Below are 71,217 nucleotides of genomic sequence, written 5' to 3'. Positions count from 1 at the left end.
TAGCCGCCGTTTATAGCAATACACTGGGTCTGTGCTATGCCTATGTGCGGGCTGTGTTGAGTTAGTTTCCTATTAGCTCGGAATGGCCGCTTGTCTTCATCCACTGACATGGAGAATATGGCTCCTTCTCTTTGTGTCAATGCACAGCCATTACACGGTTTACACTAGATACCACAGCCACAAAGTCAAAATTGTCAATCGTAAAAATGAATGAAAACAAAAAATGTGCTTTTTGGTCTTAATGGAAGGTCATTGTTAGGCATAAGGTTATCAGTGTGGTTATGGTTAGGTTTAAGATCATATTTTAAGAAGATAAATTGTAGAAATAGGCGGGGTTTAGGACTTTTTGGCTATGGTAACTAGTGACGACCCCATTACACAGATAGAACAATGAACCAGATGTTTCCCCGGATGTACAAATCCAGCAGGCAATTCCACTCGGCACCAAATATGGTGATGAGAGGAAGCCTATTGGTCGGCAGTGGGAGAAGATGGAGTGATAGATTTTGTCCAACATTCTGCACATTTTCTAATCAATGAAACATTTGATCTCAATAAAGTATTCTGTTCCCATTACTAGAATATGTAAAGAACAGATTGGACTATGTTTTATAGACTTTACCCTTTGCTAATGTTTCATAAAATTGCGTGGTTTAGAACGACTTCATGGGCAAATTGAGTTATTGCACACGCCAACTTCAGAGTGGGCGTTCTCTAACGGAAATATGCAAATAAATGTTACAACGTGCCAATAGGATATGCTAACTTGTGCTTTGCTCTGCCCACGTCCTTGCTTGTTCTGCCCACTATAATTCATTTGCTCCCATTGGAAACTATAGGCTGTGGTCTATCTTGGGTTAGTTAAATCTTTGGCCATTACATTGCATACAGTAGAGGGCAGCGCAACCGTGGGTACCCACCTTATTTCAATCTGTGATTTCAACCCTTTAACCTCGACGGTAAATTAAAAAAATACTGTCGTTGGAACAAGGACAGGTGGGACTTTCATTTCCAATCGTTAGATTGTACAGTTTTATGCGTGTTTGGTGAGAAATCACGGTTTGAAAAAGTTGAAGTGAACTGCGCTTGTATGGCTGTCTGCATTTTTTCCTATGCGAGTAGTCAGCCATTACAGTAAAGCGCAGATTCCTGAGGTAATTTTTTTCACTCTTTTATGAGGCGATTGGTGAAAAATAACTATTAACAGCTTTTTTCCCCATAATGTTTTCTATATTTTTATTTTCGATTTTCCCACGGTTTCATCTTCGCATGAGAGGCATCACAGCCTCGCAACACTGCAATGGCTAGCTATGGGCTGGAGCTCATACCATGAACCGTGTCTTCCACCATGAACCATGTTTGTGCGCTAATGTTACATAGCCAGCTGTCCGCTGGACATTACTGATTTTTAATTCGATAAATAAACCACATTTTATCATAACAATGCAACACTTACCTGACATGAATTAATAAAATAATTTGCATTCAAGGAAATCGACGTTTGTATTGAAATTCCACTGATTAATTTTGCTTTCTCCTTTTTTCAACGAGCGGCTAATGTGTGCTTACTGTAGAGTAAGTAACGTTAGCTGGCTAATTTCTTGTTTTTTTACGTTTGCTTCGAATGAAAAATCACAAAATTGTTTCCAACCTAACATTCAAACATGGTCAATACATTTCTGACGTATTTCTGCATTTTCTTATCACTTTCATCCTTATCGATACTTAACATTTTTTCCGTGCCTGATACTTACCAAAGCGGCTGCCGCTGTATCTCAATGCACTGCAATGGCTGTATGTTGAATACCAGCGATACGCAGTGTCTTCAGTCTTAGCTTCTGTAACATTACTGTCGATGGTGCTCGCCCCCCATTGGCCACCGCCAAGTGTATCGCACGTCTGATTGGATATAACTTTTTCATTGCCCTAATATCAGACGATGCGCCATTGGCTATTTTTTGTGAAACGTCACCGGAGTTTTAAGTGGCGCGGTGATACGAAACATGTTGCTAGTGCTGAGCTTGGGGCGCGCAGCTTGCTAGATCGTGTAGTAGTGTGTTTGCTATAGTATTGAGTTATGTGTTTTGAACACAGTGTAGCAAATGAATGGGGCAACGTGGAGCGTTCTAGTGAGCTACAGAGAGGTAAAGTGAACGCGATACGGGTGTTGGTGAGCGTTTCCCCCGATCATCAATCACAACCATTGACTATTCACACCACCCAATGTTAACTTTATTAGCAAATTATGACTTTGTTCATTAAAGATTAGGATGGTGGGTTTTAAATAGGAATAATAGAAAAGTGTTTGAGCGACCTCTTGGTAGGATGATATGTAATGTAGAAGGAATTTTAGATAATTTGGCATTTGTTTTTGACACAATCAATAGGCTCTTGGCTAGACACAAGTATCTAGACACACCTATCAATGCAGGTGTATCAATAACTGTCTAATTATTTAGCCACCATCGCTCCGCTTTTCGATACGAGACGGCGTTTACTGTGTTGATAGTGATTGTTTAAGATAAATACAAGATTATTTATTCACATAGGTTAATCTAATGCACATGGGGTATATTGCTATCAGTGGGAGCACCACAAACATAACAACCTGTTTCATGCGCGCTCTTCTGGCTATATGGAGCGGTGAGACGCGCAATAGACTCGAACCGTTACTTTGTACCGTTATTTTTCTTCTATTGTAACTGTACGTTTTGTTACAATGTAGCTAAAGGCTAAACCTTTTGAATACATTTATTAGGATACAAGCAAGAGCATCGCGGGAGACCTACTAAAAGATCTTTGATGTCAACGCGCTTACAGTAGCCTATGGGTGTATGTTGCAACCCAATGTTCCAATTATCACATGCGCTCGCACTCCTATGAATAGAACTGTATTGAATGCCATAGCCCATGGGGTATTCACATCTTAACCTACGAGGTCCGGAGCCTGCTGCTTTGTTGTACATTATCATTATTTGTACACAACTGGTGTCCCAGGTCTAAATCAGTCTCTGATAAGAGGGAACAATGAAGAAATTGTGTGGAACTGGCTTCGAGGTCCAGAGTTCAGTAGCCCCTTATAGGTACATTCAATTCACACATATAAAGTCAATCCATGGATTGATTGAAGCCTAACTTACAATTTTAATAAAAACAATAATGTGTCATTAGAAATATAATCATATTTTGATCTTGACAATTTTTTGTAACAATTTTTAATAGGCAGATTTGAATGTACCCTTGTTGATAGCACCATGCCCTTTATATTATAGTAAATGGGCATGGTGCTGGTTTTGCTCATTCATTCATCATACCACTGACAAAAAAAACGATGGGATTTTTATAGGGCTCTGAGACATTGTCTTTGCGGGTGTGGAAAGTACAACAATCAAGATAATGATAATGTCTTACGTAGAATACAATGATGATGGTGATGCTGGTGATGGTGATGATTGCAATTGCGATGATGATGATGCTGCTGGTGATGATGATGATAAAGCTGATGATGATGATGATGGTGATGCTGATGATAATAATGGTGATGATGATGATGATGATAAAGCTGATGATGATGATGATAAAGCTGATGATGATGATGGTGGTGATGATGATGATGATTCTGATGGTGATGATGACAATAAAGATGATGATGATGATGGTGGTGATGATGATGCTGATGATGCTGATGATAATAAAGCTGATGATGATGATGGTGGTGATGATGGTGATGATGATGATGGTAGTGATGATGATGCTGGTGATGCTGATGATGATGATGGTGATGATTGTGATGACGGTGGTGATGGTGATGATGGTGATGATGGTGAGTCTCATGTGATTTTGTGATGATAGTGCTGATGATAATGATTGTAATGATGATGATAAAGCTGATGATGGTGGTGATGGTGATGTTGATGATGATGATGCTGGTGATGATGATGATGATGATGGTGATGATGTTGCTGGTGATGCTGATGATGATAATGATGGTGATGATGATGGTGGTGTTGATGACAATGATGATGATGATGATGATGGTAGTGATGATGATGATGCTGATGTGATGTTGCTGGTGATGCTGATGATGATAATGATGGTGATGATGATGGTGGTGTTGATGACGATGATGCTGGTAATGCTGGCAATGATGATGGTAATGCTGGTGATGGTGATGATGGTAATGCTGGCAATGATGATGATTGCAATGACGATGATGAAGTGATGATGATGATGCTGCTGGTGATGATGATGATGATGATAAAGCTGCTGATGATGGTGGTGATGATGATGGTGGTGATGGTGATGATGATGATAAAGCTGCTGATGATGGTGGTGATGATAATGATGGTAGTGATGATGGTGATGATGATGATGGTAGTGATGATGATGCTGGTGATGCTGATGATGATGATGGTAATGATGATGATGATGCTGATGATGATGATGGTAATGATGATGGCTGTGATGATGATGGTGGTGATGATGGTGATGATGCTGGTGATGATGATGATGATGGTAATGATGGTGATGATGGTGGTGATGATGATGATGATGGTGATGATGGTGATGATGATGGTGAGTGTCATGTGATTTTGTGATGATAGTGCTGATGATAAAGATTGTAATGATGATGATAAAGCTGATGATGGTGGTGATGATGGTGATGATGGGGATGTTGATGATGATGATGCTGGTGATGATGATGATGGTGATGATGTTGCTGATGATGATAATGATGGTGATGAGGATGGTGGTGTTGATGATGATGATGACGGTAGTGATGATAATGATGACGATGCTGATGTGATGTTGCTGGTGATGCTGATGATGATAATGATGGTGATGATGATGGTGGTGTTGATGACGATGATGCTGGCAATGATGATGGTAATGCTGGTGATGGTGATGATGATGATGTGATGATGATGATGATGGTGGTGTTGATGATGGTGATGATGATGATGTGATGATGATGGTAGTGATGATGATGGTTATGATGATGATGGTGTTTATGATGATGGTAGTGATGATGATGGTGGTGGTGATGATGATGATGATGTGATGATAATGATGGTGATGATGATGATGGTAGTGATGATGATGATGATGATGATGATGCTGATTATGATGGTTGTGATGATGATGGTGATGATGATTCTGGTGATGATGAAGGTGTCGATGATGCTGTTTGATAGTGCTAATCATGGTGGTGGTGGAGATGATGATGATGGTAGTGATGATGATGCTGGTGATGATGTGATGAGGATGGTGATGATAATGATGGTGGTGGTGATGATGATGTATGATGGTGATGATGATGATGGTGGTGATGATGATGGTGGTGGTGGTGATAATGATGTTGATGATGTATGATGGTGATGATGATGATGGTGTTGATGGTGATGATAACGATGGTGTTGATGATGATGCTGGCGATGGTGATGTGATTTTGTGATGATGGTGGTGATGATAATGATGGTGATGATGATGGTGGGGGTGATGGGGATGTGATTATAGTTGTGAGGATGATGAAGCTTTCCTTTCACATTCTGATATTAATTTGCTGTTTGTTAGCCACATTTTTTGGCATCATTATCATCATCTTAAATTCAACCACCCTTGATTTATATTTCTACAATCCAATTTCTATGTACCAGGGCCTGTATGCATACTCTGTTGCCTGCTGTTATGTCAAACGTTTCCATTTTCTTTCGAGGTTACATTGATACCCTTAGACCTACAGAACAATCGAAGGGTAACACTGATAGCGGCACCAATCAGAATTTGCCATAGGAATACATTCTAGCATAGTGTAATTAAAAATAAAGGGAGGGGATATGTCCACCCACTAGGAACAATTGAGGGGAGGGACCTAATAGACTTACTTGACAGATAAGAATAAATACAGTCAAGTTTTTTTAACAAAGGGAAAAAAATTAGGGGGAGGGGAAATTCCAACGCTCATATCTACGAGTAGGATTCAGGGAGCAGAAACTGATCCCAGATCTGTACCTAAGGGCAACTTTTATCCAGAGCCCCATTTGTCTCTGTCTGGCTATTATTACTGTCATCTGTCCCATGTAGCAGCAGTAGCAGCAGCACCGGTAGTATAATGACAGAAAGCCAGCCAGCCTGTGCATGAAGCACAGGGAGGAAAGGAGAGAAGAGGAGAGGAAAGGAGAGGAGAGGAGAGGAAAGGAGAGGAGAGGAACGGAGATGAGAAGATGGGAGAAGGGAGGCAAGGAAAGGAGAGGTGAAGATGGGAGAAGAGAGGCAAGGAAAGGAGAGGAGGGGGATTAGACAGCCCACCACCAGTGTATTTATGCATTCTATTGAGGCCTCTCTGGGGGAAAAAATATGCAAATTCATTTGTCATCAGGAGAGAAAAATAAAGGACAGCAGCGGTGCATACAGGAGGGGCTGAAAGAAGGGGTGTCAGAGTGTGTATGTGCCTGAGTGCATGCAGCCATGTGAAGGGGGGAGACAGGAATAGGGGGATGTGGAAGGGGACAGGAGAAGGGGAACAGTGGAAGGGGTGATAGAGGAAAAGGGGACAGGAGAATGGGGGACAGGGGGAGAGGGTCAGGGTGATGGTGTGACAGGGGAAGGGGGGACAGGAGAAGGGGAACAGGGGAAGGGAGTCAGAGGGATGGAGAAAAAGGGGAAGCGCAGATTTTTTTTGATGGGCGGGGCAGGAGCACTCAGATATGCATGAAAGGGGGATTGTTTTTCAGAAATTTGTAGTACCTACCCCACCGCCCGCCCTCTCGCCTCTGTACACTGAGAACCCCCATAACCCAAAGAACCCCCCTCTCCATTTCATGTTTCTCCTTCTATAAATTCAAATCAAAAAGAGATGCTGAACTAAATGTGCATAACAAAATATGACATACTGTAGTTGCATTAGTACAGCAATGATTAGTATCAGTATTCATATTAGTACAACAATGATTAGTATCAGTATTCATATTAGTACAGCAATGATTAGTATCAGTATTCATATTAGTACAGCAATGATTAGTATCAGTATTCATATTAGTACAACAATGATTAGTATCAGTATTCATATTAGTACAGCAATTATTAGTATCAGTATTCATATTAGTACAACAATGATTAGTATCAGTATTCATATTAGTACAGCAATTATTAGTATCAGTATTCATATTAGTACAGCAATGATTAGTATCAGTATTCATATTAGTACAACAATGATTAGTATCAGTATTCATATTAGTACAGCAATTATTAGTATCAGTATTCATATTAGTACAGCAATGATTAGTATCAGTATTCATATTAGTACAACAATGATTAGTATCAGTATTCATATTAGTACAGCAATGATTAGTATCAGTATTCATATTAGTACAGCAATGATTAGTAGTAGTATTCATATTAGTACAACAATGATTAGTATCAGTATTCATATTAGTACAGCAATTATTAGTATCAGTATTCATATTAGTACAGCAATGATTAGTATCAGTATTCATATTAGTACAGCAATTATTAGTATCAGTATTCATATTAGTACAGCAATGATTAGTATCAGTATTCATATTAGTACAACAATGATTAGTATCAGTATTCATATTAGTACAGCAATTATTAGTATCAGTATTCATATTAGTACAGCAATGATTAGTATCAGTATTCATATTAGTACAACAATGATTAGTATCAGTATTCATATTAGTACAGCAATGATTAGTATCAGTATTCATATTAGTACAGCAATGATTAGTAGTAGTATTCATATTAGTACAACAATGATTAGTATCAGTATTCATATTAGTACAACAATGATTAGTATCAGTATTCATATTAGTACAGCAATGATTAGTATCAGTATTCATATTAGTACAACAATGATTAGTATCAGTATTCATATTAGTACAACAATGATTAGTATCAGTATTCATATTAGTACAGCAATGATTAGTATCAGTATTCATATTAGTACAGCAATGATTAGTAGTAGTATTCATATTAGTACAACAATGATTAGTATCAGTATTCATATTAGTACAACAAAGATTAGTATCAGTATTCATATTAGTACAGCAATGATTAGTATCAGTATTCATATGAGTACAACAATGATTAGTATCAGTATTCATATTAGTACAACAATGATTAGTATCAGTATTCATATTAGTACAGCAATGATTAGTATCAGTATTCATATTAGTACAGCAATGATTAGTATCAGTATTCATATTAGTACAACAATGATTAGTATCAGTATTCATATTAGTACAACAATGATTAGTATCAGTATTCATATTAGTACAGCAATGATTAGTATCAGTATTCATATTAGTACAACAATGATTAGTATCAGTATTCATATTAGTACAACAATTATTAGTATCAGTATTCATATTAGTACAGCAATGATTAGTATCAGTATTCATATTAGTACAGCAATGATTAGTATCAGTATTCATATTAGTACAGCAATGATTAGTATCAGTATTCATATGAGTACAACAATGATTAGTATTAGTATTCATATTAGTACAACAATTATTAGTATCAGTATTCATATTAGTACAGCAATGATTAGTATCAGTATTCATATTAGTACAGCAATGATTAGTATCAGTATTCATATTAGTACAACAATGATTAGTATCAGTATTCATATTAGTACAACAATGATTAGTATCAGTATTCATATTAGTACAGCAATGATTAGTATCAGTATTCATATTAGTACAACAATGATTAGTATCAGTATTCATATTAGTACAGCAATGATTAGTATCAGTATTCATATTAGTACAACAATGATTAGTATCAGTATTCATATTAGTACAGCAATGATTAGTATCAGTATTCATATTAGTACAGCAATGATTAGTATCAGTATTCATATTAGTACAGCAATGATTAGTATCAGTATTCATATTAGTACAGCAATGATTAGTATCAGTATTCATATTAGTACAGCAATGATTAGTATCAGTATTCATATTAGTACAACAATTATTAGTATCAGTATTCATATTAGTACAACAATGATTAGTATCAGTATTCATATTAGTACAGCAATGATTAGTATCAGTATTCATATTAGTACAGCAATGATTAGTATCAGTATTCATATTAGTACAGCAATGATTAGTATCAGTATTCATATTAGTACAGCAATGATTAGTATCAGTATTCATATTAGTACAGCAATGATTAGTATCAGTATTCATATTAGTACAACAATTATTAGTATCAGTATTCATATTAGTACAACAATGATTAGTATCAGTATTCATATTAGTACAACAATGATTAGTATCAGTAATATGAGTACACCAATGATTAGTAGTAGTATTCATATTAGTACAACAATTATTAGTATCAGTATTCATATTAGTACAACAATGATTAGTATCAGTATTCATATTAGTACAACAATGATTAGTATCAGTAATATGAGTACACCAATGATTAGTAGTAGTATTCATATTAGTACAACAATTATTAGTATCAGTATTCATATTAGTACAACAATGATTAGTATCAGTATTCATATTAGTACAACAATTATTAGTATCAGTATTCATATTAGTACAACAATGATTAGTATCAGTATTCATATTAGTACAACAATGATTAGTATCAGTATTCATATTAGTACAACAATGATTAGTATCAGTAATATGAGTACACCAATGATTAGTAGTAGTATTCATATTAGTACAACAATTATTAGTATCAGTATTCATATTAGTACAACAATGATTAGTATCAGTAATATGAGTACACCAATGATTAGTAGTAGTATTCATATTAGTACAACAATTATTAGTATCAGTATTCATATTAGTACAACAATGATTAGTATCAGTATTCATATTAGTACAACAATTATTAGTATCAGTATTCATATTAGTACAACAATGATTAGTATCAGTATTCATATTAGTACAACAATTATTAGTAGTAGTATTCATATTAGTACAACAATTATTAGTATCAGTATTCATATTAGTACAACAATGATTAGTATCAGTATTCATATTAGTACAACAATGATTAGTATCAGTATTCATATTAGTACAACAATGATTAGTATCAGTAATATGAGTACACCAATGATTAGTAGTAGTATTCATATTAGTACAACAATTATTAGTATCAGTATTCATATTAGTACAACAATGATTAGTATCAGTATTCATATTAGTACAACAATTATTAGTATCAGTATTCATATTAGTACACCAATGATTAGTAGTAGTATTCATATTAGTACAACAATTATTAGTATCAGTATTCATATTAGTACAACAATGATTAGTATCAGTATTCATATTAGTACAACAATGATTAGTATCAGTAATATGAGTACACCAATGATTAGTAGTAGTATTCATATTAGTACAACAATTATTAGTATCAGTATTCATATTAGTACAACAATGATTAGTATCAGTATTCATATTAGTACAACAATTATTAGTATCAGTATTCATATTAGTACAACAATGATTAGTATCAGTATTCATATTAGTACAACAATTATTAGTAGTAGTATTCATATTAGTACAACAATTATTAGTATCAGTATTCATATTAGTACAACAATGATTAGTATCAGTAATATGAGTACACCAATGATTAGTAGTAGTATTCATATTAGTACAACAATTATTAGTATCAGTATTCATATTAGTACAACAATGATTAGTATCAGTATTCATATTAGTACAACAATTATTAGTATCAGTATTCATATTAGTACAACAATGATTAGTATCAGTAATATGAGTACAACAATGATTAGTATCAGTATTCATATTAGTACAACAATTATTAGTATCAGTATTCATATTAGTACAACAATGATTAGTATCAGTAATATGAGTACACCAATGATTAGTAGTAGTATTCATATTAGTACAACAATTATTAGTATCAGTATTCATATTAGTACAACAATGATTAGTATCAGTATTCATATTAGTAAACCAATGATTAGTATCAGTATTCATATTAGTACACCAATGATTAGTATCAGTATTCATATTAGTACAACAATTATTAGTATCAGTATTCATATTAGTAAACCAATGATTAGTATCAGTATTCATATTAGTAAACCAATGATTAGTATCAGTATTCATATTAGTACACCAATGATTAGTATCAGTATTCATATTAGTACAACAATTATTAGTATCAGTATTCATATTAGTAAACCAATGATTAGTATCAGTATTCATATTAGTAAACCAATGATTAGTATCAGTATTCATATTAGTAAACCAATGATTAGTATCAGTATTCATATTAGTACAGCAATTATTCACATTATGTTGACCATGTAATCTTATATTATTATCAAATCTATTAAATAGATTGGACCTCTACTCCACAATGTCTGCTGTGTGTTGCAGGCAACTGTGGTGAATCTGCTGTTCTTCTTGATTTCAATCAAAATGTACCAGTCTCATAGAGGTAGATAGAGGACTCATCATTGTGTCTGTGACCGATTTATTATTATTATTATTTGTTTTATTTATTTAACCTTTATTTAACCAGGTAGGCTAGTTGAGAACAAGTTCTCATTTACAACTGCAACCTGGCCAAGATAAAGCACAGCAGTTCGACACATACAACAACACAGAGTTACACATGGAATAAACAAACATACAGTCAATAATCCAGTAGAAAAAATAAAAGTCTATATACAGTGAGTGCAAATGAGGTAAGATAAGGGAGGTAAGGCAATAAATAAAGTCGCTCTGGATAAGAGCGTCTGCTAAATGACTTAAATGTAATGTAAAATGTAAATAGGCCATGGTGGCGAAGTAATTACAATATAGCAATTAAACACTGGAATGGTAGATGTGCAGAAGATGAATGTGCAAGTAGAGATACTGTGGTGCAAAGGAACAAGATAAATAAATAAATACAGTATGGGGATGAGGTAGTTGGATGGGCTGTTTACAGATGGGCTATGTACAGGTGCAGTGATCTGTGAGCTGCTCTGACAGCTGGTGCTTAAAGCTAGAGAGGAAGATACGAGTCTCCAGCGTCAGTGATTTTTGCAGTTCGTTCCAGTCATTGGCAGCAGAGAACTGGAAGGAGAGGCGGCCAAGGGAGGAATTGGCTTAAGGGGTGACCAGTGAGATATACCTGCTGGAGCGCGTGCTACAGGTGGGTGCTGCTATGGTGATCAGTGAGCTGAGATAAGGCGGGGCTTTACCTAGCAGAGACTTGTAGATGACCTGGAGCCAGTGGGTTTGGCGACGAGTATGAAGCGAGAGCCAGCCAACGAGAGCATACAGGTCGCAGCACTGTGATAGACTGCATCCAATTTGTTGAGTAGAGTGTTGGAGGCTATTTTATAGATGACATCGCCGAAGTCGAGGATCGGTAGGATGGTCAGTTTTACGAGGGTATGTTTGGCAGCATGAGTGAAGGATGCTTTGTTGCGAAATAGAAAGTCGATTCTAGATTTAATTTTGGATTGGAGATGCTTAATGTCAGTCTGGAAGGAGAGTTTACAGTCTAGCCAATGGGCAGTACCATTGAGACAAACCGTTCTGAAGTAGTCAATTTTCTTTTTCACGATTGTCTGATCCTTCCTGATGTCCCAGTTGGACATGGATCAGCCAATGAAGTTAGAAGTCCCACCCTGTTGACTATATTAAATGGTGGAAGTCCTCAGTGGCGCCGCCCATGATAAATAGCTTTTTTGCCATTAGAGGCCTCTATCATTATCTATGACCAGTCTAGCCAATAAGGTGTTATACATTGCGTGACCATTGGGGGGTGGTACACCGACGTCTTTTTCCCCGTTCGAAAGGAAGGTAAAGCTTGCTACACAACCAACGCCAAGCGATTGTCATTAGCTACCACAGCCACAAAGTCATAAACCCCGCCCATTTTCTACAATTTCTCTTCTTAAAATCTGATTTCTAACATAACCTCCACCTCACTTTTAACCGTATGGCTAAAAATAAAAAAAATGAAGACCAAATTTGTAGTTTTTCATGAATTTTTACAATACAGACAATTTTGACTTTGTGGCTGCACTATCTAGTCGAAAGTTATGACAAGCACCCAACCGGAAACACAACGTTTCGACCCCGAAAGAGCGGTGCACATGGAAACACACCGGGGACCTGAGTTGATGAATGAATTAAATTCAGATGGATTATTGTAATCATATTCATCTCTAAATTGGATAGAATAAGCTCTTTACTGAGGTAGGTTAAAATATTAGCAAGATTTGAGGTCTAGCGTTTTTTCAAACTGCTAGCTAGCATGGCATTGCTAACAACTAGCAAAAACCGCACCACGTTATAGCTAACGTTACAATTTTTTTCACAGCAACATTAAATCCCATTCTCTGCATTGTCATATCAACTGTGTTACGGACATTAGTATGTATTATTATGGGTGTATAACGTTTAGCAATTAATTTAGCTAACTTCGCTAGATATCCAAACGTAATGCCAACGTTTTGCTGCGTGTACTTTGCCAATGTACTGTCTGTCAGCGTGACAATTGTTATCTTTGACTAACTAATTGACCAGCATCTGCGTTAAACCCCTCTGACTCCCAGAAAGCTCCGATTCAAACTCCCATTCACTAGCTCTGCAAGCGTTATAATTGCAAAATGCGTTCATTGAATTTCGCCGAGAAACTACCTTCATTTACTCCCGTTATGGCCGGTATATACTTCCACAAAAGGCGTAAGTAAATCGGCCCAATAAAAATATTAGCTCAAATACCTTTTCAGTATATCCTGTTACTATCATCCGTAAAATATATTTTCAAATCAATTGGTCCTGATTTAAGCATGATCAACAGTACAACTATGAAACTCGAAGAACCAAAATAACTTAGCTCATTGGATTATTATTATAATAACGCCTATGAATCGGAGCATTCTGGACTTTAGAGGTCCCTAACGCAAAGATACTGGTTGAACTAGGCAACTACTTAATCATGTAACCATATATTCTACCCCTGAAAGACAGTGCTTAGCTACACTAATCTTCAGTTCTGCTGGCTAGAATAGGGCTGTGTAGTCAATAGTGTGCACATCTGAATAAATATGGTAGTCAATTGCAGGTGTCTTGTCAGTATGCCGGTGTTCCATTGGCTGACATGGGTTCATTCTCTGACTCTTCTTTAGATACATACATCTCTTGGTAACATGATACTACTCACTGTACCTAACATATAATGCTTTGTTGTTGTCCCTCCCCCATAGCCTACCATGCTGAGGTGGTGAGACTGGGTGGTCACAGTGATATGGTAATGTAAAGTGAATGACGCAGGACACTGACAGTACTGGCCACGACAACAAGAAACAGCAGTGGTTTGCCTGTGATGAGTGGCGACGGCACTGGTTTGGGGGCCCCTGGCCTGCTAGCAGGGTATTGGGAAAAAGTCAGTTGAACTCGTATTGTCTTCCTCTCACTTACTGTCACTTGTGCAAAGCTATTTTGGGTCTGAGAGATGCTGTCTGATTGGGAAGGCAGAATCCTCTTGTATCCCAAATCAAAATTCAAAATAGAGAAACTCAACAAAACAAAGAAATGGAAACTTTGGTTTCAAAAGGCGAAAGGTTTTGATCTGTTGTTTGGGTATTTTTGAGGTTTAGATTGATTGACATGCTGCCTGGTACAATGAAAAACTTAAAAATGATTCTCATATCAACTGGATTGATACTCCACTGTAATAAATGATATCTTGAGATAGAAAAAACAACAAATCTATGATACTGAGTCCTCTAATCTGGTACTTCACTGTACTATATGACATTGAGATACTCTCTGATTCTAAATTATACTGTGTACGATACTCTGATGTCACTCAATTATATTTTGACGATACCATTATTGGGATTTTTCCCCCGATGCATTAAATGAAAACACAAAGCAGGCTATACTCTTTGGTCCTTTAAAAACCTGCTGTATGTAAGATAGTGTGCTATAGCTTGGAAAATAAATGTGTCTCTGGATGACAACATATCTGTTTACAACATTATGGCTGTCTTCCTAAAGAAGTAAAATCTGCTTTGTTTTTTGTCTTCTGGCTAACATACTAACGAGTATCACGATACTGGTCATACTCTGTTGTACTCCATGATACTGTACAATAGTCTGTGTAATTACTGTATGTGGTCTCTCCGTTGACCAGGTTACCCTCCCCTACTGATATCTATCAGGGGTTTTAACATGTTTTGTGATTGGTCCCTGCAGATCCAGGAACGCTCAGCTTTGTTGGAGACCTGTCCATGGTGTGCTGCTAAAGGACAGTCTCTGGCCCTGCGCTCCTACAGGATCAACTTCCAGGAGTTCATCACTCTCTGCACTGACCCACAGGTAGGGTAACGTTAACACACACACATGCGCTCACTTACACAGACACACAGACGTGCACGTATACACGCGCACACAATCAGCACAACGTCAACAAAAAACAGGGGTGTTTCACAAAGCAGGATCAATGGGTGAATCCTAAACTGTCTGAACAAGACACCAGTTTTGTTGTCCGACATAGTAGCAGTATTATGAGAGAGTCAAGTTTTGGCTGAATTCTGTGTTATTGTCAGTAGCAAATGCAGTCAGAAACTGTGCTAAAGTATCCTTTCACTCTGCTACTTTATAGTGTGAGTGTTGTCCTCTAGTGTGTTCCTGGGCCCCATCCTTCAATGCAAGAGTGAAAACAAGTAGTAGAAACAAGAAACAATATGAAGCCAATGTGAAGTTTGAACTTCCCCAGACAGTTACCCATCATTTCTTCATTCAGCCTCGCCTCTTGCCAGGCCATTGTAAATAAGAATTTACTTGCCTGTTTTAAATAAACAAATAAATCAAAGTAACTTCTCCCCTACAGTGCCTGTTTCCCTTGGTCTCTCGTCCTTTGGAGGATGTCCTGGCCAGCCTCGTACCCCCTCTACCCCAAACTCAGACAGGGAGCAAGAGGAAGAGTCACTGCGGGTTGGAGAACGGAAACCCTGTACCTTCCCCCAAACTTGCACGATCAGTGGAGTCAGAAGTGGCCGAGGACGCCGTATCACAGAGTGGAGCTCTATCAGTCAGCGGCATCACCAACACACTCAATGGGGAAGAAGAGTGCTTTAATGGGAAGAAGGAGAGAATCAGCCAATCAGAACACACCAACATGGATCTGGTGGATACAACTCTCAAACACACACTTCCTGAGACTGAGAGGGGAGGGGCCAACGGATACCACAAGGATTCTGGTTGGTCGATGCCAGAAGAAATGGACCAGGAGCTCCTAGAAGAGGAACAAGATGGTCTCTTTCTCCCAGAGGAGGATACACCTACTTTAGACAAGGGTTTTCCTCTCCAAAAGAAGACGGTACCGGTCTTACAGGTGGCCGTTTCTGTTGTAGAGCCTACTGTAGAGTCTGAAGGTGCACCAAAGGAGGGTCTCTTTACTTTACAGGAGGCCGTATTTGCCCTAGACAATACTTTATCTGCCCCGCAAGTAGCCATTTCTGTCCCAGAGAAAATTTCACGTCCTTTACATATGGCCGTTTCTGCCTCAACGTCTGCCCCAGAGAAACCCTTGGCGAAGGCTGCCTTAGTGGAGGTTGTCCCTACCTTAGAGGACACAGTCTCTCTCTTAGAGTCTCTGACTGCCCCAGGGGAAGTTACACCATCACATCAGAAGGTTCATCCTCCCTTACAAAGGACTGTGAAGGTTGTGTCTGCGCCAGAGAAGGTTATGTCTGCGCCAGAGAAGGTTGTGGGGACACCTGACATGGAAGCTGTCCTGGTGTTGCAGGAGGCTCTGACCGTCTTAGAGGAGGCTTCACCTGGCATGAAGGAGGGTCTCTCTGTCTTAAAGAAAGATGAGGAGTGTTTAATCTCCTTGGAAAAGGAGGATGAAGTGGCTATACTTGTGGCTTTGGAGGATGTCCCTGCCTTAGAAGAGGTTGAGAAGGCTCTACCTGCCTTGGTGGAGGCTGTTCCTGCTTTAGAGAAAGATGAGGAGGAGGTGGCTACACCTGCCTTGATAGATAATGAGTACGGAGAGGAGGATTTGCCTGTCTTTGACGAGGAAGAGGAGGAAGAGTGTCCCCCAGAGGTGATGTGTAGGCCCTGTAGTGTGGACCTCAGTCAGAGCAGAGTGCCTGTTGAAGTTCATGATGATGATGATGATGATGATGGTCCTATCAAAGCTAGAAGAAGAGCTCAGAACGCCTGGCAACTAATCAGTAGCGAGGACGAGATGACCGGCGCAACCATGGAAACAGAACGGGAAGGAAGCGTCACGGAGGAAGTGGAAGTTGTGGCATCACAGCCAAAAAAGAAAATGGGCCGGCCGAGAAAGACTCCTATTATTAAATACACGCAGGAAGTGGTGCCCAACTTTGACCCGGAAGTGATCTCGACTGAGGAGTTGGTTCCGGTTCCTGGGCCTCACCTATTCTGGAGGAATGAGAATAGTCTGTGTTGGCTGGACACCTTGCTGGTAGCGCTGGTGCACCTTCACACCCTGAGGGACAGACGACCCACCAAGAGGCCCGCTGGAGGTCAACCTGTCTGGGACCTGTGTGAGAGGTACAATCAGGCCTGTGGGCTCATTACAGCCTACCAACACACTGGCGCAGGTGGGTGGACATATCTATTTAGTAAGGTTTATTTAAGGTTTATGTACAACATTGGCAGCTAAGAGCTGAATATCTATTTTGAATGGGGAAGAATGTATCCGCACACACTATCCCTTTAATACAATACATGTATTGATTGAATTAACCCTCTATAGACTTAGCCCTGTCTAAGCCCGGTGGCGGTGGGGTTGTACTAAGCTATATGGAATTGTTTTAAGAAGGTCATACCAAGGATAATTTGGCTATTTGATTTAGAATTGTAAGACTCCTTGAAGCGTCATTCTTTTAAATGTTTTTTTTTGTTGGCCTTTCTGCTATTAGCCCATACAAATTAATTGCATAAAATATTCACTACATGGATAAACAGGTAGTCCCCCAAAAATCTAAAGTAAGTTTGTTCTGAAGTGCTGTATTTGAGAGATAAAAAGAACAGGAAATATTTGTCACTTTTTTGTCATGTATTTAGCCATCAAAATTATGAAATAACACATGGAATCATGTAGAAACCAAAAAAGTGTTAAACAAATCAAAATATATTTAATATTTGAGATTCTTCAACGTAGCCACCCTTTGCCTTGATCACAGCTTTGCACACTCTTGGCATTCTCTCAACCAGCTTCATGAGGAATGCTTTTCCAACAGTCTTGAAGGAGTTCCCACATATGCTGAGCACTTGTTGGCTGCTTTTCCTTCACTCTGTGGTCCAACTCGTCATTAACCATCTCAATTGGGTTGAGGTCGGGTGATTGTAGAGGCCAGGTTATCTGATGCAGCACTCCATCACTCTCCTTCTTGGTCAAATAGCCCTTACACAGCCTGGAGATGTGTTTTGGGTCATTGTCCTGTTGAAAAACAAATGATAGTCCCACTAAGCCCATACCAGATGGGATGGTGTATCGCTGCAGAATGCTGTGGTAGCCATGCTGGTTACGTGTGCCTTGAATTCTAAATAAATCAGACAGTGTCACCAGCAAAGCACCATCACACCTCCTCCATGCTTCACGGTGGGAACCACACATGCAGAGATCATCCGTTCACCTACTCTGCGTCTCACAAAGACAAAGGGGTTGGAACCAAAAATCTCACCACTGGTCTAATGTCCATTGCTCATGTTTCTTGGCCCAAGCACATCTCTTCTTCTTATTAATGTCCTTTAGTAATAGTTTCTTTGCAGCAATTCGACCACGAAGGCCTGATTCATGCAGTCTCCTCTGAACAGTTGATGTTGAGATGAACAATGTGAAGCATTTATTTGGGCTGCAATTTCTGAGGCTGATAACTCTAATGAACTTATCCTCTGCAGCAGAGGTAGCTCTGGGTCTTCCTTTCCTGTGGCGGTCCTCATGAGAGCCAGTTTCATCATAGCGCTTGATGGTTTTTGCGACTGCAGTTGAAGAAACTTCCAAAGTTCTTGACATTTTCCATATTGAATGACCTTCATGTCTCAAACTAGTGATGCACTGTCATTTCTCTTTGCTTATTTGAGCTGTTCTTGACATAATATGGACTTGGTCTTTTACCAAATAGGGCTATCTTCTGTATACCAACTCTACCCTGTCACAACACAACTGATTGGCTCAAACACATTAAGAAGGAAAGAAATTCCACAAATCCACTTTTAACAAGGCACACCTGTTAATTGAAATGCATTCCAGGTGACTACCTCATGAAGCTGGTTGAGAGAATGCCAGGAGTGTGCAAAGAGCTGTCATCAAGGTAAAGGGTGGCTACTTTGAAGAATCTTAAATATGAAATGTTTTGATTTGTTTAACACTTTTTTTTGGTTGCTACATGATTCCATATGCGTTATTTCATATACGTCTTATATATAAGTCTTCACTATTCTACAATGTAGAAAATAGTACAAAATAAAGAAACCCTTGAATTCGTAGATCAAAACGGATAAATACCATCATCTTCGTTAGTCTCATTTTGTGAGAAGACCGACTTTAAATATATATATATATATTTTTTAACGTGATTGTCTCGTGGTGTGACGGTCACCTCTCTAGCTCTGTCACCTTTCCTCACAGATACGGAAGTGCAACATCAGCGGTGGATTGAGATGCATCCAATGCAGATCTCTAGTTAAACTGACAGATTTTTGGGGGGATAAAAAAATGTTAGTTAAATTTTCACGGGGGTGCGGACATGAGCAACGTTTCGTCAGCAAGCTGCCTTCAGCAGGGCTTCTTGTGTATTAATCTATTACCTAATCCTTAATACATGTTTACACCTGTTTGTGTTTGTCTCCCTTATTTCTCTCCAGACAGTGTAGTCAGAGTGCCCTCTGCGGTGTTACAGAGGGTCCAAACTGAGATGCAGGCCATCAGGATGTCCATCTTTAAACTGCTGGAGCCTCTACTGAAATGTAAACTGGGTAAGAACCTGTCTGGGGGCCTCCTGAGTGGCGCGGTGGTCTAAGGCACTGTTAGCTGTGCCACTAGAGATTCTGGGTTCGAGTCCAGGCCCTGTCGCAGCCGGCCGCGACCAGGAGACCCATGGGATGGCGCACAATTGGCCCAGCGTCGTCCGGGTTAGGGGAGGGTTTTGCTGGCAGGGGTGTCCTGGTCCCATCGTGCACTAGCGACTCCTGTGGCGGGCCGGGCACAGTGCATGCTGACACAGTCGCCAGGTGTACGGTGTTTCCTCCGACACATTGGTGTGGCTGGCTTCCAGCTTAAGTGGGCATTGTGTCAAGAAGCAGTGCGGCTTGGTTGGGTTATGTTTCGGAGGACGCACAGCTCTCAACTTTACATCTCTCCCGAGTCCGTACGGGAATTGCAGCGATGAGACAAGACTGTAACTACCAATTGGATACCACGAAAAAGGGGTAAAACAAATAAAAAAATATTTGAAAAAACAAGAACCTGGCTGGGAATCATAGAGGTGATTGGTGATGGCTCTCAGCAGTTCATAGGTCAACCAATGTGTGAAACCTAGAGTCGTTCTGGATAAGAGCATCTGCAAAATGACTCAAATGTGCAAATGTATTACATTAAATACAGAAATATCTCATTTACATAAGTATTCACACCCCTGAGTTAATACTATATTGAAGCACATTTGGCAGCGATTACAACTGTAAGTCTTTCTGGGCAAGTCTCTAAGAGCTTTCCACACCTGGATTGTGCAACTTTTTCACATTATTCTTTAAAAAGTGATTTGAGCTCTGTCAAATAGGTTGTTGATCATTGTTAGACAACCAGTTTCGGTTCTTGCCGTAGATTTTCAAATGGATTTAAGTAAAAACTGGAACATTCACTGTCCTCTTGGTAAGCAACTCCAGTGTAGATTTGACCTTGTGTTTTAGGTTATTGTCCTGCTGAAAGGTGAAATCATCTCCCAGTGTCTGTTGGAAAGCAGACTGAACCAGGTTTTCCTCTAGGGTTATGCCTGTGCTTAACTCTTCTGTTTCTTTTATTTTTTAATCTTGTAAAACTCCCCAGTTCATAATGATTACAAGCATACCCATAACACAAACATTCCACCTTCTCATTCATCTCTTACCTTCAGAACTAACACAAACATTCCACCTTCTCATCCTTCTCTTACCTTCAGAACTAACACAAACATTCCACGATTGATTCAAAATTGACCTGATTTTACTTTGTGAGCTGACCCCGATTGTTTAAAAAAAATTATTTTTTATTTTTATCCCTGACCTTACCCTGACCCCTGCTGTCTCCTCTCCTGCAGGTCAGAATGAGACACCTGTGTTCGCCCTGCCCCTCCTCCTCAGGGCCGACTCCTGGGCAGAACCTCTCTTCCAGCAAGCATATGAGTGGCAGTTTGAGTGTATCTCAACAACTTGTCAACATGCCACCAACACCAAGTAAGAGCCATCTTGAACTTTTAGGGACAGTTTTCTAGACATAAATATATAACCTAGTCTTGGACTAAGAAGCACTTTCAATGGTGAATCTTCATCTCTCTCTGTGTGATTTAGTGATCAATATCATTATTAGTCATTATCCTAGAAGATCTGTGTTTGACAACTGTTAACAACATTCTTTAGTTTTCATAAGAAGCCTCGTAGTCCCACTGCAGTACTGTAGACTCTGTTATATAGACCTAATGGTCAGTACTGTAGAATCAGTCATATTAACCTAATGGTCAATACTGTAGAATCGGTCATATTAACCTAATGGTCAGTACTGTAGAATCGGTCATATTAACCTATTGGTCAATACTGTAGAATCGGTCATATTAACCTATTGGTCAATACTGTAGAATCGGTCATATTAACCTATTGGTCAGTACTGTAGAATCGGTCATATTAACCTATTGGTCAGTACTGTAGAATCGGTCATATTAACCTAATGGTCAGTACTGTAGAATCAGTCATATTAACCTAATGGTCAGTACTGTAGAATCGGTCATATTAACCTATTGGTCAGTACTGTAGAATCGGTCATATTAACCTATTGGTCAGTACTGTAGAATCGGTCATATTAACCTAATGGTCAGTACTGTAGAATCAGTCATATTAACCTAATGGTCAGTACTGTAGAATCGGTCATATTAACCTAATGGTCAGTACTGTAGAATCGGTCATATTAACCTATTGGTCAATACTGTAGAATCGGTCATATTAACCTATTGGTCTGTACTGTAGAATCAGTCATATTAACCTAATGGTCAGTACTGTAGAATCGGTCATATTAACCTATTGGTCAGTACTGTAGAATCGGTCATATTAACCTAATGGTCAGTACTGTAGAATCATTCATATTAACCTGATGGTCAGTCAGGTGAGAGAGCAGATTTATAAGTGTCTTGTCCTCGCTCGCTCTCTCACCTACCTTCAGTAGACCTGGCTTGTAACAGCACAACGTGCTGCTGGGATAGGCATGGAAATGGGAAGAAAGAGGGAATGAGAGAAGTGAAATGAATATAATCAACATGGTGACTGTGCTGGAGGAACGTCCAGTCTTCTGCCCTGAGGATGTCCCTAAAGAGGAAAGAATAGGAAAATGAGTCATGAATGAAAACCAACGTTTACTCATCTAATTCCTTCCTCTAGTTTGGGGATTAGTCATATTATGGCTCATTGAGAATCTTAGACCAGTACAAGTTTACCAAAAATAGACAGTGAAGCAGGTATTGGGCAACATTTTAGCAGTGCAAAGAGCCAACAATACTGTGAACCTATGGGTCTAATTAAGACTCTTCAAGGAACTTGACCCAGTAGCTACAATACAGACGGTGAAAAGGGTAGCGATTTAGTCTGTTGAAACTAATCCGTTATTTACTGGAGGGGCTGGTGGCCTAGAGGTGAAGAGCGTTGGGCCAGTAACTGAAAATTTGCTGGTTTGAATCCCAGAGCCGACTAGGTAAAAATGGTCTGTTTCCGTTGAGCAAGGCACTTAAACCCTAATTGCTCCTGTAAGTTGTTCTGGATCAGAGCGTCTGCCAAATGACTAAAATGTAAATCTCATTTAATATTTCCTGTTGTTTTTGGTTGGTTTCTTTTGAAGAGCTTGGCTCAGTACAAGTTTACCAGATGATGAAACGTGTAGATATTATTTGTTGAAACGTTCATCTCCTATATTCCTGTGTGAATTAAAATGTAATCGGTTTAGATTTGCTTATAATAATTTTTAAGTGAGATGAAAACTATAAGCAAAAAGACTCGTTCCCATACCGGGAGTCGAACCCGGGCCGCCTGGGTGAAAACCAGGAATCCTAACCGCTAGACCATATGGGAAGCTGTGTCTGTCTGTATTTTAATTGGGCTTTTGAATGGTAACAATTACGTAATGTTGACAGAAAGGGAGTGTACAAGGACATTTCAGAAAATCAGCATCATAAAACAAATAAAGGGGGAAACTGACTCACTCAACTGGACCAAAAGGTCTGTGTGTCTTTTATTTACTATCAAATGTATTTTTCTTTCAGATGTAAGAAGACCCTCACCACTTTCACCAAGGTTCTTTCTGATTGGCACCCTCTCAACGCAGCCCACCAATCACGTTGCAGCAAGTGTAATAAGAGGAAGCAGACCAGGATGTTGGTGCTGGAGAGGTGAGGGCGCAACCTCTAACCTTTCATACCTGGGGTGGATCTCAACCAGGGTTGGGGTCAATTCAGTTTTTTTTTAATTCAGGAAGTGAATGAAATTGAAATTCTGTTCACGAATTGAGAAGTCCTCATAGAAAACAATGGGCAACTTCCTATTCAGTGGAGGAATTGACCCCAACCCTGATCTTAAGTGGATTCCGCTCTGGAGAATTCCAGGCCCTTGTCTCTTTACCCATTCATTCAGTGCAGATGGAGGAAAGGAGATGAGTAGTGGAAGCCACTGTACACTATTGAGATGGGGCCGTGTAGTTGATTTTGTAGACTATTGAGATGGGGCCGTGTAGTTGATATTGTAGACTATTGAGATGGGGCCGTGTAGTTGATATTGTAGACTATTGAGATGGACCCGTGTAGTTGATATTGTAGACTATTGAGATGGACCCGTGTAGTTGATATTGTAGACGATTGAGATGGAGCCGTGTAGTTGATATTGTAGACTATTGAGATGGAACCGTGTAGTTGATATTGTAGACTATTGAGATGGACCCGTGTAGTTGATATTGTAGACTATTGAGATGGACCCGTGTAGTTGATATTGTAGACGATTGAGATGGAGCCGTGCAGTTGATATTGTAGACTATTGAGATGGGGCCGTGTAGTTGATATTGTAGACGATTGAGATGGACCCGTGCAGTTGATATTGTAGACTATTGAGATGGACCCGTGCAGTTGATATTGTAGACGATTGAGATGGACCCGTGTAGTTGATATTGTAGACGATTGAGATGGACCCGTGTAGTTGATATTGTAGACGATTGAGATGGACCCGTGCAGTTGATATTGTAGACTATTGAGATGGACCCGTGTAGTTGATATTGTAGACTATTGAGATGGACCCGTGTAGTTGATATTGTAGACTATTGAGATGGACCCGTGTAGTTGATATTGTAGACTATTGAGATGGGGCCGTGCAGTTGATATTGTAGACTATTGAGATGGGGCCGTGCAGTTGATATTGTAGATGATTGAGATGGAGCCGTGTTGTTGATATTGTAGACTATTGAGATGGAGCCGTGTAGTTGATATTTTAGACTATTGAGATGGACCCGTGTAGTTGATATTGTAGACTATTGAGATGGACCCGTGCAGTTGATATTGTAGACGATTGAGATGGAGCCGTGTAGTTGATATTGTAGACTATTGAGATGGACCCGTGCAGTTGATATTGTAGACTATTGAGATGGACCCGTGCAGTTGATATTGTAGACTATTGAGATGGACCCGTGCAGTTGATATTGTAGACTATTGAGATGGACCCGTGTAGTTGATATTGTAGACTATTGAGATGGACCCGTGTAGTTGATATTGTAGACTATTGAGATGGACCCGTGTAGTTGATATTGTAGACTATTGAGATGGACCCGTGTAGTTGATATTGTAGACTATTGAGATGGACCCGTGTAGTTGATATTGTAGACTATTGAGATGGACCCGTGTAGTTGATATTGTAGACTATTGAGATGGACCCGTGTAGTTGATATTGTAGACTATTGAGATGGACCCGTGTAGTTGATATTGTAGACTATTGAGATGGACCCGTGCAGTTGACTATGATTCCACCTGGTGGCCATGTTGGGAAGACCGCCGCATTAATTCTTCCGACAACAGCTGACTGGCTACCGGAAAGAACATGATAACAGTGATTAAAACTATTTGATTCATCAGTATTTGGCTGCTCTAACATGGCAGAAAGAAATATGTTTATGGATTCCCCGCAATCATGAAACACTATTGGTGACGCCACGGAGATAATACTCAAGAACTGTCAGAAAAGTGAAGAAACCTTTTTGCCTGTCAAGACCTGAACCCAGACAACTGTCAGTACAGGGTCTGCTACGATAATTTCATCACTGGTAAGTCAAGTCTGATACATTTCGAGTTTAGTTTAGCCGTTATGCTAACCAGGTGTTAACAACAACACTGTTAGACAAAATTAGCTAGCAAGATAGCTTGTAGTCTAGCTATTAGCATGTGTTGCGTGAGTTTAACGTTTTAGGGAAGCAAGTTTTGCACCATACAAAATGCACCTTTTTATAACAAAGGATCGCATGCATTTATCATCACATTTGCAGACTAATGTAAGTTTAGTATTCCTAATGTGATGAGTAGATTGGATGGTCATAATTTAGTCTATTAATAAGTGGGTAGTGGCATAGGCCTATAGGCTATTCTACAGACCTTTCTGTCCTTTTGCATGGGGAGAAATGTTGCCTTTGACAAACATTTCGTGGACTTCTAAAATGACTGGAGACATTAGCAGAATCTTTTTTTTAATACGATGGTAGTCTAGGCCAACTCTGCTGACACTGACAACAGATGAATGAAAACGACCTTGTCTAGAATGTAAACATATAATCTAGGCCAATGAAAAGGGGTCACGGCTAGAAGGGATCCAGCTATTGGCAAATTAATGTCAAGTCATTTTTTTTTTTTTTTGCATTTTAGCTAAACCTTTTACTTTCCTTACCCTAATAATTATCCTAACCTGCTATGTTAAGTATCCTAGCCTGCAGCGTAAATTCTCCTAATTTGCTACGAAAAGTCAAATTACGTTAATTTGACAGAAGTCAGATCTCTTCTAGCGATGACCATGAAAAGAGAAGACACAAATTGTACAATATAAGGCCCTTATAGCCTGGAGGAGGACATTATTGTCCAATGACCCAGTGATCACTTGGAGAGAACTTGATTCATAAGTAGAGGTAAAATGTATGGACATTACAGCATAGGACAAATGCCTCACTGGGATATGACAACCTGTTGTGTTGACTAATGTTCCAGCCCAACAATATATTGAATATTTATGACACTTAAACACAACCAAACAATTGAGCCCTGATGGTGTTGGTGACTTAAATGAGTGATATTCTAACAGCAGGTGTGCTTCTCATTTGTTTATGTACTGTAGGTTCACCAGCTGACCTCTGTCAAGACACCGACGTCGTCTGGAGTCCCCCTGTGAAGATGTGCAATGCTGCAGCAGCCTCAGTTCCCCCCTGTGAAGATGTGCAATGCTGCAGCAGCCTCAGTTCCCCCCTGTGAAGATGAGCAATGCTGCAGCAGCCTCAGTTTCCCCCCTGTGAAGATGAGCAATGCTGCAGCAGCCTCAGTTTCCCCCTGTGAAGATGAGCAATGCTGCAGCAGCCTCAGTTTCCCCTCCCGTGAAGATGAGCAATGCTGCAGCAGCCTCAGTTTCCCCTCCTGTGAAGATGAGCAATGCTGCAGCAGCCTCAGTTTCCCCTCCTGTGAAGATGAGCAATGCTGCAGCAGCCTCAGTTTCCCCTCCTGTGAAGATGTGCAATGCTGCAGCAGCTTCAGTTTCCCCCCTGTGAAGATGAGCAATGCTGCAGCAGCTTCAGTTTCCCCCCTGTGAAGATGAGCAATGCTGCAGCAGCCTCAGTTTCCCCCCTGTGAAGATGAGCAATGCTGCAGCAGCCTCAGTTTCCCCTCCTGTGAAGATGAGCAATGCTGCAGCATTTTATACTTCTTTGTCCTTTTCCAGATATGAAAGGAGACATCCTTCAGTTAGACACATTGATTGTCAAAAATGCTCTACATTGATCAATCTGAATGATTATGTTGTGCCATTTGAGTAGAGAGCACCTTGTCATGACAAAATAAACCATATTAATATATACAATGTAATTTGAAACAACATGTAAAATTCAAATTTTTATGATATTGTTAAATTACTGTATTTTAATATATAGTTGTATAGGTGATATTAAAAGTATATTGTGTGTCATCTCTGCTTCACCCCATTGAATAAAATGTATTTCTTATAGCCCAACTATTGTCTTTCTTTTTACAGTTTAAACACATTTAGCATAGACAATGTAATTGTTGTGGTAGTCTTAGGCATCTTCATTATCACAGTGGCACCTCCAAGTCTCCCAGAAGGTCTGAGAGGCACAAGTATCTGTCATTGAACTTGGTGGTCGTAGTTTGTATGTTCTAAGATAAGGATCCCATCTCCTTCTACCAGACATTTCACCGCCAAGATTACAAGGGTTGGATTTTGCACTAAACAATGTCATGTACAACATCTGGTGTAGTCTTAACCTCTACAGTGCATTTGGAAAGGATTCATACTTCTTGACTTTTTCCACATTTTGTCATGTTACAGCCTTATTCTAAAATGGCTTAAATGAGATGTTTTCCTCAACAATCTACACACAATACCCCATAATGACAAAGCAAAAACAGGTTTTTAGAAATGTTTCCACATTTATTAAAAAAAACTAAAATTAACACCTTATTTACATAGGTAGTCAGACCCTTTTGCTATGAGACTACAAATTGAGCTCAGGTGCATCCTGTTTCCATTGATCATCCTTGAGATGTTTCTACAACTTGATTGGAGTCCACCTGTTGTAAATTCAATTGATTGGACATGATTTGGAAAGGCTCACACCTGTCTATATAAGGTCCCACAGTTAACAGTGGATGTCAGAGCAAAAACTAAGCCAAGAGTTCGAAGGAATTGTCTGTAGCGCGCCGGGACAGGATTGTGTCGAGGCACAGATCTGGAGAAGGGTACCAATAGGCATTGAAGGTCCCCAAGAACAAAGTGGCCTCCATTCTTAAATGGAAGAAGTTTGGAAACACCAAGACTCTTCCTAGAGCTGCCCGCCTGGCCAAACTGAACAATTGGGAGAAGGGCCTTGGTCAGGGAGGTGACCAAAAAACCCGATGGTCACTCTGACAGAGCTCCAGAGTTCCTCTATGGAGATGGGAGAACCTTCCAGAAGGACAACCATCTCTGCAGCACTCCACCAATCAGGCCTTTATGGTAGAGTGCCCAGATGGAAGCCACTCCTCAGTAAAAGGCACATGACAGCCTGCTTGGAGTTTGCCAAAAGGCACCTCAGACCATGAGAAACAAGATTCGCTGGTCTGATAAAACCAAAATTTAACTCTTTGGCCTGAATGCCAAGCGTGAAGTCTGGATGAAACCTGGCACCGTCCCTACGGTGAAGCATGTTCGTTGCAGCATCATGCTGTTGTAATGTTTCTCAGGGACTGGGAGACTAGGCAGGATCGAGGGAAAGATGAACGGAGCAAAGTACAGTATTTTTTTTACCCCTTTTTTCTCCCCAATTTCATGGTATCCAATTGGTAGTAGTTAGTGTCTTGTCTCAGCGCTGCAACTCCCGTACGGACTCGAGAGGCGACGGTTGAGAGCCACGCGTCCTCCGAAACACAACCCAACCAAGCTGCACTGCTTCTTGACACAATGGTCGCGGCCGGCTGCGACAGAGCCTGGGCTCGAACACAGAATCTCTGGTGGCATAGCTAGCCTTAGACCATTGCGCCACCCGGGAGGCCCAAAGTACAGAGATCCTTGATGAAAACCTGCCCCAGAGCGCTCAGGACCTCAGATTGGGGCCAAGGTTCAACTTCCAACAGGACAATGACCCTAAGCACACAGCCAAGACAACACAGGAGTGGCTTCGGGAGAAGTCTCTGAATGTCCTTGAGTATTCCAGCCAGAGCCTGGACTTGAACCCAATCGAACATCTCTGTAGAGACCTGAAAATAACTGTGCAGCGACACTCCCCATCCAACCTGACAGAGCTTGAGAGGATCTGCAGAGAAGAATGGGAGAAACTCCCCAAATACAGGTGTGCCAAGCTTGTAGCGTCATACCCACAACGACTCAAGGATATAATCGCTGCCAAAAGTGCTTCAACAAAGTACTGAGTAAAAAGTCTGAATACTTATGTAAATGTGATATTTCAGTTGATCAAATTTTGAAGAACACTGTAACGTAAAATGTGGAAAAAGTCAAGGGGTCTGAATACTTTCCAAATGTACTGTACATTGTTGACTGGTATAATTTTTTTTCTTGAGAACATAAAGCTCAACAATATGTAAATAATGTTAATCAATAATGCTTCAGAAGGACAATGTCAAGGGGTGCAAATGCCTACAAGGCAGCGTTTCCCAAATTCGGTCCTCGGGACCCCAAGCGGTGGACATTTTAGTTTTTTTGTCGTAACACTACACCGCTGATTCAGATCTTGATGATTACTTGATTATTTAAATCAGCTGTGTAGTGCTAGGTCAAACTAAATGTGCGTACCGAGGACCGAGTTTGGGAAACCCTGCCATAGGGCTAATGCCATCACACTGTAGGCCAGTGGTTCCCACTCCGGTCCTCGAGAACCCCCAATAGTACACCGTTTTATTGTAGCCCCGGACAAGCACACCTGATTCAACTTGTCAACTAGTCATCAGGCTGCAACAACAATGGCTGGGAACCACTGCTGTAGGCCTATAGCTGCATTGGCGTTGCCATTATCAGCTGCAGAAATGGGTTCACATGGCTGATATCCTGAAAAAAGTGACAAATAATACTAATTGTAAAGCTTACAACTGAACAAAAGGTCATGTTAATTTGAGAATATAACACACAAATTAGACAGATTCCCTTTTGCAGGATCGTGAGCTGTGATGAATCAACATTGACACTAGTTCATCTTGAATAATAGTTTTTAAGTTAACAAGTAAAACAAGTTTAAACACTTCACTTCGAAGAATCAACACTATTTCATATAATTTCAGTGTTCACGTAAAGCTAACTCGTATGTAAAAGTTAGACGTGTTAGTAACAAGTAGGCTATTATTACTAAAGCATAACTTCAGGTGAATAAAAACATGTAAATACCAGAAGAGGCCAACATTGCTCCGCTGATCCCTGATCTACTGGTTGAGAGGACTTCTATTCCAGCCCAGCAATAGCACACTTCATTTTGATAAATTGAATCATGTATGTTAGTGCTAGGCTGGAACAAAAGCCTGCACGCCCAGCAGTGTTGGCCTGCTCCAGTTGTAGTAGGTTTCTACATTGTGTGTGTGACTTTTTTAAAAATGTATTTTTCTTTACTCAATATGCCAACATAAGTACACATATAATCCATGGTATACAAGGATGTACCCTTATTCTCTTGGGGGCATTGTTTAGGACCTCTTCATCTGCAGACAGGGTTTCACAGCTCTCTCTGTATCTGAGGACACAAAACATCACGTAGAAACAGGCTGAATTCTACTCAAATTAGACAGCACTAAATATTATGTTGCTGTGTCTCGTCGTTTTTCCTCACTAGGGACTGGATCTGGAGAATCTCTTCATAGTGTCCTCCCACAAAGGTACCTGCCCTATCCAGAGTAGCCTACTTTCCCTTCTCTGACAGCTGGAACTGCTAGCTATTCCTTTCACCCTTTTCTGTGGCTGTTAGCTAGCTAGCTACAAATGTATTTTGAGTTACAAAAAATAAATATATCAAGATAGGTAGCTAACTAGCTAATATGAAGATCGCTTGCTGGTGATATTTAATTTACTTGGTTAGCTATACAGTATGTAAAATCAGCCAGCGAACATTACATTAGCTCATTTGAGTTAGCCTGCAGCTGTCATTTTCAAAATATATTTACTTACTTGAATAGGTTCTCCCACTGCCTCCGTTTTCTGGGTCCTTAGAAAAAACGAAATAATGGGCAATCTTCCCGACGTTTACGGTGATAGCAAAACGCAGCCAGCCATGTGGACGATTGGAGGACTTCCACCAGACTTGCTGGTCTTCTGACATGGCGCCTGGTGCGGTTGCTAGGTGATTTGTGAAGCAACTGTAAGCGCTCGATTCTCTTGCTTTTTCTTTTTCATGTTTTCTGTTGCAGATTGTTGTTCTGTTACCAGTCGGTGCAGATGGAGGACAGGAAATGAGTAGAGGATTTATCCAGACACCATGTTGTAGATAATGTCCTCTACCTCTGTTTCCTGAGGCTGATATCTATTGTGTCTGTTCCACCAGGGTGTCTCCTGTGTTTGTGCTGCACTTTGTAGAAGGTCTTCCTGACAACGACCTCTGTGTGTACTCCTTCACCTTCCAGCAGCAGGAATACTCCGTCACCACAGTCATACAGTATGACCAGCAACTCAAGCACTTTGTCACCTGGATACGCAGACCTGACGGTCAGTGTGACTTTGTCATTTAGTTCAGTATAAATTTATTTGTCATTTCGTTAGTAAAGTTTTTGTTGTTGTTTACTGGTCAACAAGTTCAGTTGTTCTTTTTAAATGTATTACGTCAGGATTATCAACTTCCCCAGAGTCAGATGAACTCATGGATACCATTTCGATGTCTCTGCGGACAGGTTGAAGGAAATTGCTCACTAGTGTTAGCGCAATGACTGGAAGTCTATGGTAACTACTAGCACGCTTGTAGATCGCTAGTTAGCATTGGCTCGCGAAACTACTTCTCAACTTCCTTCGTACTGGATGCAAGGACATAAAAATGGCATCCATGAGTTCATCTGACTCTGGAAGTAGATAAAGGGCTAAATTGCCAAAATCTCGAAGTGTCCCTTTAAAAAATGCTATATATAGCTTATTCATACCTCCATTATCAATGGATAGAAACAATTATATTTCATTACTGAAGAGTAAGGTCAGTCTCTGTCTAATCATGTCTAGCATTTATAAAGTGCAAATCAGTAGGTCTCTTTACATTGTGTTGGGGTAACTCTTTAAAAGAGATGGACAGCACACCAAAAATACCTTCAATAATCCATTTAGTTATCACAAGGATTCAGCACCTTCCTACTAATGAGGAATGATCAGAGTGAGCATGTTACCCATTCCTCTGTGACTGTAGTAACTCTCCCCGTCCACCACCAGTGTATAGATCCCATTCCTCTGTGACTGTAGTAACTCTCCCTGTCCACCACCAGTGTATAGAGCCCATTCCTCTGTGACTGTAGTAACTCTCCCTGTCCACCACCAGTGTATAGAGCCCATTCCTCTGTGACTGTAGTAACTCTCCCTGTCCACCACCAGTGTATAGAGCCCATTCCTCTGTGACTGTAGTAACTCTCCCTGTCCACCACCAGTGTATAGAACCCATTCCTCTGTGACTGTAGTAACTCTCCCTGTCCACCACCAGTGTATAGATCCCATTCCTCTGTGACTGTAGTAACTCTCCCCGTCCACCACCAGTGTATAGAACCCATTCCTCTGTGACTAGTAACTCTCCCTGTCCACCAACAGTGTATAGAACCCATTCCTCTGTGACTGTAGTAACTCTCCCTGTCCACCACCAGTGTATAGAGCCCATTCCTCTGTGACTAGTAACTCTCCCTGTCCACCACCAGTGTATAGAACCCATTCCTCTGTGACTGTAGTAACTCTCCCTGTCCACCACCAGTGTATAGAACCCATTCCTCTGTGACTAGTAACTCTCCCTGTCCACCACCAGTGTATAGAGCCCATTCCTCTGTGACTGTAGTAACTCTCCCTGTCCACCACCAGTGTATAGAACCCATTCCTCTGTGACTGTAGTAACTCTCCCCGTCCACCACCAGTGTATAGATCCCATTCCTCTGTGACTGTAGTAACTCTCCCTGTCCACCACCAGTGTATAGAGCCCATTCCTCTGTGACTGTAGTAACTCTCCCTGTCCACCACCAGTGTATAGAGCCCATTCCTCTGTGACTGTAGTAACTCTCCCCGTCCACCACCAGTGTATAGATCCCATTCCTCTGTGACTGTAGTACCTCTCCCCGTCCACCACCAGTGTATAGAGCCCATTCCTCTGTGACTGTAGTACCTCTCCCCGTCCACCACCAGTGTATAGAGCCCATTCCTCTGTGACTGTAGTAACTCTCCCTGTCCACCACCAGTGTATAGAGCCCATTCCTCTGTGACTGTAGTACCTCTCCCTGTCCACCACCAGTGTATAGATCCCATTCCTCTGTGACTGTAGTAACTCTCCCTGTCCACCACCAGTGTATAGAGCCCATTCCTCTGTGACTGTAGTAACTCTCCCTGTCCACCACCAGTGTATAGAGCCCATTCCTCTGTGACTGTAGTAACTCTCCCCGTCCACCACCAGTGTATAGATCCCATTCCTCTGTGACTGTAGTACCTCTCCCCGTCCACCACCAGTGTATAGAGCCCATTCCTCTGTGACTGTAGTACCTCTCCCCGTCCACCACCAGTGTATAGAGCCCATTCCTCTGTGACTGTAGTAACTCTCCCTGTCCACCACCAGTGTATAGAGCCCATTCCTCTGTGACTGTAGTACCTCTCCCTGTCCACCACCAGTGTATAGAGCCCATTCCTCTGTGACTGTAGTAACTCTCCCTGTCCACCACCAGTGTATAGATCCCATTCCTCTGTGACTGTAGTAACTCTCCCTGTCCACCACCAGTGTATAGATCCCATTCCTCTGTGACTGTAGTAACTCTCCCTGTCCACCACCAGTGTATAGAGCCCATTCCTCTGTGACTAGTAACTCTCCCTGTCCACCACCAGTGTATAGAGCCCATTCCTCTGTGACTGTAGTAACTCTCCCTGTCCACCACCAGTGTATAGAGCCCATTCCTCTGTGACTGTAGTAACTCTCCCTGTCCACCACCAGTGTATAGAGCCCATTCCTCTGTGACTGTAGTAACTCTCCCTGTCCACCACCAGTGTATAGAGCCCATTCCTCTGTGACTGTAGTAACTCTCCCTGTCCACCACCAGTGTATAGAGCCCATTCCTCTGTGACTGTAGTAACTCTCCCTGTCCACCACCAGTGTATAGAGCCCATTCCTCTGTGACTGTAGTAACTCTCCCCGTCCACCACCAGTGTATAGAGCCCATTCCTCTGTGACTGTAGTAACTCTCCCTGTCCACCACCAGTGTATAGAGCTCATTCCTCTGTGACTGTAGTAACTCTCCCTGTCCACCACCAGTGTATAGAACCCATTCCTCTGTGACTGTAGTAACTCTCCCCGTCCACCACCAGTGTATAGAGCCCATTCCTCTGTGACTGTAGTAACTCTCCCCGTCCACCACCAGTGTATAGAGCCCATTCCTCTGTGACTGTAGTAACTCTCCCCGTCCACCACCAGTGTATAGAGCCCATTCCTCACTCTTCTCTGTTGGTATCTCTCCCCACAGGATCGTGGTTGGAGTTTGACGATCTGAAGCACCCTAACTGTGTCTCCCACACCCAGCTGGTGGTACCTCCTAGAGAAATCCACGTTGTCTTCTGGGAGTTGAAGACCGACAGACCGGACAACCCACAGACACCTTGCTCTCCCCCTGTATCCCTGACAAGCACTTTACTGATACACAAAGAATTGCAGCAACCTCCCTTAGCCAAACTCTTTGTCAACGATGAATCTCAAGACATCTCTCAGACGGTCTCTGTTGATGCGGACACTGACATGGACACCCCCATAACTGCTGGCTATATTGATAACGATATGGACACAGCATTAAGGAATAACGTTAACTCTCCCATCCCCATCGGTTCCACCAGCGTGCTTCATGGCGTACCGGCTCAGTCCTGTTACCCCAACCTCTCTCTCCCTCTCCTTCACAACGACACAGCCATTGTCGAGGCACTGGCGGTGTCTGACGATACCGACAACGTCATCATGGACACCACGGTAACCACCGGTAACGCTGGTAACTCGTCTATCAGTAGCACCACACTGCTCGACACCTTCGAGGGCCTCTCCCACGATGACATTGTCACCCTGACGCTCGTAGAGGTCAGAGTTGACTCTGATGGGAGGCCGTTGGACGACAACAATGTCTCCCTGGCTCCCAGGCAAAATGCAGACCTCAGTCCTCCTCTACCTGCTCCTACACCTGAGGCCGAGAACCCCGCACCTGCCCTTGAAACGCCCCCTGAAACAGATGTTGTCGTCATCAAAAGGCCATCGGCCAGTGGGTTTCTCCTTGACAGCAGTGACGGTCCTTCTGAGCCCGACTCTGAAAAGCCCACTCCTCCGTGTCCTCCCAAGCTCAGAAGGGGCAGAAGCACCAGCAATAAAGCCAAAATGATGGCATCCAACACTACAGTTGCACCAGCAGCTAAGGTGGTCACAACAACACCACCAAGAACAGCTACACCAATGGCACTTCCTGGAAACTGTGGTGGAATAATCCTGCCCTCAGTTGTATCTATGATGTCACCATCATATGTGGAACCCAGCACCCTCACATCAGAGGCCCCTACTCCTCCCTCTCCCCCGCCCCACTCCGAACCCGCTGCTACCTCCATCTCTCTGCAGAGCAAACCCGGCCTTCCTCCACCCCTGGACCCCAACTCTCGCTGGTCCTACCTGCTTAGCCTCCACCCCACCTCCATCCCCAATCCCCCAAGAACCCAGAGTCATTTCAACCACTCAACACCCAACCGGTTCCAGCAGCTTTCACAGAGCTGGCAGACCCCAAGGATGGCTCCCCCCAACCCAGACGCCAGGCTGAAGAAGCCTCCGCCTCTACCCAAACCCAAACTAAGTAAGGTGGACAACGAGGCCCTGCCGGTGAAGGCTGCCGAGATGTACGGAGGGTTCCAGGCCAGAAGCAGGATCGTAAATATAAACATAAACAGTCCCTCCAAGACTTCACCTCCCACCCAGCTTCTCTCTCAAAGAATTGACCCTCAAAATGGACCCTGGAAGATACCAAGTCAACATGCCGCCCTCGTCTCGCGAAAACCCCTTATCAACCACACTACTTCAGCAGTGCCTATTGTGACATCACTTCCTCCCTCTCCAGGAGTCACGGAGCTCCCTAAAATCTCTTCCTCCAGGAAACACAGCCCAGGCGGTCAGGTCAGTGAGACCGATGCCCTCAGGTACAAGCTGCTGAAGAAGCTGAAAGCCAAGAAGAAGAAACTAGAGAAGCTGAATCAGATGCTGGGTTACCAGGGGGGTGCGGGAGGACGGGGGGAAGTAACCTGCACACCAGACATCACTGATCGGAGTCCTTCCCACACCGTGAGCTCTAGTACCTCTGTCTATGACAGTCCCGCATACGACCAGTTCTTTGCCGACCTTCTGTCGCCGGCGACGACCGCCAGCAACCTATCGCCGGACAGCACAGGCTTCCTGGAGATGCTGACCACCAATGGGCAAGAAGGGGGCGGGGACTTGGCGTGTGGGAGGAATGGTATTAGTGGAGCCTCAAAGGTGGTGACACCTGTGATCTTGCCTACGGCCAATCACGGTGTAGTAGTGCCACAGCCTGGTCTAGCCGAGCCAATCACGACCTCTGGTGAGAACTTCCTGGAAGAGTTCATATCAGGGTCGGCCAATCAGCAGACGGAGATGGAGACTGATACCCTCAGTGCTCTCGACCTGTTCTTTTAGGCTCGTTAACTACAGGTCTAGGATCTGCTAACAACTCTTACCCAACCCCTAAGCTTAAACGTTAGGGGAAATGCAAAGCTGACCTCAGATCAGTGGCTAAGGCTACGTCTCAAATGGCATGCTAATCCCTATATAGAGCCTCTGGTCAAAAGTAGCACCATGGAGATCCTATTAAACTATTCTAATTCCTAATTATTATGAGTAGTGCACTATATAGGGAGTAGTGTGGCATTTTGGACACATACAGACAGTAGGAGAAACTACATGCTACTATTCCTTTCAGTCGGGAGAATATGTGTGTGTGTGTGTGTGCTTGGCATCAATGGGTTGTTCTGTTCTGGATAGCATGTGTTACATGAAGCGGAATCAAACGGCCATTTTAAAGGGAGCGTTCACCTAAATTACAAAGTGACATATTGGTTTTCTTACCCTGGAAGCAGTCTATGGACAAGGTATGATAGCAAATCCATGCTTTGGTTTAGTTTCCCTGGCACTGTTTCCACGCGCTAACATTTTAGCATTTGTGGCACAAATCCCATTCAAGTCATGGGACCGATATTGTTTTCTATGCATCCTGTTCAAATCATATTTAAGTGACTGTTTAGATTCACAATCAATTTTAGATCGTTTTGGATTGTTCGGACAGGATGCATGAAAAATGCTAATATCGGTCCCATGAATGGGATTTCTGACACAAATGCTAAAACGTTAGCATATGGAAACAATACCAGGGAAACTTAACCAAAGCATGGATTGCTGTCATCCATAGAAACCAATGCGTCATTTTGTAATTTGGGTGAACTATCCCTGTAACTCTGGTAAGCACTCGGATATCGCTCATGTATTTTTTTTGGTTTACCAAGAATGTTGAAGTTGAACATGGAGTAATGTTAATACTCACTGAGGCTTTGTCTTGAATGGCACCCTATTCCCTACATAGTGCCCTACTTTTGACTAGGGTCTATAGGGATCTGGTCAAAAGTAGTGTACTTTTTAAAGGGAATAGGGTGCCATTCGTGATGGAACCATAGTACTTACAGGTTCTGAGGCTTTAAGGGAGATTAAAAATGGAGGTTGTTTGAGTATTCTGGGAAGTTAATAGACCCAATTATTTGACACAGGAAAATCTCCTGAAGACGACATATGCTGTTTTTGTTTGCCTCTTTTATTTTCGTTTGTCTGAATTACTTGAAAACCTGAAAACTAGGATAAAAAGCCTGACATCTATGATAAAAATATGTTTGTGTTTTAAAGGGTGGTTCGATCTCTTATCTTTTGAATGTATTTTTTGTAACAAAAAGTGTGACAGAGTTCTAAAATGTTGTACTGAATCAGATACTGTATGTAATTCTAATAAAATCTTATTTACATGGATACACATGTTTTGGGGGGTTATATAAGTAAGCCTTGTCTGAGCCAGAATCTAATAATTGTTTTTGTATTAGCGTGAGTCCGCGTAATGTAGCTGTACCTCCTGGACAGAACACTTGTCGGTCTTAGTGGAAAATACTGTGACTCCTTGTAGCAAATCAATGCTCCATATTGACAATTTCTAGAATCTAGAAGAAATTGTTTTTGGAGAGAGTTGTGAGAATTAACTAGACTGATCCCAGATATGTATGTGTTATCATGCCAACTCCTGTGGCATGATGGCACAACAGACAGGTAGTGATACCCAGGCTAAGAATCATCAGCAACCTACAGGAAAGTATACAGACTACAGAAGTATACAGACAGGGAAAGATATGAAAATGTGGTGATGTAGCTTTGTAGTTATGGTCTCATTACAGGGTGATAAATTGTACTGAATATACATTGTTTGGTAAGTAGTTCCACCACCACCTATTTACTGGTAATACAATCTCACTAGTAGTGACGCTACAAATAGCATACTTTACTTCACCATAGCAGGCTCTTCGATAGTGCTAATGCGCCCCCTAGTGGAGAATATTTGAAAGAGCATGTCCATTTACCCAACCTCGGTTTTTTCAATATTCTACCAAAGATGGTAGATAAATAAAGAGTTTATCCTGATTTTTTTTTTTTTAAGGTTTCTGTATGTGTAAGTGGGCGTTACCCCTTTCGCGTGAGCATGCTTTTGCCATGTGAGCTCACGGTTCCTCCATAATATCTGGCATATTCATGCAAAAGAGAGGACTGCAGCTTAAGCCCCACCCTCTTCAACATATATATCAACCAATTGGCGAAGGCGCTAGAACAGTCTGCAGCACCTGGCCTCACCCTACTAGAATAGTCTACAGCACCCGGCCTCACCCTACTAGAATAGTCTGCAGCACCCGGCCTCACCCTACTAGAATAGTCTGCAGCATCCGGCCTCACCCTACTAGAATAGTCTGCAGCACCCGGCCTCACCCTACTAGAATAGTCTGCAGCACCCAGCCTCACCCTACTAGAATAGTCTGCAGCACCCAGCCTCACCCTACTAGAATAGTCTGCAGCACCCGGCCTCACCCTACTAGAATAGTCTGCAGCACCCGGCCTCACCCTACTAGAATCTGAAGTCAAATGTCTACTGTTTGCTGATGATCTGGTGCTTCTGTCACCAACCAAGGAGGGCCTACAGCAGCACATAGATCTTCTGGGCCCTGACAGTAAATCTCAGTAAGACAAAAATAATGGTGTTCCAAAAAATGTCCAGTCACCAGGACCACAAATACGAATTCCATCTAGACACCGTTGCCCTAGAGCACACAAAAAACTATACATACCAACCAAGAATTCACAAAATGGGATAAACACCAAATTGAGACTGCATGCAGAATTCTGCAAAAATATCCTCAGTGTACAACGTAAAACACCAAAAAATGCATGCAGAGCAAAATTAGGCCGATACCCGCTAATGATCAAAATCCAGAAAAGAGACGTTAAATTCTACAACCACCTAAATGGAAGTGATTCCCAAACCTTCCATATCAAAGCCATCTCCTACATAGAGATGAACCTGGAGAAGAGTCCCCTAAGCAAGCTGGTCCTGAGGCTCTGAAAACAAACACAAACAGACCCCACAGAGCCCCAGGACAGCAACACAATTAGACCCAACCAAATCATGACAAAACATAAAGATAATTACTTGACACATTGAAAAGAATTTACAAAAAAACAGCAAACTAGAATGCTATTTTGCCCTAAACAGAGAGTACACAGTGGCAGAATACCTGACCACTGTGACTGACCCAATATTAAGGAAAGCTTTGACTATGTACAGACTCAGTGAGCATAGCCTTGCTATTGACAAAGGCTGCCATAGGCAGACATGGCTCTCAAGAGAAGACAGGCTATATGCACACTGCCCACAAAATGAGGTGGAAACTGAGCTGCACTTCCTAACCTGCCAAATGTATGACCATATTAGAGACATATTTCCTTCAGATTACACAGATCCACAAAGAATTAAAAAATAAACCCCATTTTTTATAAACTCCCATATCTACTGGTTGAAATACCACAGTGTGCCATCACAGCAGCAAGATTGGTGACTTGTAGCCACAAGAAAAGAGCAACCAGTGAAGACCAAACACCATTGTAAATACAACCCATATTTATGTTTATATTTTTTTCCCCTTTTGTACTTTACCTATTTGCACATCGTTACAACACTGTAAATAGACATAATATGACATTTGAAATGTCTTTATTCTTTTGGAGCTTCTGTGGGTGTAATGTTTACTGTAAATTTGTATTGTTTATTTCACTTTTGTTTATTATCTACTTCACTTGCTTTGGCAATGTTAATGTATGTTTCCCATACCAATAAAGCCCTTAAATTGAATTGATAGCTGGTTCTGGTCTACTTATTGTCCCCTCCCGCTCGCCCCATCCGCCCCGAACATAACAAATGATCCAGTCACATACCTGCTCCGCGGCGAGGGAAATAAGTAGACCAGAAAGAATTGCGGAGTGTAGTGTCTCGCGTTCTCTACCATCTCTGGTTCCATCTAGCTACAGTATGTAAATTATTATCAAATAAGGTATTTTATCAGTTGGAGGAATCAATGTTTTGTTTAATTTATTAACATAAATTATGCATGTGTAACAGTCAGTACTAGCTAGGCTGATGTATTGGATGTTCTCTTGACTATCTTATGGTTACTAACGAAGAATACTCCTCGCCAATTGGAACGTCGTGCATGCATAAAATCATAATTGTAAATATATCTAAGTAAATTGAATCGCCTATAAAATGATGTATTGGTGAGAAGACTAGTAAGAAAAATATTCGTTCCCATACCGGGAGTCGAACCCGGGCCGCCTGGGTGAAAACCAGGAATCCTAACCGCTAGACCATATGGGACTGTGAATTTGTTTGTCATCAATGGGGTTTTGAATGTACTACGCAATGACAACAACAATGACGTAACCACGACGGAAGGGTGAGGGAGCTCCGTTGCCAATACGCACATCAGTAAGGAAATGTCTGAGAAATAGTTTGCATAAAACAAACGGAGGAAAAAAACTGACAGTCTAACAGGAAGTACAAGAGAGAGAGAGAGAATGTGTGCGTGTGTGAGAGAGACAGACACAGAGAGAGTTATAACTGTTGTCCCTCTTCTATCCTTATATTCAAAAAGCCTGTCCCCCCTCTGTTCTCCATCTATCCCTCCGTTCTGAGTAGTCATGTTGTCCATAGTGGTGGAACACATCTTTCTCTTGGTCATCGTCACTCTCATTAGCGTCCTGCAGAATGGTAAGATAATTAATACACTTTATATAAATTATTTTGGTTATTATTATAATTTAAAAAATTACGTTTGACTACATTTATTATTTTATTTCAACTAGGATGTCCCATTCACATGAATAATATATGTATAGAAAGGAGGCCTGGGCAAAAAAACAACTGTGGTGAAGTTACTTGCATTGTCATTGTCAGCGAGAGAATAATTTAACTTTATGGGTCTTTTTGCCCAGACACACATTAAACCTAATCCTGATATAAAAATCACTTTCAATGGCGATTTTTTAGTCCAGGACTAGGCTTAATCTGTGTTTGGGAAACCGGCCCTATCTCAGGTAAGAGACTATAAACTTAATATATTTTTTATTTGAACCAGGAAGTCCCATTGAGATAAATAATATCTTTATAAATGGAGACCTGTGGAGGATTTACTCACATTGTAAAGTAGCTTACTATGTGATTTATTACAGACATTAGTAGTGGTGTAGTGTTCTTTGTTTTTCATACTGTAAAATGTTTTTTATCATTTAACCTTTCGGTCGATGCTTTGATTTGAATACTATGCTTTACTTTTAAATGACTGTATATCACTTGATAATCACGTCTTTTTCTTCACTTCTCTGATCGACGATGAAATACATTTCTGAAAGGTTGGTGTTTTATCTGTCGTGTTTATTTCCAGCTTTCTTTGCAACAAAGGTAGAGAGGGAGGGTAAAGAGCACAACAACAAAACTGCTTTTGAGAGAGTGTCCTGCGCCAAGTAAGTAACTTTCACAAACACACACACACACACACACATATCATTTTTCCCAGACACACATTAAACCTAGTCCTGGAATAAAAATACTGCTTTTAAATGCTAGTAAAACTAAGTGCATGCTCTTCAACCGATTGCTGCCCGCACCCTCTCATCCGACTAGCATCACTACTCTGGACGGTTCTGACTTAGAATATGTGGAGACCTACAAATACCTAGGTGTCTGGTTAGACTGTAAACTCTCCTTCCAGACTCACATTAAGCATCTCCAATCCAAAATTAAATCTAGAATCGGCTTCCTATTTCACAACAAAGCATCCTTCACTCATGCTGCCAAACATACCCTCGTAAAACTGACTATCCTACCGATCCTTGACTTCGGCGATGTCATTTACAAAATAGCCCCCAACACTCTACTCAGCAAACTGGATGTAGTCTATCACAGTGCCATCCGTTTTATCACCAAAGCCCCATATACTACCCACCACTGCGACCTGTATGGTCTCGTTGGCTGGCCCTCACTACATATCCGTCGCCAAACCCACTGGCTCCAGGTCATCTACAGTGGGGCAAAAAAGTATTTAGTCAGCCACCAATTGTGCAAGTTCTCCCACTTAAAAAGATGAGAGAGGCTTGTAATTTTCATCATAGGTACACTTCAACTATGACAGACAAAATGAGAAAAAAAAATCCAGAAAATCACATTGTAGGATTTTTTATTTATTTATTTGCAAATTATGGTGGAAAATAAGTATTTGGTCAATAACAAAAGTTTATCTCAATACTTTGTTATATACCCTTTTTTGGCAATGACAGAGGTCAAACGTTTTCTGTAAGTCTTCACAAGGTTTTCACACACTGTTGCTGGTATTTTGGCCCATTCCTCCATGCAGATCTCCTCTAGAGCAGTGATGTTTTGGGGCTGTTGCTGGGCAACACAGACTTTCAACTCCCTCCAAAGATTTTCTATGGGGTTGAGATCTGGAGACTGGCTAGGCCACTCCAGGACCTTGAAATGCTTCTTACGAAGCCACTCCTTCGTTGCCCGGGCGGTGTGTTTGGGATCATTGTCATGCTGAAAGACCCAGCCACGTTTCATCTTCAATGCCCTTGCTGATGGAAGGAGGTTTTCACTCAAATCTCACGATACATGGCCCCATTCATTCTTTCCTTTACACGGATCAGTTGTCCTGGTCCCTTTACAGAAAAACAGCCCCAAAGCATGATGTTTCCACCCCCATGCTTCACAGTAGGTATGGTGTTCTTTGGATGCAACTCAGCATTCTTTGTCCTCCAAACACGACGAGTTGAGTTTTTACCAAAAAGTTATATTTTGGTTTCATCTGACCATATGACATTCTCCCAATCTTCTTCTGGATCATCCAAATGCTCTCTAGCAAACTTCAGACGGGCCTGGACATGTACTGGCTTAAGCAGGGGGACACGTCTGGCACTGCAGGATTTGAGTCCCTGGCGGCGTAGTGTGTTACTGATGGTAGGCTTTGTTACTTTGGTCCCAGCTCTCTGCAGGTCATTCACTAGGTCCCCCCGTGTGGTTCTGGGATTTTTGCTCACCGTTCTTGTGATCATTTTGACCCCACGTGTTGAGATCTTGCGTGGAGCCCCAGATCGAGGGTAATTATCAGTGGTCTTGCATGTCTTCCATTTCCTAATAATTGCTCTCACAGTTGATTTCTTCAAACCAAGCTGCTTACCTATTGCAGATTCAGTCTTCCCAGCCTGGTGCAGGTCTACAATTTTGTTTCTGGTGTCCTTTGACAGCTCTTTGGTCTTGGCCATAGTGGAGTTTGGAGTGTGACTGTTTGAGGTTGTGGACAGGTGTCTTTTATACTGATAACAAGTTCAAACAGGTGCCATTAATACAGGTAACGAGTGGAGGACAGAGGAGCCTCTTAAAGAAGAAGTTACAGGTCTGTGAGAGCCAGAAATCTTGCTTGTTTGTAGGTGACCAAATACTTATTTTCCACCATAATTTGCAAATAAATTCATAAAAAATCCTACAATGTGGTTTTCTGGATTTTTTTTTCTCATTTTGTCTGTCATAGTTGAAGTGTACCTATGATGAAAATTACAGGCCTCTCTCATCTTTTTAAGTGGGAGAACTTGCACAATTGGTGGCTGACTAAATACTTTTTTGCCCCACTGTATAAGTCTTTGCTAGGTAAAGCCCCGCCTTATCTCAGCTCACTGGTCACCATAGCAGCACCCACCCGTAGCATGCGCTCCAGCAGGTATATTTCACTGGTCATCCCCAAAGCCAACACTTCCTTTGGCCGCCTTTCCTTACAGTTCTCTGCTGCCAATGACTGGAACGAATTGCAAAAATCTCTGAAGCTGGAGTCTTATATCTCCCTCTCTAACTTTAAGCATCAGCTGTCTGAGCAGTTTACCGATCACTGTACCTGCACACAGCCAATCTGTAAATAGCCCACCCAACTACCTCATCCCCATATTATTACTTACCCTCTTGCTCTTTTGCACCCCAGTATCTCTACTTGCACATCATCATCTGCACATCTATCACTTCTGTATTAATTCTAAATTGTAATTATTTTCACCTCTATGGCCTATTTATTGCTACTCTTCTACATTTGCACACACACTGTACATAGATTTTTATATTGTGTTATTGATTGAACGTTTGTTTATGTGTAACTCTGTGTTGTTGTTTTTGTCGCACTGCTTTGCTTTATCTTGGCCAGGTCGCAGTTGTAAATGAGAACTTGTTCTCAACTGGCCTACCTGGTTAAATAAAGGTGAAATAAAAATTAAAATAAAAAAACCCACACACAATGTACAATTATATTCTTTCCCTGTGTATTCAGAATATGAACTAAGCCCATAACCCAAACAAGGAAGCACCATTTTAACTGTTGATCCAGCTGGTTATCATTTCCCCTGTTCTTTAATGCTTATTTCATTCCCATACATGCTACTATCCCCGTGTATCAAGCTATAACCTAATAATAGCCATGCCGTAACCCACACAAGACTGTGTGTGTTTCTTTACACAATGGTAGTGTTGCCTGTGGGAGAAGGGTTTTGCATATCCCACGTCTCCTCTCTCTCTTTCATCTGGTCACCTTTTGCATGTGATTTCCATCTCTCCTCACATTACTAACCATCACATGGAGTTTCCTCAAACTAGACTCTGCTTACTGTGTGGATCTGCCCTGGGGCTGTAGGGGAGGTTAGACTCTGCTTACTGTGTGGATCTGCCCTGGGGCTGTAGGGGAGGTTAGACTCTGCTTACTGTGTGGATCTGCCCTGGGGTCTTTAGGGGAGGTTAGACTCTGCTTACTGTGTGGATCTGCCCTGGGGTCTTTAGGGGAGGTTAGACTCTGCTTACTGTGTGGATCTGCCCTGGGGTCTTTAGGGGAGGTTAGACTCTGCTTACTGTGTGGATCTGCCCTGGGGTCTTTAGGGGAGGTTAGACTCTGCTTACTGTGTGGATCTGCCCTGGGGTCTTTAGGGGAGGTTAGACTCTGCTTACTGTGTGGATCTGCCCTGGGGCTGTAGGGGAGGTTAGACTCTGCTTACTGTGTGGATCTGCCCTGGTGGCTGTAGGGGAGGTTAGACTCTGCTTACTGTGTGGATCTGCCCTGGGGGCTGTAGGGGAGGTTGGACTAACGGTTTCCTGTACAGATGTTAAACATAGTCCTGGACTAAAAAGCATACTCAATGGAAACAGCCCCATTGTAAGTGTTTTGTATTCCAGGACTTGGCTTAATCTCAGACCAGGAAATCATCCCACAGGGTGCATCTCCATAGTATGAAGTGGCTTCCTCTCCTTGTCTCCTTTCCTTCAAATATTCTGGTCAAGAAAAGGAATAACGTAGATAAAGACACATGAAGGAACAGAGGATCAGGACTGTTTCATTGGAGGCGATCGTTGTTGCGCTGATGTACTTCCTGTATTAAAAAAAGGAAGCAGTGGACCCACATCCTTTCTCTGCTCCTCACCTTGTTGCATTGTCCAGAAATAACCTGCCTGTAAGCATTTCATTGGACGATGTCTATCATGCACATATGACTAATACAACTTCTCTGTAGAGAGGACTAAGTTAAGGTGGTTAGGTTGACATCACGTGTGAAGAAACACACACACACGCACACGCACACGCACACACACACACACACACACACACACACACACACACACACACACACACACACACACACACACACACACACACACACACAAAGTAAAACATTTTGCAATAAAAACCAAAGTTCAGGAAGTTGCTGTGTGGCTGCGCTGTCACACAGGAACTATATGTTTGTATTTCAGGAAGAGGCAGTGTTTTTATTGCAACACCCCTCCCTCCACCCCTCCCTCCCTCCAACCCTCCCCCCTCCCTCCACCCCTCCCTCCCTCCCTCCAACCCTCCCCCCTCCCTCCCTCCCTCCACCCCTCCCTCCCTCCAACCCTCCCCCCTCCCTCCCTCCCTCCCCCCCTCCCTCCCTCCCTCCACCCCTACCTCCCTCCAACCCTCCCTCCCTCCACCCCTCCCTCCCTCTAACCCTCCCTCCCTCCACCCCTCCCTCCCTCCAACCCTCCCTCCACCCTCCCTCCCTCCCACCCTCCCTCCCTCCACCCCTCCCTCCCTCCACCCCTCCCTCCCTCCCTCCCTCCAACCACTCCTCCTTCCTATTGAGAGAGCAAGGCTGAGGATGTTGTCAACCCATTTCATCATTGTTACTTTACTGACTGCAAACTACAGAGTCTTTTACTGACCACAGAATATTTGCAATAGCTCTCGTGACTCAGGGCTCTATTCATTCTGAATCGTTACAGATTCCGCTATAGAACTTCAATAGCCATTTCCGATTGAGCCGACATACGCAGCTGTTACCGTGAACGCAGTCTCCGCTAAAGCGAGAACATTGCCTTTACGTGTCAATCACGCTGTAATGCTGAGTTTCCACGGTATGGATCAGAACCTTAACACTTCATACGAGTCTCAGTGTGTGTTAGTATTCACTGTAATATCAGCATCAAACTGTCTAAGCCTAAAGGCTCCATTTCAATCAGATCTGCATTAGCCAACATCCACATAGCGGTGGAACCCGTGTGTGACTCAGTTGGGTAGATTGTGGTATATGCAACGCCGGGGATGTGGGTTTGATTCCCACAGGGGACCAGTAAGAAAATGTATGCACTCACTACTGTAAGTTGCTCTGGATAAGAGCCTCTGCTAAAGGACTAAAATGTAAATTATACCTAAAGCGGCATTGGCTATGCTGAGTCACATTAATAGAAATCCCATGCAGCCTCGTAAACTGTAATCTACACCTCCATTAAGATGCTAGGAATCATTATTTAATTGAATGATTTTTCAGTTGGAGCGTAATTGTTTCTGTATAGCCTACACTTTCTCGCTCTGAACTTCTAACACGAGTGGGGCAGGTGTGGATTATTTTTTATTTAACCTTTATTTAACTAGGCAACTCAGTTTACATTTACATTTACATTTAAGTCATTTAGCAGACGCTCTTATCCAGAGCGACTTACAAATTGGTGCATTCACCTTATGACATCCAGTGGAACAGCCACTTTACAATAGTGCATCTAAATCTTTTAAGGGGGGGGGGGGGGGGGGTGAGAAGGATTACTTTATCCTATCCTAGGTATTCCTTAAAGAGGTGGGGTTTCAGGTTAAGAACAAATTCTTATTTACAATGACGGCCTACCCCGGCCAAACCCAGTCAACGCTCGGCCAATTGTGCGCCGCCCTATGGTACTCCCAATCATGGCCGGATGTGATACAGCCTGGATTTGAACCTGGGACTGTAGTGACACCTCCGACATCGCCAAAACATCTGTTATGCATGTGTTTTCTAGCGGCGGTTAACCCTTGATCTGATGGAATCTAGGCCTAACTGGGGTTTTCATCACGTGTTTCTCTTGTCTGTCCCCACAGTCGTAACTGTATGGATTCATACCCTACCTTCCTAGCAGTGATGTGGTGTGCTGGGCTGTGCCTTAACCAAGGTAAATCATCACAGATACTGTACGTTACGTAACGTTCCCCAGTCTCTCTTTTCATCTAGCTAACACTGTCTGTGATCTTGGTGTTCAGCTCCTGCTGCCTTCGCAGGGATCATCTACCTGGTGGCCAGGCAGAAGTACTTTGTCGGGTACATGGGTCAGACATCTCAAAGGTGAGAGTGTGTGTACCTGTGTGTGTAATGTATGTATTTGTAACTGATTGACTGCTGTTTTGTATGTGTGTGTGTGTGTATATGTGTGTGTGTGTATGTGTGTGTGTGTAATGTATGTATTTGTAACTGATTGACTGCTTTTTTGTATGTGTGTGTGTGTGTGACTAATCAACTGTGTTTCTGTCTGACAGCACTCCAGGGTACCTGTTTGGGAAACGCGTCCTGGCCTTCCTCATCATGATGTGCATTGTGGGTATCTTCAACTTCCTGCTGTTGCGTTACTTCGGCAGCGACTATAAAGACACCTTGGAAATGATCACCAACGCAGCCTCCGCTCTACTCCTCATTCCCTGAACTACGGCAGTGACTATAAAGTCTATGTTTTGTGTCTGTGTTAAGCTACTACGGAAAGTGACCATAAAGTCTATGTTTTGTGTCTGTGTGTGCATGTGTGTATTTGCACAGTGCAAGGGTAGCAAGTGTGGTGATGTGATGGGTGATTCAATGCTGTGCAATTATCCGCTTCTGTGCTCAATCATTTCATGTTTTATTTTCTGTTAAAAAAAAGATTTTTTATTTAAGTATGGGAAATAAAAACACAAAAGCTACATAGTATTGAATTCCATTGAAAATGTATAAAATATGTTGATATGCCACAGCAGCCACAGCTGTCCCTCTAAATTACATTTGAACAGTTTCTAAAGTCAGTTCTAGTAATCATGTCTCCATGTTCTAGAAATCATGTCTCCATGTTCTAGAAATCATGTCTCCATGTTCTAGAAATCATGTCTCCATGTTCTAGAAATCATGTCTCCATGTTCTAGAAATCATGTCTCCATGTTCTACAAATCATGTCTCCATGTTCTACAAATCATGTTGCCATACACAATACACACTTTAACATTTTTTTTCTAACAACGTACATAGCCTTCAGAAAGTATTCATACCTCTCAACTTGTTCCACATGTGTTACAGCCTAAATTCAAAACGGATTAATTCGATTTTTTTCTCTCTCACCCAGCTACACACAATACCTCATAATGATGAAGTGAAAACCTGTTTTTACAAATGTTTGCAAATTTATTGAAAATTAAATACAGAAATACTCCTGAGTCAATACTTTGTAGAAACACCTTTGGCAGCGATTAAAGCTGTGAGTCTTTCTGGGTAAATCTCTAAGAGCTTTCCACACCTGGATTGTGCAACATTTGCCCATTATTCTTTTTAAAATTCTACAAGCTTGGACAAAAAAATGGTTGTTTGTCATTGCTAGGCAGACATTTTCAGGTCTTGCCCTAGATTTTCCAGCAGATCTAAGTCAAAACTGTAACTCGGCCACCCAGGAACATTCACCGTCTTCTTGGTAAGCAACTCCAGTGTAGATTTGACCTTGTGTTTTAGGTTGTCCTGCTGAAAGGTGAATTCATCCGTCTTGTGGAAAGCAGACTGAACCAGGTTTTCCTCTAGGATTTTGCCTGTGCTTAGCTCCATGCCATTTATTTTTTATCCTGAAAAACTCCCTAGTCCATAACGATTACAAGCATACCCATAACATGATGCAGCCACCACTATGCTTGAAAATATGGAGTGGTACTCAGTACTATGTTACATTGAATTTGCCCCAAACATAACACTTTGTATTCAGGACAAAAAGTGAATTGCTTTGCCACATTTTTTGCAGTATTACTATTAGTGCCTTTTTGCAAACAGGATGCATGTTTTGGAATATTTCTATTCTGTACAGGCTTCCTTGTTTTCACTCGGTCAATTAGGTTAGTGTTGTAGAGTAACTACAACATTGTTGATCCATCCTCAGTTTTATTCTGTCACAACCATTCATCTCTAACTAATTTAAAGTCACCATTCCTGAGCGGTTTCCTTCCTCTCGGGCAACTGAGTTAGGAAGGAAGCCTGTATCTTTGTGGTGACTAGGTGTATTGACACACCATCCAAAGTGTAATTAATAACATCACCATGCTCAAAGGGAATATTCAGGGTCTGCTTTTTTTATTTGTACGCATCTACCACAGGAGGCTGCTGAGAGGAGGACGGCTCATAATAATGGTTGGAATGGAGTAAATGTAATGGAAACCATGTGTTTGATGTGTTCAATACCCTTCCAGCCATCACCAAGAGTCCGTCCTCCCCTTTAAGGTACCACCAGCCGCCAATCGGTGCCCTTCTTTGCGAGGCATTGGAAAACCTCCCTGGTCTTTGTGGTTGAATCTATGTTTGAAATTCACTGCTCGACTTGAGGGACCTTACAGATAATTGTATGTGTTGGGTACAGAGATGAGCTAGTCATTCAAAAAATCATGATAAACACTATTATTGCTCACAGAGTGAGTCCATGTAAACTTATTATGTGAATTGTTTACTTCTCAACTTATTTAGGCTTGCCATAAGAGGTTGAATAGTTAAGACAATTTTTTTTTTAATTAATTGGATTTTTTTTATTATCTAAAAACATCCTTCCACTTTGTCATTATGGGGTATTGTGTGTTGGTCAGTAACAAAAACAAAAACTCAATTTAATCCATTTTAAATACAGGCTGTAACACAACAAAATGTGGAAAAAGTCAAGGGGAGTGACTTTCTGAAGGCATTGTATATATGAACTTCTTTTGCGCTATTCTTTCAATAGTTTCATGCCGACTGGCTTACTCCATCTTTCCATTAACATAACAGTGCAGCAGAGGGTTAAATTCTCAAACCAAAGCAGCAACATTGAACTGACCATCCATGTCTTACACTAAACGAGATGATCCAGTCTACTGATAAACAGCTCCCCCCAGTGGTGGAATCCTGCATAGCAGGTATCCCAGCTTCTCACTTCAACTGACAGGTGTCGTTGTCCACTGAAACATGGGCCTCGGGCAGGGGCGAAGAGAGAGGATTTACTCCGCCCTAAATATGTCCGTGTGAGATAAGACCTTTTTTCTGTATGGAGGTCTATGAGAGAGTGTCGAATTACATGGGGCTAATTTGATTTGAATAGAAGTTTTGTAATTTTAAGACTGTTTCAAATGTACTGATATAAGTGGATGCAGGTGGCATTCCGGCAGCTTTGTGAAAAATGACTTGGTTGTTCACACGCATATCTGCCCTCTCATTGGCTAGTATCGTCCCACCTGACCTCAATTGCCTTAAAGCATTTAGGACATGCATTTCCATTGTTAGAGCGGTCACTCGACTACCTTGTCAATATAATAGATAATCTTTGGCCTATGTCCAGTCTTCTTGCCCATCAAATAGTTATTATTGATTCTTGCTTCTTCTCATCTTCCATGGTAGGAGATCTACAGGGAAGAAATCACAAAGTAAATAAACATGTGCTTGTTTACTTCCTCCCAGAGTGGACACCCTACCTATGGCCCAATCATCTCCTTTCTCCCAGAGTGGACACCCTACCTATGGCCCAATCATCTCCTTTCTCCCAGAGTGGACACCCTATCTATGGCCCAATCATCTCCTTCCTCCCAGAGTGGACACCCTAGCTATGGCCCAATCATCTCCTTTCTCCCAGAGTGGGCACCCTACCTATGGCCCAATCATCTCCTTTCTCCCAGAGTGGACACCCCAGCTATGGCCCAATCATCTCCTTTCTCCCAGAGTGGACACCCTACCTATGGCCCAATCATCTCCTTTCTCCCAGAGTGGACACCCTACCTATGGCCCAATCATCTCCTTTCTCCCAGAGTGGACACCCTATCTATGGCCCAATCATCTCCTTTCTCCCAGAGTGGACACCCTACCTATGGCCCAATCATCTCCTTTCTTCCAGAGTGGACACCCTACCTATGGCCCAATCATCTCCTTTCTCCCAGAGTGGACACCCTACCTATGGTCCAATCATCTCCTTTCTCCCAGAGTGGACACCCTACCTATGGCCCAATCATCTCCTTTCTCCCAGAGTGGACACCCTACCTATGGCCCAATCATCTCCTTTCTCCCAGAGTGGACACCCTACCTATGGTCCAATCATCTCCTTTCTCCCAGAGTGGACACCCTACCTATGGCCCAATCATCTCCTTTCTCCCAGAGTGGATCTATTCCCTTCACTGATTTGAAAGAAAATTACAGGTATAAGAAATATCGCGGAGCAATGGGCTGGTGGGAGTCTCCACCATATTTCAATGCTTTTAGATTTGTGGGAAGTTGTGAACGAGTGCACACTTCAGGAGGACAGAGATATTATTGTGACGCACCCTTTGATGGCCACAAGTAAGATTCAGAGAAACACAGATTATTCAGCAGTAAACTGTCCGTAAGTAGAGTATACATCAATAAGCTAAGAGGAAAGTTCCAGATACATTAATAAATAACTAGGCCTTATTCATTCATTGCATTTGACCTTGAAATGGCGTTTGCTGAAGCCGAGCCAGTGTGGGAAGTCGAAGAGGGCATCAGAGTAATATTTCAGGGTGAAGCAGGTATCCTTCCACACAGGGGTGACCTTCTCTCTGTTGCCTAGGAGACAGAAACTCTCCCCTGCCCAGCCACGCAACGCATCACACAGGTCAATCTGAAAACAAAAAAAGCAGAGGGAAAAATGTATTTCAACTTTACATAAAGAATAAATAAAAATATGAATATGCTATTTTCAATGACAACATCTTGAGAGGTGGCTGCGTAAAGAAAATAAGCTTGTTATCTAAGAATCACTCTTATTAAATGTTATTTTTAATAACAGCAAAATGACAAACTCACGTCGACCCTGTAGCTCTCCCCAGCCACAGAGGAGATAGTCTTGTCCAGGCCTCTCTCAATGTCCCACTTGATCAGAGGGTTACGGCCATCAATGGACACCACATACTGCTGGAGCACTGAGGAGGGAGAAAAGGAGAGAGAGAGAGTCAGAAAGAGTCAGTCAGTCCTGTGAAGGCCACTGTGTTAGTTAGTAATATGCCATGAGTCTCTGTAGTTAGGCTGTGAGTCATACTTAAAAAGGTCACACTGCACCGCCTGCAAACGGTCAAAAACCACAGTTACGTTCCAAATAGCACCATATTCCCTATATAGTACAATCTATTGACCAGAGCCCTGGCCAACAGTAGTGTACTATATAGGGAATAAGGTACAATTTGGGAAGCAGGGAGTGATTCATTATAACCTCCATATGGAAGGGCCAGCCCAGGTTAAAAATACATAAATAACATGTTGTTTCACTGCATGGTTAAGAACTATGTGCTGCTGATATCCACCAAAACAGACATACCGTATCAGGCTAACATTTACTCCTGTACATATGCAATCTGTTATTTGATGCAGTAAGTAAAGAGTAACGTTATGAAAAGTCATTTATGAAAACCATGGACTACAGCGCAGAGCGCGCCTTGTCTGCTGCAGCCTACGGGTCCATTACAGATAGAACAGTGAAAAGTTTTACCTTTTATGTTTTTGGGAGTTTTCCTATCTGTCGATGAAGGTTTACTTTCACATGCAGACACCAGTATATATATCTTTTTTGAGGTTAGGCTCTTCCTGAAGCGAGTGTAATCTCCCAAATTGCGCACTGTGATTTTCCTGAAAGAAAATAAATTGTTGGATACATTTTCGAATGGTAAGTTAGTTAAGAAGTTGATGCTCAGCTGAATTAATTATATTTTCAAGGCTGACTAATGTATCAAACTTTTTTAAATTAACATATTCCTTACTTTCCCTGCGAGTGCTGGAAGACGACTTTCCCTCCTCTGGATAACTCGAAGTCATCGATGAACACGCAGCAGTTTTCAGGATCGCTTTTCACGAATCGGTAGCCAGCTTCTACCGTGAAACCGGGCGGAGGGTTCCGCAAGAATTCCTCAACTTCTATAACTTCCATCGTACAGCGGGAGACGTCTGTGATCGTCATGTCTTTGGAGATATGTGGAGTTTTCTGTCTCGAGCAATGTCTGTTTTTCTGCTTGCGATTCCAGATCACGTGATGAGGAAATGAAGGTCTTGTCACCCCAGATGAACCAGTGATGGGCATTCCGGATCTTTTCAGTGGACCGGCTCGTTCGGCTCAGCTCACCAATCAGCTCACCTTTGGCTCCCAAACAGCTCTTTAAAAAAAATATATGTTTTGTATGTTTTCAAGTCAAACAGTTTGCGAAAGTTTTGACTATGATTGATGTTAAAATAATTCAAATTAAATGATTAAATGAAATCATACTCTACCTTATTAACCACAATGTATTTTAAAATGCATTGGTTTGTTATGAAAAATAATGCTATTAAACATTTGTATTTAAAGTATAACTTTTTAATGTATATAAACAAAGTGCATATAAATGTAACAATTCAAAACGAATACAATCTGGACAGCATAATAATAGAATATTGCACCATATCACAGAAAAATAAATAACAATGTGCAAAACTGCAGCATCCCACTTAAAACATTAAACTGGTCCCTCTTTTCGCTCCCTTATTTATTGCCATGTTATAACCAGCAGCACACAGCAATGCTGCCCATATTTTGCTTTTATGAGAGATTTGCATTCAGAAATGCAAGCTGCCTCACTTTCGAGGGGTTTCTTCTCTCAGTAATTATTTGTCCCGTTTTCAAGAAGACTCTCTCAGAGGGAACGGATGTGGCAACTATGCACAGTTTCCCTGTCATGACTTTAGTAAGCTGTGGGTAGACAGAGGCCTTGTTCTTCCACCAGCTCAGAGGATCTGCAGATCTTGGAGGGGCTCCTCCATATAGGATCGGACCTCCATTATGACATCTGCTGAGGGATTCCTTCACGCTGCATCCCCAGTTGCTCTCTCGTCAAACAGCAACCAAACAGCAGACATTTGTGGCACTACTGCTGGTGCTTCTGCTCCATCTGATCCCTCTTCTTCCTGTTGCCCTGGAGCCTGAGCCAGCTGACTGCTGGGGCTGTCCCTCCCTGCTGTTGAGGTTATTCTTTGAAGAGCCTCATCAATCGCTCTGGCATCACTGAAGGCTAACTTCTTAAACCTGGGGTCAAGTGCAGCGGTTTCTGATAGCACGTGATTATATTCCATTCTGTAGAACTTTCTGTCCATTGTTGAACATAGGGTGTCCATCAACTCTGTCACATGTCCTGTGGTTACATTTGCTTCTGTCTGGCGGCTGGCTGTGATTCGCTGCAGACCCTTACACATGAGTATCATTTTTGAGGCTGTCACATAGCTGAAAAGAGAGAACAGTAACTTATTAGTTCAGGTTCATGTTTTGTCTACTGATACTACATTCTCATCTACTGCTCATATACATATATAAAACTGGATTAAATAATGATGTAGTAATAACTGCTTACTGTACCTCTCTCCACTGATCTCCACAGTGACCTGCTCAAAGGGTTCCAGGACTCTGCACACCTCCTCCACCACCTCCCATTCCTCTTGGGTCAGAGCATCAACAGGTGCATTGACAATGGCCAGGGTAGAGATGATGGCATCCCCATCTAGTGTTGTGTAGACTTTAGTTTTTCAGCACCTACTGTGCTCCTGTGGAAGTATTTCACAGCTGCTTTCACTTTGTCCACAGTGGGCTTCAGAGCATCTCTTACAATCAGGTTGATTGTGTGGGCAAGACATGGATGATGGGTCCATTTTAACATGTTCATGGCTTTGGTTATGTTAGCTGTATTGTCGCTAACACAACAGACCACTTTTCCATCTACTTGCCATTCTCTGGCCACTCTCAACAGTTCCTCTGCCAAGTTCTCTGAGGTGTGTCTGACGCTGAACTCAAAGCAGTCCAGAAGACAGCTAGACATCGAAAAATCTTCAATGAAGTGACATGTAACCGACATGTAAGAAGTGGTTACCCTTCATATCCAGCAGTCAGTGGTAAGGCAAACTGCAGTAGCTTTTTGGACTTTTTCCCACACTGAAGCCTGTGTGCTCTCGTACAGTTGTGGAATAAGTGATTTTGAAAGGGTTTTCCTGCTTGGAATTGCGTACATTGGATTTAGACTATTGCTATAATTTCTAAAACCTCTGTCCTCCACGATCGAAAATGGCTGGAAATCGGTGGCCTTGTTTTGCCTCAGACATAGACTTTTGCATAAACTGGTCCATAGAGAACTGCATTGCTGTGTTTCGCAGAGTAGACCTACTTGACTGAGTGGATACATCTCCACGTGTGGAGGTATTGGCTCCACCACTATCACTAGTAGACCTACTTGACTGAGTGGATACATCTCCACGTGTGGAGGTATTGGCTCCACCACTATCACTAGTAGACCTACTTGACTGAGTGGATACATCTCCACGTGTGGAGGTATTGGCTCCACCACTATCACTAGTAGACCTACTTGACTGAGTGGATACATCTCCACGTGTGGAGGTGCTGGCTCCACCACTATCACTAGTAGACCTACTTGACTGAGTGGATACATCTCCACGTGTGGAGGTATTGGCTCCACCACTATCACTAGTAGACCTACTTGACTGAGTGGATACATCTCCACGTGTGGAGGTATTGGCTCCACCACTATCACTAGTAGACCTACTTGACTGAGTGGATACATCTCCACGTGTGGAGGTGCTGGCTCCACCACTATCACTAGTAGACCTACTTGACTGAGTGGATACATCTCCACGTGTGGAGGTGCTGGCTCCACCACTATCACTAGTAGACCTACTTGACTGAGTGGATACATCTCCACGTGTGGAGGTGCTGGCTCCACCACTATCACTAGTAGACCTACTTGACTGAGTGGATACATCTCCACGTGTGGAGGTGCTGGCTCCACCACTATCACTAGTAGACCTACTTGACTGAGTGGATACATCTCCACGTGTGGAGGTGCTGGCTCCACCACTATCACTAGTAGACCTACTTGACTGAGTGGATACATCTCCACGTGTGGAGGTGCTGGCTCCACCACTATCACTAGTAGACCTACTTGACTGAGTGGATACATCTCCACGTGTGGAGGTGCTGGCTCCACCACTATCACTAGTAGACCTACTTGACTGAGTGGATACATCTCCACGTGTGGAGGTGCTGGCTCCACCACTATCACTAGTAGACCTACTTGACTGAGTGGATACATCTCCACGTGTGGAGGTGCTGGCTCCACCACTATCACTAGTAGACCTACTTGACTGAGTGGATACATCTCCACGTGTGGAGGTGCTGGCTCCACCACTATCACTAGTAGACCTACTTGACTGAGTGGATACATCTCCACGTGTGGAGGTGCTGGCTCCACCACTATCACTAGTAGACCTACTTGACTGAGTGGATACATCTCCACGTGTGGAGGTGCTGGCTCCACCACTATCACTAGCACTAGTTTCTCGAAGCTCCGCTACAGCTAGCTTCACAGTTGGGTGCACAGTTCACATATGCCCGGTGTAGGTTGTGCATAGAACCAACTTTATATGAGATTTTGTTTTGGCAAATTCTACACTGTGCTCTAACATTGTCTACATTATTAAAATGCATCCAAATGTTACTGTGCTTCCGACTCATTTTCCAGCCGTTGTTTTCACAGAGTCTCCTCGGCTGGAGAGAGAGGAAGCGTGAACGACCCGTCACTAAGATGAACTGTCTTTGGAATAGAATGTCTCAGTCAGAAAGTATTTTCTTCACAATATCACATATGAATGACACGGATTGACGCATTCAATAGTGCTGACTTGAAGATCATTTGGATGGAACATTTTTGCTGTAACCATTTAAAAAATATATATATCCTTTTATCTAAAAGCGACCAGATGTAGTCTATCTTATTTAAACGTTTTCTAGCAAGCAAAACCTAGGCCTACTTTGCCCATTTTGATTTATTCAACTTGTTACAATCTTCTATGTGTTGCTTTACTTTTTACACTAGGGCCACACTAGGTTTTAGATTATAATGCTGGACTCACTGTAGTGTCCTGAAATATGACACAGAACATATATATTCACTTTATAACTGCTAGCCTAGTAGGCGTTTTTCCACCCTGTTTGGAATCTTCCAATGAGTAAAAGTCAGACTTGCCCTCAATGGTGAGTGATGTTTGTGAGCAAGAATAGACTATTGACACTCACTCTGACCGCTTGTTCATTTGTAGGCAACTGGGTGAGGCTCTGAACAAGTGTGTGTGTGTGTGCTGACTTGACTGGGTGTCTGCTTACCTATGTAGCCTATAATGTGTGTGATCTGAAGGGGCAAACACATGTCTTTCCCCTCTGACAGTCCCAGAGGGACGAGGTTAAGGGTCAGTCCTCAAGGTGTGTTCCAAATGGCAGCCTACTCCCTATCAGTGGAGGCTCCTCGGAGGAAGAAGGGGAGGACCATCCTCCTCGGTGAATTTCATAAAAATAGTGAAATGTTAAACAAAGTTATCCTTTTTAGATAAAACTATACTGAATATATTCACGTCACCAAATCATTTATTAAAACACTCTGTTTTGCAACGATGGTCTACAGTAGACTCGACAGCACTCTGTAGGGTAGCACTATGGTGTAGCCGGAGGACAGGTAGCTTCCGTCCTGCTCTGGGTACATTGACTTCAATACAAAACCCAGGAGGCTCATGGATCTCACCCCCTTCCATAGACTTACACGGTAATTATGACACCTTTTGGAGGACGTCCTCCAACCTATCAGAACTCTTGCAGTATGACCTGACATGTTGTTCACCCAATCAAAGGTTCAGAGAATGAATCTAGTACTGAAAGCATAAGCTACAGCTAGCTAGCAGTGCATTGCATAAAATGTGGTGGGTAGTTGACTCAAAGTGAGAGAAAGACAATAGTTGAACAGTTTTGAACAAATTAATTCCTTCAAAAATGAAGGAGAAGCAAGAGAGAGAGAGCAATATATATATATTATTTTTTTTAACCTTCACTTTCACTTACTTAGCTCGCCAGCTTGTTTAGCCTACTCAAACACCCGGCTCAAACAGAGGGATGCTATGTTAGCTAGCTGGCTATGGTTATCCAACACAGGAACTCTTCCAAGTCAAGGTAAGCTTTGGGTTTTATTAATTTATTGCCACAGGGGCCCGCTGGTGTAACTGCTAAACTGCTTGCTGACTACACTGTACTGCATGATTGTAGCGGGTTTACTAACCAGTTAGTTCTAGTAGCGATGTTGACTATGATGTTAGCTAGCTAATAATGGCGATAACGATCTAGGCTGTGTGTAGAGGTTAGCGGTTATGATATGAAGGTTTAGGTTGTAAAGATTTTTTCGCCTGGTCACAGACAGCTGTGAGAACACAACAGTTCACCTGACACAGGACTGAATCCAAACAGTACACTGTTGATTTTATGTGCATTTTACATTTACTGTACTTTTTCCCGCATTTGTTGATAACGAAATCCTCTGGATACATTCATTCAGCAACATGATAATAATATTCCTTGAAAATGTGGGGTAGGTGCAACATAAGACAACAAAAAATGCCAAGGGTTTGAGTGAGAGGACTAACTGGTGTCTCCGAGTGGACACACACCTCTCTAAAGTGTTCACAGTTCCTAAGTCATTTCAATGCACTTTTATGACTCAAAGAAGATTATTAAACTATAAGGTGCTTTTTTTGAGCTCAAAAACACTTATAGTTGTTTTGTTTGGAACAGCCCTGTATCCCCGCTTTTACACAATTACTGTTTAAAACGCAATACTAAAAGGTCCATTATAAATCCCTGGGTCAGATGGGTCATTATCTGAATGCTTGTTCTATTGCCAACGTGACTAGCTAAATGTTTACAAGACGATTCAATGCAGCAGATTGTCATTTTTGGTGCTCATAAAATGAAGTCATGAGTGCTCTCAGACGCTTGGTCCGCGGCACATTTTTCATAGCAATAAAAAACAAACAGGCTCATTCTGTTCAGGACAGCCCAGGGAATAACACCATGTCATCTGGTAACTGTACATCAAACATAGTAATGATGAACTTTGACCCTGTATATGACATGAGTTTTATGATATGGAAATGTCAAGTCCACATTTGGACTCACGGTGTTTGGCTTGCTTGTATAACATCAAAGCGGTTTGTATTATTTTTCAAAAATACATTGTGTCCTCTTAATTTTACAGAATTCCCCTTTACTCAGACAACAAAACATTTGCAAATGTTGCCCGATTAGCGGGTACTCAAGTTCAGAGCGGCTGTCAGTCGAAACCCATACAGATCCGTCAAACAGAGAACCTGAGCTCCGACGTCATGTTTAGCATGTTACTGTACAGCCACTGCGTTCCAATTTAGGCTCTTCTCAGTGCCCAAATATGCCATTTTCAACCAGCATACAAGGTACGAGTGTAAAGGGCTACTGAGAGTTGAACCAAGCCAACCAGTCAACCAGTTTATTTACCACAGGCTGAGCTGCTAAAGCATTCATTATCTTTATGAAGTCCTTTGTCTGAAAGGATCAGGGTGTGTGTGTAAAAGTCTGTGTGTGCATATGTGTAGTGTTTGTGTGTCGGTGAGTGTGATGTGTGCATCTGTGTGTCTCTTTTTTTCCTGTGAGAGAGCAGAGTGTGTATTGTGTTGTCGTGTCTTTGCTATCATTAAATTGAAGACTTATAGTTTTTATCAAAGATTCCTGGAATTAGGGATTACGCGATCACTTGAGTAATAACGTAACTAATTAACTATGAATTTGGGAGCACCAGGGAAAGTAGTCAGATTACGAACCCAGTCTTCACTATGAGTCATCCATACATCAATTGTCTTAAATCATTTATTTATTACTAACTAATTAATTCACAGAAACGCATAAACAAACACACAAACTTAAAATTGGTTACATGAAATGGGAGAAATATGCCCTAGTGGCTGAACCGGCATGGCGGCTTGTTAGACAAAAGGGAAAATTGCGTTCGACTAAGAATTCACTACAGAGTCCATAATTATAACAATTGACATGCTAATCCTTACACATGAACGCTCACTCATTCGGGAACAATTGCAATCAATATATATATATTTACGCTCGGTGTGTCTCGTCTTGATCGTTGGAGAGAAGTTAGTTTCTGTTGGAGTGAAGTTAGTTTCTGTTGGAGTTCCTTCTGTCTTGGTTATTGTGGATAGTTCAGAGTGACATTCGTTATAGAATGGATGTTTCGGCGGTTGTCTTTCTTCGCGTTCAATGATACCGAATTCCTAGCTGCAGACTAGTAGTCAATATCAAAGACTTGTTCTTATTCGGCTAAGAGTTTAACCACGTGGTATGGTTAAAGATTCAGCAATTGTACTTAACCTTCGTTCTCCCCATGGAGAGAAAACATGGTCCAATGGTAATTTCTCAGAGTTGACTTTTATTCAGATAGCAGGAAGGGGCTGTCCTTGGATGTCTGACCCAACTGGCTCAGGGGCGGGTCCTCGGGTTTAGTTCAAATCAAAAAGGGATTTGTATTTTTCTTCATTAAACAGTCCAAAATCATATTACACAATTATACAAACAGTATCATACTCACTCATTCATTTTATACAACAAACAGATGTAAACCTCATATCTGAGGTTATTATATAAACAGCGGTATGGTAATGTAGTCCCACAGTCTCTCATGAGTTTCCCACATGGGGACAAACGGGCATGTTAATAGCTGGACTCTCCACCGATCTTTTATACTTTTGCAGGAATATGAAATATGTTCGTACCTCAGGTTCTGTGAGGGGGAAGAGAATACCTTTGTCCTGAAAGTTTACCCTCTCTCTTAATACTGTTTGGCCATGAGGAGATTCTCAGGAATTTACGACGTCTCTCTGTGATCCCCGCATGGGTTGTGGTAGGAAAGGGAGAGGCAGGGAGAGGGGGATGGGTTTTTGCAATACCCAAGCAGGCAACGTCATGACAGTGTTGACAGAATCTGATTGGGGTCACTTGTCCAGCCCTGAATATTTATATGGTACAATAGAGTGCTCAAGTGGGTTGAACTGATTTCGACCCCTTCTTTCTCTCTCCACCCCTCCCAATTCTCTATTAGCTTCTCTCTCTCCCTCTTATTCTCTATATTGAACCCCCCCCCCCAGAGGAGAAGTCAGAAAAACTGTAATATTGTAAAGCAATATTTTTCTGCCAAGTCCTTTTTTACTCGTCCTCAAACTGTTGTAGTACACTCAAATCGCCAGAAGAGGTCACCATTGACCTGTCTCTGGCTCCTCAACTGTTCTTTTGCAGTGGCGGCCTGCCTGTTTGACTGCAAAGAATGAGACAGAAAGACAGAAAGACACATAAGAGGGAGAGACAAGACAGATAGGGGTTGACTATAGTCTACACTAGACAGAGAATAGGGAGGGTCAGCGGTTGACTATAGTCTACACTAGACACTAGACACAGAACAGTGAATAGTGAACAGTGAACAGACAACAGAACAGGGAACAGTGAACAGTGAACAGTGAACAAGGCACAGAACAGTGAACAGGGAAGAGAACAGTGAACAGAACAGTGAACAGAACACTGAGCATGGAACAGAACAGTGAACAGGGTACAGAACAGTGAACAGAACACTGCAGGGAACAGAACACTGAGCAGGGAACAGAACAGTGAACATGGGACAGAACAGTGAACAGGGTACAGAACAGTCAACAGAACACTGAGCAGGGAACAGAACAGTGAACAGGGTACAGAACAGTGAACAGGGAACAGAACAGTGAACAGAACAGTGAACAGAACAGTGAACAGGGAACAGAACAGAACAGAACAGTGAACAGAACAGTGAACAGGGTACAGAACAGGGAACAGAACAGTGAACAGAACAGTGAACAGGGAACAGTGAACAGGGAACAGAACAGTGAACATGGAACAGAACAGTGAACAGGAACAGAACAGTGAACAGGGAACAGAACAGTGAACAGGGAACAGAACAGTGAACATGGAACAGAACAGTGAACAGGGAACAGAACAGTGAACAGAACAGTGAACATGGAACAGAACAGTGAACAGGGAACAGAACAGTGAACAGGGAACAGAACAGTGAACAGAACAGTGAACCGGGAACAGTGAACCGGGAACAGAACCGGGAACAGAACAGTGAACAGAGAACATGGAACAGAACAGTGAACAGGGTACAGAACAGGGAACAGAACAGTGAACGGAACAGGGAACAGTGAACATGGAACAGAACAGTGAACAGGGTACAGAACAGGGAACAGAACAGTGAACAGGGAACAGAACAGTGAACAGGGTACAGAACAGGGAACAGAACAGTGAACAGGGTACAGTGAACAGGGAACAGAACAGTGAACAGGGTACAGAACAGTGAACAGGGTACAGTGAACAGGGAACAGAACAGTGAACAGGGAACAGAACAGGGAACAGAACAGTGAACAGGGAACAGTGAACAGGGAACAGAACAGTGAACAGGGTACAGAACAGTGAACAGGGAACAGAACAGGGAACAGAACAGTGAACAGGGTACAGAACAGGGAACAGAACAGGGAACAGAACAGTGAACAGGGAACAGTGAACAGGGAACAGAACAGTGAACAGGGTACAGAACAGTGAACAGGGAACAGAACAGGGAACAGAACAGTGAACAGGGAACAGAACAGTGAACAGGGAACAGAACAGTGAACAGAACACAGAACAGGGAACAGAACAGGGAACAGAACAGTGAACAGGGTACAGTGAACAGAACAGTGAACAGGGAACAGAACAGTGAACAGGGAACAGAACAGTGAACAGGGTACAGAACAGGGAACAGAACAGGGAACAGAACAGTGAACAGGGAACAGAACAGTGAACAGGGAACAGAACAGTGAACAGGGTACAGTGAACAGGGAACAGAACAGTGAACAGGGAACAGAACAGGGAACAGAACAGTGAACAGGGAACAGTGAACAGGGAACAGAACAGTGAACAGGGTACAGAACAGTGAACAGGGAACAGAACAGGGAACAGAACAGTGAACAGGGTACAGAACAGGGAACAGAACAGGGAACAGAACAGTGAACAGGGAACAGTGAACAGGGAACAGAACAGTGAACAGGGTACAGAACAGTGAACAGGGAACAGAACAGGGAACAGAACAGTGAACAGGGAACAGTGAACAGGGAACAGAACAGTGAACAGGGTACAGAACAGTGAACAGGGAACAGAACAGGGAACAGGGAACAGTGAACAGGGAACAGAACAGTGAACAGGGTACAGAACAGTGAACAGGGAACAGAACAGGGTACAGAACAGGGAACAGAACAGTGAACAGGGAACAGAACAGTGAACAGGGTACAGAACAGTGAACAGGGAACAGAACAGGGAACAGAACAGTGAACAGGGTACAGAACAGTGAACAGGGAACAGAACAGTGAACAGGGTACAGAACAGTGAACAGGGTACAGACTGGGAATGAGTGAATGGTAGAAGAAGACAAAAATAAGCACAGATTGATGGGAAAGAGAGAGGTTGAAGGTGACAGGTTTAACGAAAGAATGATAGCAGGAGAGAAATACAAAAGAATGGAGAGAGAGGGAGAGAGAGAGGTGTGGGTAAAGAGAGAGAGGGGTGTGGGTAAAGAGAGGGAGAGGTGTGGGTAAAGAGAGAAAGAGAGGTGTGGGTAAAGAGAGAGAGGGAGAGGGGTGTGGGTAAAGAGAGAGAGGGGTGTGGGTAAAGAGAGGGAGAGGTGTGGGTAAAGAGAGAAAGAGAGGTGTGGGTAAAGAGAGAGAGGGAGGTGTGGGTAAAGAGAGGTGTGGGTAAAGAGAGAAAGAGAGGTGTGGGTAAAGAGAGAGAGGGAGGTGTGGGTAAAGAGAGGTGTGGGTAAAGAGAGAAAGAGAGGTGTGGGTAAAGAGAGAGAGGGAGCTGTGGGTAAAGAGGGAGAGAGAGGTGTGGGTAAAGAGAGAGAGGGAGGTGTGGGTAAAGAGAGAGAGGGAGGTGTGGGTAAAGAGAGAGAGGGAGGTGTGGGTAAAGAGAGAGAGGGAGGTGTGGGTAAAGAGAGGGAGAGGTGTGGGTAAAGAGAGAAAGGGAGGTGTGGGTAAAGAGAGAAAGGGAGGTGTGGGTAAAGAGAGGGAGAGGTGTGGGTAAAGAGAGAGAGGGAGGTGTGGGTAAAGAGAGAGCGGGAGGTGTGGGTAAAGAGAGAGAGAGGTGTGGGTAAAGAGAGAGAGGGAGGTGTGGGTAAAGAGAGAGAGGGAGGTGTCGGTAAAGAGAGAGAGGGAGGTGTGGGTAAAGAGAGAGAGGGAGGTGTGGGTAAAGAGAGGGAGAGGTGTGGGTAAAGAGAGAAAGGGAGGTGTGGGTAAAGAGAGAAAGGGAGGTGTGGGTAAAGAGAGGGAGAGGTGTGGGTAAAGAGAGAGAGGGAGGTGTGGGTAAAGAGAGAGAGGGAGGTGTCGGTAAAGAGAGAGAGGGAGGTGTGGGTAAAGAGAGAGAGGGAGGTGTGGGTAAAGAGAGAGAGGGAGGTGTGGGCAAAGAGAGATAGAGAGGTGTGGGTAAAGAGAGATAGAGAGGTGTGGGTAAAGAGAGAGAGGGAGGTGTGGGTAAAGAGAGAGAGGGAGGTGTGGGTAAAGAGAGAGAGGGAGAGGTGTGGGTAAAGAGAGATAGAGAGGTGTGGGTAAAGAGAGAGAGGGAGGTGTGGGTAAAGAGAGAGAGGGAGGTGTGGGTAAAGAGAAAGAGGGAGAGGTGTGGGTAAAGAGAGATAGAGAGGTGTGGGTAAAGAGAGATAGAGAGGTGTGGGTAAAGAGAGAGAGGGAGGTGTGGGTAAAGAGAGAGAGGGAGGTGTGGGTAAAGAGAGAGAGAGAGGTGTGGGTAAAGAGAGAGAGGGAGAGGTGTGGGTAAAGAGAGATAGAGAGGTGTGGGTAAAGAGAGAGAGGGAGGTGTTGGTAAAGAGAGATAGAGAGGTGTGGGTAAAGAGAGAGAGGGAGGTGTGGGTAAAGAGAGAGAGGGAGGTGTAGGTAAAGAGAGAAAGGGAGATGTGGGTAAAGAGAGAGAGGTGTGGGTAAAGAGAGATGGAGAGGTGTGGGTAAAGAGAGAGAGGGAGATGTGGGTAAAGAGAGATAGAGAGGTGTAGGTAAAGAGAGAGAGGGAGGTGTAGGTAAAGAGAGAGAGGGAGGTGTGGGTAAAGAGAGAGAGGGAGGTGTGGGTAAAGAGAGAGAGAGAGAGGTGTGGGTAAAGAGAGATAGGGAGGTGTGGGTAAAGAGAGAGGGGGAGGTGTGGGTAAAGAGAGGGAGAGGTGTGGGTAAAGAGAGAAAGGGAGGTGTGGGGAAAGAGAGAAAGGGAGGTGTGGGTAAAGAGAGGGAGAGGTGTGGGTAAAGAGAGAGAGGGAGGTGTGGGTAAAGAGAGAAAGGGAGGTGTGGGTAAAGAGAGGGAGAGGTGTGGGTAAAGAGAGAGAGGGAGGTAGGGTAAAGAGAGAGCGGGAGGTGTGGGTAAAGAGAGAAAGAGAGGTGTGGGTAAAGAGAGAAAGAGAGCGGTGTGTGGTGAAGAGAGAGAGGGAGGTGTGGGTAAAGAGAGGGAGAGGTGTGGGTAAAGAGAGAGAGGGAGGTGTGGGTAAAGAGAGGGAGAGGTGTGGGTAAAGAGGGAGAGGGAGATGTGGGTAAAGAGAGAGAGGGAGGTGTCGGTAAAGAGAGAGAGGGAGGTGTGGGTAAAGAGAGGGAGAGGTGTGGGTAAAGAGAGAGAGGGAGGTGTGGGTAAAGAGAGAGCGGGAGGTGTGGGTAAAGAGAGAAAGAGAGGTGTGGGTAAAGAGAGAAAGAGAGCGGTGTGTGGTGAAGAGAGAGAGGGAGGTGTGGGTAAAGAGAGGGAGAGGTGTGGGTAAAGAGAGAGAGGGAGGTGTGGGTAAAGAGAGGGAGAGGTGTGGGTAAAGAGGGAGAGGGAGATGTGGGTAAAGAGAGAGAGGGAGGTGTCGGTAAAGAGAGAGAGGGAGGTGTGGGTAAAGAGAGGGGGAGGTGTGGGTAAAGAGGGAGAGGGAGGTGTGGGTAAAGAGAGAGAGAGGTGTGGGTAAAGAGAGAGAGGGAGGTGTGGGTAAAGAGAGAGAGGGAGGTGTCGGTAAAGAGAGAGAGGGAGGTGTGGGTAAAGAGAGGGAGGGAGGTGTGGGTAAAGAGAGAGAGGGAGATGTGGGTAAAGAGAGATAGGGAGGTGTGGGTAAAGAGAGAGAGGGAGGTGTGGATAAAGAGAGAGAGGGAGGTGTGGGTGAAAGAGAGAGAGGGAGGTGTGGGTAAAGAGAGAGAGGGAGGTGTGGGTAAAGAGAGAGAGGGAGGTGTGGGCAAAGAGAGATAGAGAGGTGTGGGTAAAGAGAGATAGAGAGGTGTGGGTAAAGAGAGAGAGGGAGGTGTGGGTAAAGAGAGAGAGGGAGGTGTGGGTAAAGAGAGAGAGGGAGAGGTGTGGGTAAAGAGAGGTAGAGAGGTGTGGGTAAAGAGAGATAGAGAGGTGTGGGTAAAGAGAGAGAGGGAGGTGTGGGTAAAGAGAGAGAGGGAGGTGTGGGTAAAGAGAGAGAGAGAGGTGTGGGTAAAGAGAGAGAGGGAGAGGTGTGGGTAAAGAGAGATAGAGAGGTGTGGGTAAAGAGAGAGAGGGAGGTGTTGGTAAAGAGAGATAGAGAGGTGTGGGTAAAGAGAGAGAGGGAGGTGTGGGTAAAGAGAGAGAGGGAGGTGTAGGTAAAGAGAGAAAGGGAGATGTGGGTAAAGAGAGAGAGGTGTGGGTAAAGAGAGATGGAGAGGTGTGGGTAAAGAGAGAGAGGGAGGTGTGGGTAAAAAGAGATAGAGAGGTGTAGGTAAAGAGAGAGAGGGAGGTGTAGGTAAAGAGAGAGAGAGGGAGGTGTAGGTAAAGAGAGAGAGAGGGAGGTGTGGGTAAAGAGAGAGAGGGAGGCGTGGGTAAAGAGAGAGAGGGAGGTGTGGGTAAAGAGAGAGAGGGAGGTGTGGGTAAAGAGAGAGAGAGAGAGGTGTGGGTAAAGAGAGATAGAGAGGTGTGGGTAAAGAGAGAGAGGGAGGTGTGGGTAAAGAGAGAAAGAGAGGTGTGGGTAAAGAGAGAAAGAGAGGTGTGGGTAAAGAGAGAGAGGGAGGTGTGGGTAAAGAGAGGGAGAGGTGTGGGTAAAGAGAGAAAGGGAGGTGTGGGGAAAGAGAGAAAGGGAGGTGTGGGTAAAGAGAGGGAGAGGTGTGGGTAAAGAGAGAGAGGGAGGTGTGGGTAAAGAGAGAGCGGGAGGTGTGGGTAAAGAGAGAAAGAGAGGTGTGGGTAAAGAGAGAAAGAGAGCGGTGTGTGGTGAAGAGAGAGAGGGAGGTGTGGGTAAAGAGAGGGAGAGGTGTGGGTAAAGAGAGAGAGGGAGGTGTGGGTAAAGAGAGAGCGGGAGGTGTGGGTAAAGAGAGAAAGAGAGGTGTGGGTAAAGAGAGAAAGAGAGCGGTGTGTGGTGAAGAGAGAGAGGGAGGTGTGGGTAAAGAGAGGGAGAGGTGTGGGTAAAGAGAGAGAGGGAGGTGTGGGTAAAGAGAGGGAGAGGTGTGGGTAAAGAGGGAGAGGGAGATGTGGGTAAAGAGAGAGAGGGAGGTGTCGGTAAAGAGAGAGAGGGAGAGGTGGGTAAAGAGAGGGGGAGGTGTGGGTAAAGAGGGAGAGGGAGGTGTGGGTAAAGAGAGAGAGAGGTGTGGGTAAAGAGAGAGAGGCAGGTGTGGGTAAAGAGAGAGAGGGAGGTGTCGGTAAAGAGAGAGAGGGAGGTGTGGGGAAAGAGAGGGAGGGAGGTGTGGGTAAAGAGGGAGAGGGAGGTGTGGGTAAAGAGAGAGGGAGGTGTGGATAAAGAGAGAGAGGGAGGTGTGGGTAAAGAAAGATAGAGAGGTGTGGGTAAAGAGAGAGAGGGAGGTGTGGGTAAAGAGAGAGAGGGAGGTGTGGGTAAAGAGAGAGAGGGAGAGGTGTGGGTAAAGAGAGATAGAGAGGTGTGGGTAAAGAGAGAGAGAGAGGTGTGGGTAAAGAGAGAGAGGGAGGTGTGGGTAAAGAGAGAGAGGGAGGTGTCGGTAAAGAGAGAGAGGGAGGTGTGGGTAAAGAGAGAGAGGGAGGTGTGGGTAAAGAGAGAGAGGGAGGTGTGGGCAAAGAGAGATAGAGAGGTGTGGGTAAAGAGAGATAGAGAGGTGTGGGTAAAGAGAGAGAGGGAGGTGTGGGTAAAGAGAGAGAGGGAGGTGTGGGTAAAGAGAGAGAGGGAGAGGTGTGGGTAAAGAGAGATAGAGAGGTGTGGGTAAAGAGAGAGAGGGAGGTGTGGGTAAAGAGAGAGAGGGAGGTGTGGGTAAAGAGAGAGAGGGAGAGGTGTGGGTAAAGAGAGATAGAGAGGTGTGGGTAAAGAGAGATAGAGAGGTGTGGGTAAAGAGAGAGAGGGAGGTGTGGGTAAAGAGAGAGAGGGAGGTGTGGGTAAAGAGAGAGAGAGAGGTGTGGGTAAAGAGAGAGAGGGAGAGGTGTGGGTAAAGAGAGATAGAGAGGTGTGGGTAAAGAGAGAGAGGGAGGTGTTGGTAAAGAGAGATAGAGAGGTGTGGGTAAAGAGAGAGAGGGAGGTGTGGGTAAAGAGAGAGAGGGAGGTGTAGGTAAAGAGAGAAAGGGAGATGTGGGTAAAGAGAGAGAGGTGTGGGTAAAGAGAGATGGAGAGGTGTGGGTAAAGAGAGAGAGGGAGGTGTGGGTAAAGAGAGATAGAGAGGTGTAGGTAAAGAGAGAGAGGGAGGTGTAGGTAAAGAGAGAGAGGGAGGTGTGGGTAAAGAGAGAGAGGGAGGTGTGGGTAAAGAGAGAGAGAGAGAGGTGTGGGTAAAGAGAGATAGAGAGGTGTGGGTAAAGAGAGAGAGGGAGGTGTGGGTAAAGAGAGGGAGAGGTGTGGGTAAAGAGAGAGAGGGAGGTGTGGGTAAAGAGAGGGAGAGGTGTGGGTAAAGAGAGAGAGGGAGGTGTGGGTAAAGAGAGGGAGAGGTGTGGGTAAAGAGAGAAAGGGAGGTGTGGGTAAAGAGAGAAAGGGAGGTGTGGGTAAAGAGAGGGAGAGGTGTGGGTAAAGAGAGAGAGGGAGGTGTGGGTAAAGAGAGAGAGGGAGGTGTGGGTAAAGAGAGGGAGAGGTGTGGGTAAAGAGAGAGAGGGAGGTGTGGGTAAAGAGAGGGAGAGGTGTGGGTAAAGAGAGAAAGGGAGGTGTGGGTAAAGAGAGAAAGGGAGGTGTGGGTAAAGAGAGGGAGAGGTGTGGGTAAAGAGAGAGAGGGAGGTGTGGGTAAAGAGAGAGCGGGAGGTGTGGGTAAAGAGAGAAAGAGAGGTGTGGGTAAAGAGAGAAAGAGAGCGGTGTGTGGTGAAGAGAGAGAGGGAGGTGTGGGTAAAGAGAGGGAGAGGTGTGGGTAAAGAGAGAGAGGGAGGTGTGGGTAAAGAGAGGGAGAGGTGTGGGTAAAGAGGGAGAGGGAGATGTGGGTAAAGAGAGAGAGGGAGGTGTCGGTAAAGAGAGAGAGGGAGGTGTGGGTAAAGAGAGGGGGAGGTGTGGGTAAAGAGGGAGAGGGAGGTGTGGGTAAAGAGAGAGAGAGGTGTGGGTAAAGAGAGAGAGGGAGGTGTGGGTAAAGAGAGAGAGGGAGAGGTGTGGGTAAAGAGAGATAGAGAGGTGTGGGTAAAGAGAGAGAGGGAGGTGTTGGTAAAGAGAGAGAGAGAGGTGTGGGTAAAGAGAGAGAGGGAGGTGTGGGTAAAGAGAGAGAGGGAGGTGTAGGTAAAGAGAGAAAGGGAGATGTGGGTAAAGAGAGAGAGGTGTGGGTAAAGAGAGATGGAGAGGTGTGGGTAAAGAGAGAGAGGGAGATGTGGGTAAAGAGAGATAGAGAGGTGTAGGTAAAGAGAGAGAGGGAGGTGTAGGTAAAGAGAGAGAGGGAGGTGTGGGTAAAGAGAGAGAGGGAGGTGTGGGTAAAGAGAGAGAGAGAGAGGTGTGGGTAAAG

At 42.9% G+C, this 71,217-nt stretch overlaps 4 protein-coding genes and 2 non-coding genes across 11 annotated transcripts in view; 2 read left to right on the top strand and 4 right to left on the bottom strand.

Moving 5' to 3' along the window:
• LOC139552816 (high mobility group-T protein) overlaps window positions 1–1,870 on the bottom strand; it is a 6,075-nt gene extending 4,205 nt beyond the window's left edge. Inside the window, exon 1 of one of the 2 annotated variants that reach the window (XM_071364874.1) lies at window positions 1,755–1,870. The gene's annotated coding sequence lies outside the window, so the exon portion shown is untranslated. Of the gene's footprint in view, window positions 124–1,754 lie in introns of those variants that run through there. The other variant, XM_071364873.1, reaches the window with a different exon arrangement.
• Window positions 1,871–13,077: 11,207 nt separating this feature from the next.
• uspl1 (ubiquitin specific peptidase like 1) lies at window positions 13,078–38,226 on the top strand. 4 transcript variants are annotated; one of them, XM_071364868.1, is made up of 9 exons: window positions 13,078–13,223; window positions 14,237–14,280; window positions 15,231–15,353; window positions 15,868–17,614; window positions 19,884–19,994; window positions 21,314–21,449; window positions 23,516–23,641; window positions 31,513–31,673; window positions 34,646–38,226. In XM_071364868.1, exons 2-9 carry the CDS (start codon window positions 14,278–14,280, stop codon window positions 36,850–36,852), a joined length of 4,614 nt encoding a protein of 1,537 aa, XP_071220969.1. In that variant the 5' UTR covers window positions 13,078–13,223; window positions 14,237–14,277; the 3' UTR covers window positions 36,853–38,226. The 4 variants fall into 4 exon arrangements, with proteins under 4 accessions (XP_071220969.1, XP_071220967.1, XP_071220966.1 ...); XM_071364866.1 differs by having other exon boundaries at window positions 14,237–14,415; XM_071364865.1 differs by having other exon boundaries at window positions 13,084–14,280.
• On the bottom strand, window positions 23,253–23,324 carry trnae-uuc (transfer RNA glutamic acid (anticodon UUC)). The gene has a single exon. It is a non-coding gene; the product is annotated as a tRNA-Glu (tRNA).
• A 2,866-nt stretch (window positions 38,227–41,092) lies between the features above and the next one.
• On the bottom strand, window positions 41,093–41,164 carry trnae-uuc (transfer RNA glutamic acid (anticodon UUC)). The gene has a single exon. It is a non-coding gene; the product is annotated as a tRNA-Glu (tRNA).
• Window positions 41,165–41,241: 77 nt separating this feature from the next.
• alox5ap (arachidonate 5-lipoxygenase-activating protein) lies at window positions 41,242–49,100 on the top strand. Of its 2 annotated transcripts, XM_071364864.1 has the most exons (6): window positions 41,369–41,557; window positions 42,231–42,309; window positions 48,252–48,322; window positions 48,411–48,492; window positions 48,684–48,853; window positions 48,901–49,100. In XM_071364864.1, exons 1-5 carry the CDS (start codon window positions 41,488–41,490, stop codon window positions 48,844–48,846), a joined length of 465 nt encoding a protein of 154 aa, XP_071220965.1. In that variant the 5' UTR covers window positions 41,369–41,487; the 3' UTR covers window positions 48,847–48,853; window positions 48,901–49,100. The 2 variants fall into 2 exon arrangements, with proteins under 2 accessions (XP_071220964.1, XP_071220965.1); XM_071364863.1 differs by having other exon boundaries at window positions 41,242–41,557; window positions 48,684–49,100.
• A 1,818-nt stretch (window positions 49,101–50,918) lies between these two features.
• On the bottom strand, window positions 50,919–54,451 carry LOC139552812 (mesenteric estrogen-dependent adipogenesis protein). Its single transcript, XM_071364861.1, has 5 exons — window positions 54,150–54,451; window positions 53,882–54,018; window positions 53,203–53,318; window positions 52,847–53,017; window positions 50,919–51,791 (listed from the first exon to the last, which is right to left on the bottom strand). The coding sequence occupies exons 1-5, from the start codon at window positions 54,344–54,346 to the stop codon at window positions 51,771–51,773; spliced, it is 642 nt and encodes a 213-aa protein (XP_071220962.1). The 5' UTR covers window positions 54,347–54,451; the 3' UTR covers window positions 50,919–51,770.
• Between the last annotated feature and the right edge of the window lie 16,766 nt (window positions 54,452–71,217).

Source organism: Salvelinus alpinus, chromosome 24 (assembly GCF_045679555.1).
Source record: "Salvelinus alpinus chromosome 24, SLU_Salpinus.1, whole genome shotgun sequence".
Lineage (NCBI taxonomy): Eukaryota > Metazoa > Chordata > Actinopteri > Salmoniformes > Salmonidae > Salvelinus > Salvelinus alpinus.
Note: the sequence above shows the minus strand (reverse complement) of the source record. Positions and strands in the feature narration are given on the sequence as shown.

Excerpts from the sequence above, each read along its gene's own strand:
- uspl1 (XM_071364865.1), top strand. The coding sequence starts at position 14,209 with ATGCTTTGTTGTTGTCCCTCCCCCATAGCCTACCATGCTGAGGTGGTG. Across the intron at positions 14,281-15,230 it reads TGGGTGGTCACAGTGATATG|ATCCAGGAACGCTCAGCTTT; the intron begins GTAATGTAAAGT and ends TGGTCCCTGCAG. Across the intron at positions 17,615-19,883 it reads CTACCAACACACTGGCGCAG|ACAGTGTAGTCAGAGTGCCC; the intron begins GTGGGTGGACAT and ends ATTTCTCTCCAG.
- LOC139552812 (XM_071364861.1), bottom strand. The coding sequence starts at position 54,346 with ATGACGATCACAGACGTCTCCCGCTGTACGATGGAAGTTATAGAAGTT. Across the intron at positions 54,019-54,149 it reads TTCCAGCACTCGCAGGGAAA|GAAAATCACAGTGCGCAATT; the intron begins GTAAGGAATATG and ends ATTTTCTTTCAG. Across the intron at positions 51,792-52,846 it reads TCAGCAAACGCCATTTCAAG|ATCTCCTACCATGGAAGATG; the intron begins GTCAAATGCAAT and ends TCTTCCCTGTAG.
- alox5ap (XM_071364863.1), top strand. The coding sequence starts at position 41,488 with ATGTTGTCCATAGTGGTGGAACACATCTTTCTCTTGGTCATCGTCACT. Across the intron at positions 41,558-42,230 it reads CATTAGCGTCCTGCAGAATG|CTTTCTTTGCAACAAAGGTA; the intron begins GTAAGATAATTA and ends GTTTATTTCCAG. Across the intron at positions 42,310-48,251 it reads GAGAGAGTGTCCTGCGCCAA|TCGTAACTGTATGGATTCAT; the intron begins GTAAGTAACTTT and ends CTGTCCCCACAG.